Here is a 58,325-nt window from a genome sequence, read left to right on the forward strand (position 1 = left end):
TACTTTTTCTCTGGTTCACAGAGGGAAAATATGGGAACCTGATGAGGTTGAGCCCTCATTGGAGCGGTCTTGATCCTCCCCAGTACTGAAGGGGCTTCCTGCTGCCCAGACAGGGAAAAATCACCCTAAGGCCAAGACAGACAGTACTTCAAGAGAGTTGAAAGTGGGCTGGGAGCAGGGTTGCTCCCAATCATCTATACACCTATTGCTTTTGTCCCACTGCTGCCTTTATATAAACAGGCTTTGTGAGGTTTTTTTTACACAGCCTAATTGTGTGTGTAAAGTGCCATCAAAGTGCCGACTTACGGCGACCCCTTTTGGGGGTTTTCATGGCAAGAGACTAACAGAGGTGGTTTGCCAGTGCCTTTGTCTGCACAGCAACCCTGGACTTCCTTGGTGGTCTCCCATCCGAATATTAACCAGGGCTGACCCTGCTTAGCTTCTGAGATCTGACGAGATCAGGCTAGCCTGGGCCATCCAGGTCAGGGCATACAGCCTATTTACCAGAGGCAAAATCAGTATGAGATCTTTGTAAACTGACCTGAACTCTCAGCGAAACAAAAATAACTCTGAGTCCCCAAGCTTCTAGACATCTTTGCACAGTTCCTGAATCCCTGGCTCATCCATGGATGATCACTGAATTTTTATGGCTTGGCATGTCTCACCTAAGGAAACGTCCTGAAACGTAGCAGCAGAATATTATCACATACTGGAAACCACTCTTTTCAGACCGCTTCCGCCACATCCGACTACACATCTGGATTTAACAGTATTGCCGCTACGTAAAAAGGGTGGAATGTGAAGATCTGTTATGTTCCACCACTTGCGGCCCCCCAAAATGAGAGCTGTTGTTCAGCTTCAAAGAATTCCCCTGGGATGCTTTCCATTCAGATGTCTTTCTGGCCTGCTGAACCCAACTCCCCCACCCCCAGCCCTTACTTTTGTAATATGAAGTGCTAGAATCATTCCATATCTAGAAAAGACTTGAAGGTGTTGGCAGATCTCAGGCAGCTGAATGAACAAGTTTTGGATCGAACTCCCATGGACGTGTTCCATGCCCTCACAGATTTATCTTCTTGGCTAGATGGTAGAAGGATTATGATCAGCTCACCCAAAACTATGAACAGGTAAGGGGGTTTGTAAGGGAAGAGGTGCTCCCCATGGCTAGGGTTGCCGACCTCCAGGTGGTAGCTGGAGATTCTCCAGGCGACAGAGACAATTTCAGCTGGATAAAATGGCCGCTTTGGAAAGTGGATTCTATGCCATTATACCCCGCTTTGGAAAGTGGACTCTATGCCATTATACCCCCTCCTCAACCCCCAGCCTCCTCAGGACTCACCCTCAAAATCTCCAGGTATTTCCCAACCAGAAACCAGAAACCCTTAACAATGATGGTAGTATTTTAAATTCATTCGATATTGTGACTATCATCATCATCATCACCATTCCTTTATTGGCATAAAAACATAATACAAAGAGGGTACAAAAGGAATGGAGATATTAAAAAGTGCCCTTTATGGCATAGTTAAAAGACAGTTACACCAAATAGCGCTGTTTCTTGATACTGCAGTCTAATTAACCGTTTGGCGGGCTTTTGAAGCAAACTTTAAAAACTGTGCCACCGTCTCCAATATATGGGGCGAACGATTGTTCAATAAACAGGAAGCGTTAAAAGAATCTGAGACTTTATGTCTATTAACCAACCGGGGGCTTAAAAGTTCGTCACGAGATTCTGCGTGGAGCTACAATAAAATAAGACACGAGCAACCATTTCAATACAATTGTTGCCGCAAGGGCATTATTGTGACTATTAACAATAATGGTCATCCTAATAAATGTACAGGTGGGAAACTAAGGGGAAGTGGGGAAGTGCCCAGCGACTTCCACAGAGTACATAGCTGTACTGGGCTAGATCCGAAGAAAGACAGAATTTTGCAGGCAGCCCATCCAAAATTACGGCAACCATGAGAAAAACATACATTCGGGGCACACGCATGGCATGGCGTTCTGCGGAAAGCATTTGAGGGCGGCTGCTAGAGGCGAGGTAGACATGGACTTAGGAGTGGGAAAAATATGAAAGCGTTGAAGGGTAAATTAGGAAGAATTTGAGAGCTGGGTAAGGCCCTAGGCCTGACTGGGTGAGTCATCTGCTTTTGGACCCTCCCTTGTCTGTTTTCCCTTCCAGCATCTTCCATGTGAACCAGGAACCAAAATCTTTCCTAGAAAGAGGAAATTTCCCTCCCAGGGCACAGATGGCTGATATAATCTTTCACAAGAAATACAGAAACTTTCCATATTATTTAGGTCTTGTACACACCCAAATGACATCAACATGGGGCTGCCTCTTCCAGGGAAGACTCCACTTGATCATGAGGAAATGTGTTTTTCCCCTCTTTGGTATCAGGTTCCTTTGATGGGTGTAGGAGGGGTCACCATGAACTCACTGCTATTTAGCATCAATTTCCCAAATTGGGGATGGGGGGAAGACTTATCTTGATGTGCTGTCCAAATAACCTCCTTACTACAGATTTCACAATCGACAATTTTAACAGCAGGAAAGTCATACTGTTGGCATTTAATTTATCCTAGGCAGGAGCCCAGACCAGAATCCTGCTCCTATGAACTAGTGTGCTGGTAACAAAAAAAAGTTTGTAGGAATCATAAATATGGGCAGCTCTCTTTACTTCAGTGCCATCTATATTTCAGTGCCACAAATTACTTTGCACACAACTGCTATGTCAAACTCACAAATTAAGCATAATTTAAAAATAAATTCTGCATTTGAGCAATACACATTTCATGCTGAGAAAAGCACCATTCTGCAATCTGAACTAAGGACGGATATAAATTTGCAAGACTAGCCACTGTTTTGCCCCCCTTTACTGCTGCCACTACAACTTCGGGTAAAATACAGCCGCCTTTTCTTTCATGAGGTTGCATGAAGTCAACCTCACAGGGTTATCGCTCAGTAGCATGCCAAGGAGCCAGGCAGATGAGTAAGGACTTGTGCAGACTCTAGGCACTTGCTGGCTTTGCTCATTCTGTTATTTGCTCCCTTTCTTGAGCAACTCAAGGGTTCCTCTGTCAGCTGTGGACGAGCACTGATGTAATTTTCCAATTCGAACTGGTTTATGACACAACCAAAATTCAAATACTTGGTTTGTGGTGACTCTGCCACCTACTGGTAAACTGATGTATTTACAGACTGATCTTGAGGATGGGGGCTTCCTCAGGGTGCCAAGTGGTTTATTTGCAGAGTGACTGGCCTGATCTTCCAGTTCTAGATATAGGACTGCAAGATCTAAATGGTGCAGCAAATAAAACATGCTCCCCGTTAAATTTAGGGATACCCTTTGATGTTTACCAACCCTCTCCATACTTATCTCTCCTGCGTGATCCATCCCAGCGTAGAGCTCTCTCTCTGGCCAGATTTAATGTTTTGCCATCTGCGGTACTCAAAGGCAGATTTCGGAAAATTCCTTTGTCTGACAGGCTTCCCCGTGTGACAGTAATTGCATAGAAACAGTCGCTCACGTTTTATTTTATTGTCATTTCTACACAGAATCTCGTAATGAACTATTAAGCCCCCTCTGTTGGTAAATAGATTGAATGTCTCAGATTCTTTTAACGTTCTCTATTTATTGAACAATCATTCACCCCAAATGTTGGAGACGGTGGCTCAGTTTTTAAAGTTTGTTTTAAAAGCCTGCCAAACAGCTAATTAGGTGGCAGTAACAACAAACTGTATTTTTCAAAGTAACCGCCTTTTAACCATTTTATAAAGGGTACTTTTTAACTTTTCCATTCCTTTTGTAACCTTTTGTAGTGTGTTTGTATGCCAATAAAAGAATGAATAAAGAAAGACAGTCTTATCAATAGATGTCAGGGCTATCTCTGGTCTCTGTAACATCTCCCCTAACTCAGTTCATGTCAATTTTGCCTAACAGCAAATGTTTTGGTGCTAGGGTTGCCAACCTCCAGGTACTAGCTGGAGATCTCCTGCTATTACAACTGATCTCCAGCCGATATAAATCAGCTCACCTGGAGAAAATGGCTGCTTTGGCAATTGGACTCTATGGCATAAGTCCTTCCCCTCCCCAAACCCTGCCAGGCTCTGCCCCAAAAACCTCCCGCCGGTGGCAAAGAGGGACCTGGCAACCCTATTTGGTGCTCAAGTAGAAACTCAAAGTTCCTCTCTGCCCCACCACTGATAAAAATATAATCATCACTCAACCTAATGAGGGAGCTGACCAGGCAACAGCTTTGTGTTGGCTTGCTGTTTAAAAAGAAGCATCCACCCCATCTGAATTTTAGGAATCTACCACTATTTATCTCCCACCCCCAGGTCAAATGGCACTCAATCTGCTACTGGGGTAGAGCAGAGGACAAGTACAAGTAGCGCTGTTCTTAATGATGCAATTGGACTAAAGCCGAAAGGACGTTCAGTGGTTGACATGAATAGATGCAAAAGGAAAGTCCGAAGCTGTTCGACGCATATAATAGGAACATGGAATGTGAGAAGCATGAATCAGGGTAAACTTAAAATGGAACGTATGGACATTTCAGTCCTGGGAGTAAGTGAATTAAAGTGGACTGGATTAGGACATCTTCAATCAGAAAATTACAAAGTGTTTTATTCAGGGAATGACAAAAAGAGAAGAAACGGAGTTGCTTTAATAGTGAGGCAAGATGTAGCAAAGGCAGTCAGGAGCTATAATGCAAAGTCTGACCGAATAATATTAATCAGACTTCAGGGAAAGCCTATAAACATAAGCATCATTCAAGTTTATGCCCCAACTACAGATGCTGATGAGGAAGAAATTGAAAGTTTTTATGCCAGTATTCAGGAAGAAATTGACCACACACCTAAACAAGATATGCTGATAATCATAGGTGATTGGAACGCAAAAGTAGGAAACAAAGCAGAATCAAATGTTGTTGGCAGATTTGGGCTAGGAGCATGGAATGAAGCTGGAGAACGCCTCGTAGAATTCTGTGAAGACAACAATCTGTTCATTGCAAACACATGTTTCAGGCAACCAAACAGACGATTGTAAACATGGACAACACCAGACGGCCAGTATAGAAATCAAATAGATTACATAATTGGAAGCAGAAGATGGAGAAGCTCTATTCTCTCGGCCAAAACAAGACCAGGAGCCAACTGCGGTACAGATCATGAATTGTTAATATCGAAAATCAAGATAAAGCTTAAGAAAAACACCAAAAAATTCATAGCACCAAAATACAATCTAAGCAATATTCTGGAAGAGTTTAAAGACCATGTAAGGAACAGATTTGCATTACTGAGTTCAAGTGAATGTAAACCTGAAGAACTGTGGGGGGAAACTAGAGATATTATCAAGGAAGAATGTGCAAAGACTATTCCTGTAGCCAAAAGAAAAGAAAAACCTCGATGGATGTCTGAGGAAACTCTTAAAATTGCCAGAGATAGATGAGAAGCAAAAGTAGAAGGTGACAGAAATAGAATCAAAAGTCTAAGTGCAACGTTCCAGCGACTCTCACGTAGAGACAAAGAGACCTATTATAATAACCAGTGTAAAGAAATAGATGAGAACAACAAAAAAGGAAGAACAAGAGATCTGTTCCACAAGATCCAAGAAATCAAAGGGAAATTTAAAGCACGGTTAGGCATGCTGAAAGATCAGCATGGAAATACATTAACTGAACAGGACAGAATAAAGAAAAGGTGGGAACAATACACTGAAGAACTATACAGAAGAGATGAAAGGATAAAAGATTCTTTCCAAGAAGAATCTTTTGAAGAAGAACCTACAGTTTTAGAAAGTGAAGTGAAAGCTGCATTGAGAGCAATCGGGAAAAACAAATCACCAGAAGCTGATGGGATAATAGAGCTATTCCAAGCCACAGAAACGGAGTCCATCAAAATCTTGAGGAGAATATGCCAACAGATATGGAAAACAAAACAATGGCCCACAGACTGGAAACGATCTATTTACATTCCAATTCCCAAGAAAGGAGACATCAAAGATTGCAGCAACTATCGGACCATCGCATTAATTTCTCATGCAAGTAAAGTGATGGTCAAAATCTTACAGCAAAGGCTGTTACCATATATGGAACGAGAAATGCCTGATGTTCAAGCTGGTTTCAGAAAAGGAAGAGGCACTAGAGATCATATTGCAAATATACACTGGTTACTGGAGCATACGAGAGAATTTCAGAAGAAAATCAGTTTGTGTTTTATAGATTACAGCAAAGCTTTTGACTGTGTGGATCACGAAAAGCTATGGCTGGTTTTAAAGGAAATGGGTGTGCCACTACATCTGATCGTTTTGATGCGCAACCTGTACTCTGGACAAGAGGCCACAGTTAAAACAGAATATGGAGAAACGGAATGGCTCCAATTGGCAAAGGTGTCAGACAAGGATGTATTTTATCTCCCTATCTCTTCAATGTATATGCAGAACATATAATAAAGGAAAGCTGGATTAGATTTAGATGAAGGTGGAGTGAAAACTGGAGGGAGGAACATTAATAATTTGAGATATGCTGATGACACTACATTATTGGCAGAAAACAGTGAAGATTTGAAACGACTACTGCTGAAAGTTAAAAGAGAAAGTGCCAAAGCAGGACTACAGCTGAACATCAAGAAAACAAAAGGAGAATTACACAACTTTAAGGTTGACAATGAGGAAATTGAAATTGTTCAAGACTTTCTATTCCTTGGCTCCACCATCAACCAAAAGGGAGACTGCAGCCAAGAAATCAGAAGGAGATTGAGACTGGGAAGGGCAGCCATGAAGGAGCTAGAAAAGATTTTGAAGTGTAAGGATGTGTCACTGGCCACCAAGTCTAGATTAATTCATGCCATCGAATTCCCTATTACTATGTATGGGTGTGAAAGCTGGACAGTGAAGTAAGCTGATAGGAAGAAAATAGATTCCTTTGAAATGTGGTGTTGGAGGAGAAGGTTACGGATTCCGTGGACTGCCAAAAAAACAAATCAGACGGTTATAGATCAAATCAAGCCTGAACTGATCCTAGAAGCTAAAATGACTATACTGAGGCTATCGTATTTTGGTCACGTCATGAGACGACAAGAGTCACTGGAAAAGACAGTCATGCTAGGAAAAGTTGAGGGCAGCAGGAAAAGAGGAAGACCTAACAAGAGATGGATTGACTCAGTAAAGGAAGCCACAGCTTTCGATTTGCAAGATCTGAGCAAGGCTGTCAAAGACAGGACATTCTGGAGGACTTTCATTCATAGGGTCGCCATGAGTCGGAAGCGACTTGACGGCACTTAACACACACACACCACTATTTAGGAGCCCCGTGGCGCGGAGTGTTAAGCTGCAGTGCTGCAGTCAAAAGCTCTGCTCACGACCTGAGTTTGATCCCAACGGAAGTTGGTTTCAGGTAGCTGGTTCAAGGTTGACTCAGCCTTCCATCCTTCCGAGGTCAGTCAAATGAGTACCCAGCTTGCTGGGGGTAAAGGGGAGATGACTGGGGAAGGCGCTGGCAAACCACCCCGCAAACAAAGTCTGCCTTGGAAACGTCAGGATGTGATGTCACCCCATGGGTCAGGAATGACCCGGTTGTGAGGGTCTCTGTCTTTGTGTCTCTGCTTTCCATCACCTGCGGTGTTATCAGTGAACTCGTAAAAGCAGTTCACACCTTCTGGTCTCAGGCGCCAGGCCTGATGGCCCATGTATCTTCCCCCCCGCTGTTCTTCCTGCCAGTACTCCCTCAGGCCGGTGCGGCCTTGGAAGTGTGATAGCCGCACCAGACTTCCTGGGATCCGTCTGATGTTTTGTATTATGCCAAGCTTGTAACTTCCCATAACAATAAGTGTGAACCCCAGTGCCCCAGTGCCCTGGAGTCAATATATTCTGTAAACCCGTATAGCCCCTCACTTGCAACTTTCTACCTGTGCCTGTCTCATCTCCTGAAGGCTTCAATAAATCTATTGTTTCTGTATCAACGTCTGAGCAACTGATTTGGAGAAGCAAACCCAGAGAGGGGGATCTCTCACATTAAGTTGCAAGTCCTTGCCTCTCGGACTGCAGCTGTACCGCTTTGGACAGAATGTCAGCCGACGAGGACACCACCCCTAACCCCGATGCCCCCAAGGAACCGGACGAGCCGGAGAAGCCGGACCCGAAGGAGGAGGGAGCCAAGCCAAAGAAACCGAAGGATCGCGCCCCCGACCAAGATCGGGACGGACGTCCCCGGGGGCTTACTTATTGGCTGGACTCTCCCAAGGGCTGGTCGCTCTCGCGGACTGCGGCGAAGGATCGCCGGTTGGCCTTCCCCAGCACGGGACTCGAAGGGGACCCGGCCCGCAAAGAGGCCCTCATGGAGGAAGAACGAAAGCAGTGGCAGGAAGACCGCCGGGCTATGCAGGAGCAGATGGAGATCATGCAACGCGTAATGGGTGAGATGGCCACGACCCTAGATGCGCTGAAGTTGCAACCTCCAGCCGGTGCTCCCCCAGACGGGGCGCCGGTAGTTCCGCCCGCAACCCCTGCCCCCCCGGCCCGTCGGGACCTGAAAGTCACGTATGACGGGTCGGGAGACCAGTTGACCTTTTTTATGGTCCAAGTAGACATTTTTATGCGGGAACAAGGCCGAACCTTCGTTTCTGAGGAGTCCCGGGTGCAGTACGTGGCTTCCTTACTGCAGGGGGAGGCGGCTGCCTGGATGGTGTTGCAGTATGAACTCCGCTCGCCGGTGCTGCGAACCCTGGACGAGTTCATGGTAGCACTCCGAAACCGTTTTGAGGACCCGACTCTGGGTGAGCGGGCTAAAGCCTCCCTGATGCAACTGCGCCAAGGGACTAAGTCGGTGGCGCAGTATGCAAGTGAGTTCCAGTCACTGGCTAGCCGAATTCTGGACTGGAGTGAAGCTACCTTGGTACAATGTTTCAGGGAGGGTCTCAACCCAGACCTCCAACATTGGGCCTTCATGCAAGGGAACCCCCCGGATGTGGAAGGTTGGGTTCGCCATGCTGCTGACATCGAGAATCGCAAACAACTCCTGAACTTGTCCAAGCAACGGCTTGGGCGAGACCCCAGGCCCCGAGGTGACCGTGGCCGGGAACTCCGGCAAGGGAGTGGCGGGGGTCTCTCGGCCGCGGAACGCCGCAAGCGGTTCGAGGCCGGCGTCTGCCTGATCTGCGGGGGAAAGGGTCACTTTGCATCGCAATGCCCCTCTCGCTCAGGCCGTCCGACCCCCCCCCGCCAAACCCAGGCCGAGCCGACGCAACCGGCCGCCGACAGCCAGCCTCGCCGCAGAAGTGGACCACTGAGCCGGCGCTCCGGCGCACCCTCCGCTCTCCACGCGCGCCCCCAGGATGGGGCATCCGACTCTACGGTCCCATCGGGGTCCCGGATTACAAATACCGTCTTTGATTCGGACGGCTCCCCGGAAGCCACCACCCCGTCCCCCTCTTCCAGCGAGGAGGAAGAGTGGGAACAGCCGGCAAAAAACGCCGTCGGTCTGCTGTAGAGGGGGCTCCGCAGCAGACCGTCCCTATCGTTGTGCAAGGAGCTCCACCGATGGTAAGCGCCCAAGAGGACAATGTATTTGTGCGTGTTCATCTGTCCCTACCCAAAGGGGGTCCCCCGTTAGAGGTCCCCGCGTTGGTCGACTCGGGGTGTGCCCGCACCATGATAAATGAGGAAACTGCCAAGAAGTTGGGTGTCCGGCGCAAGCGGCTTCCGGGACCCCTCCGTTTTTCCCAAATGGACGGGAGTGACTTTAAACGGGGCCCTGTGACCCACAGAACTGCAGCCGTGATTATGTCCGTGGGGGAACATTGGGAACGGTTGTATTTCACCATCGCCCCTATTGTAACCCCTGTGGTGTTAGGGATGAACTGGTTAAGGGGACACAATCCCTCCATTGATTGGGTTAAACGGGTGCTTTCCTTCCCCGAAAACCCCTGTGGGTTGCATGACAAGGAACGGGTACTCAGAACTCCAGCCGCCGCACTGGTAGGGTCCCCCGCCCCAGTCTCTCCTCAATTACCCTCTGAGTACTCGCAGTTTACTGATGTTTTCGATGTTAGAGAGTGCGACGAACTGCCTCCCCACAGAGAAACGGACTGTGCCATCGAGATTGTAGGGGAAGGCAAACTGTCTAAGGGAAAGGTTTACCCCATGAGCCCTAGTGAAAAGACTGTATTGCGAGACTATCTGGATGTCAATCTGGCGAGGGGTTTCATACGCCCCTCCAAGGCTCCTTATTCAGCCCCAGCTTTCTTTGTAAAGAAAAAGACGGGAGATTTAAGACTGTGTATTGACTTTCGCAGACTGAACGCAGTCACCCAGTCTAATGCTTACCCCCTCCCTCTTATTCCTGACCTTCTAGCACAATTAAAGGAGGGCCGAATCTTCACCAAACTGGACTTGGTAGAAGCCTACCACCGCATTCGCATCAAAGAAGGAGACGAACCCAAAACGGCCTTTTCCAGTTGTTTTGGGATGTTTGAGTACCTGGTCATGCCGTTCGGACTTTCGGGGGCTCCGAGTGTCTTTATGCAATTAATTAATGAAGTTTTGCATGATTTACTGTTTCGGGGGGTGGTGGTATTTCTCGATGACATTCTTATTTACTCTGAGACCATGGAAGAACATGTGCGCCTAGTGCGAGAAGTGCTCCAGCGGCTGCGGGAGCACAAACTGTATGCTAAGGTGTCCAAGTGTGAATTCCACCAACCTTCTATTACATTTCTGGGGTATGTGATTTCCCACCAAGGGTTGGAAATGGACCCCGCCAAGGTCCAGGCGGTGCGGGACTGGGAAATCCCCACTACCCGCCGCCAACTTCAGCAGTTTTTGGGGTTTGCCAACTTTTACCGGAATTTCATTCCCAACTTTGCCCAAGTTGCGCTTCCCCTCACTGCCCTGTTGCGTACCAAGGACAGGGGGGCTAGCGCCGCACTCCCCTCAGCCCGTCTGCAATGGTCTCCCCAGTGCCAGCAAGCTTTTGAACGTTTAAAGCTACTTTTTTCATCCGAACCCGTTTTGGCTCACCCGGATTGCACCAAGCCCTTCGTGGTGCAGGTGGATGCCTCGGATGTAGCCATGGGCGGGGCCCTATTGCAGAGGGATGAGGGGGGACGGTTGAGGCCATGCGCCTACTTCTCCAAGAAGTTTTCCCAGTCCGAAATCAACTGGGCCATTTGGGAGAAGGAGGCAGCAGCGGTCAAACATGCCCTTACCATATGGAGACACTTCTTAGAGGGGGCCGAACTGCCGTTCGAAGTGTGCACAGATCACAAGAATCTTGAGGCTCTCAAGGGAGCTAGAAAACTCAATGCCAAACAAATTCGGTGGGCCCAATTTTTTGCAAAATTCCGGTTCACCCTCAAACATGTCCCTGGCAAAGAAAATGCCCTAGCTGATGCTTTGTCACGTCTTCCCCAGTATCGCAACGATTTCGATCGCCCCGTCGACTCCCTGTTCACTCCCGAACAGCGAGGGGAAGTCCCTGGCTTGGCCGTCACCACCCGATCCCAAGCCCGCCAACCGGAGACCCCCCCTACGCTCAAAGGTATCCCGGAAGCATTCCAACAGCGACTCCGGGACGCCTCCTTACAGGAGGAGGAGCACCATCTCCTCCCCACTGGCTTGGAACGAACCAACACTTGGTGGGTGCAAGGGGGGAAACTATATGTCCCATCTTCCCTTCGCAAAGAAGTATTGGGACTTGTACATGGGGCCAGGCTAGCGGGTCATTTTGGTTTCATAAAAACGCTTCACCTGGTTCGAAGGCAATTCTGGTGGCCCGGTATGAGATCTGATGTAGAGTTGTATGTGCGCAGCTGCCCCACCTGCGCCACAGCCAAGAAACGGATGGGAAAACCCCCGGGGCTTCTCAAACCGCTTGAGAACCCCTCCCGTCCCTGGGAAGTCATCGCCATGGATTTTATCACCGACCTACCTCCAAGTCGGGGGAAAACGGTTCTCTGGGTTATCACAGACCTCTTTTCCAAACAGGTTCATTTCGTTCCATGTGCAGGTCTTCCTTCAGCCCAGGGCTTAGCTAAACTGTTCATCACGCACGTCCTCAGGCTACACTCGATCCCGAGGAAGGTCCTCTCCGACCGGGGGGTCCAGTTTGTTGCCAAATTCTGGCGGGCTTTCCTAAAGTTAATGGGAGTGGAGGAACAGGGCCTTTCTTCCGCCTATCACCCCCAAACGGATGGTCAAACGGAACGAGTAAATGCGGTAGTAGAATGTTATTTGCGTTGCTATGTAAATTTCCACCAGGACGACTGGGTCGACCTGCTGCCATTTGCCGAATATGCGTACAACAATGCGCCTCATTCCTCTACCGGCTTTAGTCCCTTCCAAGTTATATACGGGACGGATTTTGGCCCTTTCGGTTCTGCCCCCGTCTCGCCAGAGCTCCAGTCTACCCCTGATCTTCAGGAGTGGATTCAGGTGGTTAAATCCACCTGGCCATGGTTGCTCAAAAATCTGGAAAGGGCAAAAAGCAAGTACAAGGAACAAGCAGACAAACACCGGTCTCCGGGATGGGAACTCAAGGTGGGGGAGCAAGTCTATCTGTCCACCAAAAACCTCCGCTCTCTTCGCCCCTGCAAAAAACTGAGCGACCGTTATGTAGGACCTTTCCCCATTACCAGAGTAATCAACGAGGTTACCGTGGAACTGAGTCTCCCTAAGACTCTCAAGGGAGTTCATCCAGTCTTCCATATAAGCCTCCTCAAACCTTATGTAGCAGCTCCCCAGTTCCACCCCCCTCCCGCTCATGAGATTCCTACCGTAGTAGGAGGGGATACCCATTTGGAAATATCCAAGGTTTTAGATTCCAAATGGAAGAAAGGGAAACTGTTTTACTTTGTTCGCTGGAAAAACCTTGGCTCCGCTCATGACGAATGGGTGGCCGCACCCCACATGGCAGCTCCTCGCTTGGTCCGAGAATTCCACCTCGCTTATCCCGATAAGCCTCGTCCTCTCGGAGGGGGGCCTTAAGGGGGGCAGAATGTGAGGGTCTCTGTCTTTGTGTCTCTGCTTTCCATCACCTGCGGTGTTATCAGTGAACTCGTAAAAGCAGTTCACACCTTCTGGTCTCAGGCGCCAGGCCTGATGGCCCATGTATCTTCCCCCCCGCTGTTCTTCCTGCCAGTACTCCCTCAGGCCGGTGCGGCCTTGGAAGTGTGATAGCCGCACCAGACTTCCTGGGATCCGTCTGATGTTTTGTATTATGCCAAGCTTGTAACTTCCCATAACAATAAGTGTGAACCCCAGTGCCCCAGTGCCCTGGAGTCAATATATTCTGTAAACCCGTATAGCCCCTCACTTGCAACTTTCTACCTGTGCCTGTCTCATCTCCTGAAGGCTTCAATAAATCTATTGTTTCTGTATCAACGTCTGAGCAACTGATTTGGAGAAGCAAACCCAGAGAGGGGGATCTCTCACACCGGTGCTTGCAAAATGTTGTAAAAAACATCACTTTAAAAGGGTTTTTGGATACTATGGCTTATAAATGGTTGGAAGACGTCTTCACAGTTAAGGGGGCCAAACAAAGTGCGAACAGTATTTTTTATAACGTTTTCAAACTCTTAATACATCGCTGGGAATACAAAGTGCGGTAATCCCCCAGAGTTTGAAAACGTTATAAAAAACATCGCTTTAAAAGGGTTTTCGGATACCACGGCTTATAAACGGCTGGAAGACGTCTTCACAGCTAAAGGGGCCAAACAAAGTGAAAACAGTATTTTTTTATAACGTTTTCAAACTCTTAATACACCGTTGGGAATACAAGTGCGGTAACCCCCACCCCGCTCTCCCCGCTTTGGAGGAAGCCACCGTCGAGCCGCTTCGGTCTTGCCCGGCTTGCAGTGCCCAGCGCCGGCCGCAGGAGGCCGCTGTTGCGTCGCAAGGGAGGATTCGCGGCCCCTCGGAAGTGCCGCCGAGCTGACCCCGGAAGTGAGGCGGGCGGGCGGGGGCGTCCTCTGGGCCGGGAGGCTTCCCTCCATGTGGGGCGTCCGGTGCAGCGATCCGGCATGGCGGAGGCGCAGCAGGTGCGGGTGCAAGAGGCCATCGACGGCATGGTGCAGGGCCTAGAAAGAGAGTCCATCCGGAAGATGCAGGTCAGGACAGGGAGAACCGCTTGTTTGCACGCACGTGGGAAGGGCTCCGCGAAGGAATCGGCGTAGGCGCGGTTCTCACGCCCTCCTCTTTCACCTGCTGACTCCAGGGGAGGCGAGTTGCTACTAGTTTCTGCTGGCCTTGCTGCTGTGCCGGGGAGACCTGGGTTCAAATCCCACCGCAGCTATGAAGCTGGCTGGAGTGAGGCTGTGGCTGCACGTCCTTCCTCTCAGAGGACATAGTGGGATAATCCCGTATATGCAGCCCCTCACGAGGCGGGGGGATTAAAATATTATAAATAACAAAAATAATGGATCCTCTGATTATGTATAAGGAAAACAACTGGGGAAAATGCTATAAGCAGTACATTCGTTTTAATCGCCCTCATTCTTGTAATACAAGGTCATTCATGCCCTGCTGGCACTAATCCAGAACCAGAGTTCAGTGTGCAGTCTTAGCAACTGCCTTTGCATTGAGAAACCCAAAACTAGGCTTCTGAACAATCAGTTGCAATTGAGTTCCCCTTCTGCTGGAGGCAGAGACAATCTCTGGAAGCACAGGTCTGTTGCAGATGATAACTTTGATAGCCAAATGGAACCTCCATCTACAGGGACAGCTTACCTCTCAATAGCAGCTGCATTGGACAGGCTGCCATGGAGGGTTGTTGGCTTCATGCCCAGTTGTGTGGGCTGCCCAAAGTCATCCAGCTGACCGTGGTTGGAAACGGAAGGGACCAGATGGGCCTGTGGTTCTTCTGGATGCGTCCTCTTACTGACATCCAACTCTTTGCAGGGAATCATGTTCAGGTGCAGCGCTGCCTGTTGTGAGAACCCTAAGGCTTCCATGCAGCAGGTCCACCAGTGCATCGAGCGCTGCCACACTCCCTTGGCACAAGCACAAGCCATTGTCACTCAGGAGCTGGAGAGGTTTCAGGTGAGGAGAACAAGGTACCTCAGGTCTTGTGTTTGCCCTTGAACCTGGCTAGAATCGCCCCATTCCCCTGGTTGGTGTCTAATATTTTCAATAAGGCCAAAGTCTGAACAGAGCAAGGATCCAAGAGCCAGCAGCACTGATTTGCTCCTGAGATAAGCAAAGGGCTCTTTCACTCCCTCTCCCCTTGTGTAAATAGTGACAGAAGTAAAGGCTGTATTAGTATATGTATTCAGACTGGAGAAGGGAAGGAGGCTTGTGTGTCTACTTCTGCTGAAGAAATGGGTGGGGTGACCTTTGGGATCAAGAGTTATGGTGGCACTCAGGCTTAGGGGATTTTTTTTTCTTTTGAGTTCCCTGTTAAAGATAGGTTTTCCTTGTAACAAAGGATGGTAGACTATGTATACCAGTGCTTTAAAAGGGCCTTTGTTTAAACATAAACATTGTGTGAAATTAATAAATGTCTTGTTATCTTGCATCAGTAGTTCAGAAAAGGTATAAGCATTGAACCTGAAATTTATGTCAGTGTCACTGATTAATATATGACTGTGGATAAAGAAGGGACGTTCTTCTTAATAGGCTTTTGTCCAGTCTCCACAGTTATAAGGTACCAGTGTAGAACCAACCTCAAGTGTGCCATATTTTCCAGTGGGGTGTCTGTTCCAAAACCAGGCAGCTGAGCAATAAAATGGCAGCTAATTTCCGCCCTTTTCTGTTGTCTGCATGCAGAAAGAGAACATACATCTACTACAACTGCCTGATGGCCATGACAATTAAGTAAAACCTCTGTTCAGAAGCACTATACCTATGAATATGGATTTAAGTAGCAGAGAATGGATGCCTGATAATTAAAAATTGTGTAATGAGTGCATTCTCCTCCTTGGTAGGATAACAGTTTTGTTTTAAAAAAAAAACACATAAAAGAAACTGTTATCCTACCAAGGAGGAGCATGCACTCATTACACAATTTTTAATAATCAGGCATCCATTCTCTGCTACTTAAATCCAGATTCTATGCATAATCATACATTAGCAGAATGCAACAAAGAAATAAAAAGCCCCCAGTCCTAAAAAAGGCAAATGCAAAACAAAAAGAATGGGAAAAGGGAAAGAAAAATGAAATGTTTACAATTATTGCCATATATTTGGTTTTACAGCTTCAGCAACAGGTTCTAAGCCTTTCTTGTCAACCACTGAATTTGATTAATGCGATGGATTCTCACTTGAAGTCTTGTCAGCTGCTTACTGCCCTGTGTTCTCCCATGCGCAGGATCGCCTCTCTCGCTGCACAATGTACTGCAATGACAAAGCTAAGGACTCTATGGATACGGGGAGTAAAGAACAGCAGATCAAGGCGCAGCTGGAAAACTGTGTGACAAAGTGCGTGGACGACCATGTCCACCTCATCCCCAGCATGAGCAAGAAGATGAAGGAGACTTTGGCTGCCATTGCTCAGTAAACTTGCTGCCATTGCAGCAGGAGGGCAAAGGGTCACCCATAAACAAAACAAAAAAACTTGAGATGGGTGCAACAACTGGGGATTTGGAAATGAAGGGTCAGGTGCATCCAGGGTGATTCGGAGCTTGGAGGTGGTTTGGTAAGGAGGCTGCGTGGTGTAAGAATGAAGAAAACAAGTTCTATGTTTGCAATCCCCTTGGTCTCAGTAATGTGCATGTGCAGACTATTCTTGATAGCAGTGTCTCCTGACTACTGAAAGGGAGGGGAAAGTCGTGGCAGATGTGGGGCAGGGGTGGAAACTTCACAGGTGCTACATGTGTGTCTCTGGAGAAGTGTTGCCCCATTTCAGCACTGTCTCTGCATGTTTTTATTAGGTTGTCTTGCAGATATGTCTCTGACGTGGCCTGTAGAAGCACATCAGCTCCATCCCTGTTTTCCCAGGAAGGAGTTGGGATGCTACAACCTCTCTTCCTATGATGACATTATATTTTTGGTAGCAGACACAGAAGTGTTGAAACCAAATTATGCACAGATGTGAATTCCTCAGAGCTGAGGGCCAGTTTATGCTCTTAGCAGAATCAAGTGATGAAGTGTTTTCTGGACTCTTATCATTTGTGTGCTTACATGTTTAAATGTTTCCGGGGGGTGGGGGGGAAGAACAATCACTGCTTATTGAAAGATCAGGGGGAAAGCTAGGCTGAACCCTTCTTCTTAGCATGTTGGTTTTCTGCATGCAGGGCGTGAGTGTGTTTCCCATAAGGAGCACCCCACTGCCAAGTACCAAGCTAAACTGATACAGTCCAGGAAATCCTTATCACTTGAATGGTTAGGAAAAAATGGATTTCCAATACTTTCTGTTTGGAGTTAGATTTTGCTGAGATGCTCAGGTTCCGTCATTGATATATGAATATTGCCATATTCTTCTGGAAACACCTGAAAGTAATCCCAAACCCAAAAAGGAAAAAAAATTAAAATCTTATATTTTTTAAACTCATTTGAATTCTTCCTATTTGTACTGTGTGTTTTCCAAATTCATTTTACAGCGTGGAATTCTGCATTGGCCATGAAATATACATGAACCTCCAGTACAACTTCACTCTTGCAGTCTTTTAGTAAGAAGAAGAAGAGTTGGTTTTTATATGCCGACTTTCTCTACCGCTTAAGGCAGAATCAAACCAGCTTACAATCACCTTCCCCTCCCCACAATAGACACTCTGTGAGGTAGGTGGGGCTGAGAGACCCATGACTAGCCCAAGGTCACCCAGCTGGCCTTATGTGTAGGAGTGGGGAAACAAATCCAGTTCACCAGATTAGCCTCCGCCACTCATGTGGAGGAGTGGGGAATCAAACCCGGTTCTCCAGATTAGAGTCCACTGCTCCAAGCCACTGCTCTTAACCACTATACCATCCTGGCTCCCACACAGGGTACCCACTTAGGGGAAGGAAGGACAAGTGACTTTAATGAGGGCCGGTTCTCCAGATTAGAGTCCACTGTGCCAAACCACCACTTTTAACCACTACACCACGCTGGCACCACGCAGTAACAGCAAGAAACCTTTTCAGCATGTCAAGCAGATGAGAAGAAGGTGGTATTTTCATGAGGATTAAATAAATGGATCATCTGTGATGGAAGCAGTATGCTTACTGGACTTAGAGAAGAAAGGGAGGAGGCATAAGCAGGCCTACTCAGAATCCTGCACAAGTTTATTCAGTGGGCCTTACTCCCTGGAAAGTGATGAGTTATGAAAAAAAACTTATTTGAAAGGAAATAATCTGGGCTACTTGTGATATAACCCTATGGATTCCACTAATGGCTGTAAATGTATACAGACGTAAATCAGGTTAGGTCCATTACTTCAGTAATGATCTGATCCAAAAAACAACAGTAAAGTAATGACTTTTATTAATTTAAAGCAAAGTTTTGCAAAACCTTTTATAATGACCAACATATTTTCCCATGCATGAGACCTGTATGTTTTGTTTGCTGTTAATTTAATCAGCCACTGACCCTTCTTATGAGAAGGCTGGAAGTACAACCAGATAACAGCCAAACCCAGTGCAATTTTTATCTGTGCAAACCTGCTTGGCATTCTACACAGCATGCCCACAAAAAGCCTTAAGATGGGTCTTTTTTTCCTCTCCCCTTCTCGCTGCTAACATCTAGCCTGACAAAGAGCTCTGTGGATCTTGAAAGCTTACATGCTGCTTTGTATTATTTGCGCTGGTCTTAACGTAGTTTAAAAATTTTTGTTGTTGTGGATCAACACAACTGCCTGCATTTTCAGTAAAAACTTTGGGATAGTGCCACACTATTCTTAGGGAACCCAGAGAACTGAAGCTTTGAAGATATTCTTGGTTGACAGATGCCTTGCAGAATGATAATTCCTTGTGGGAAGGTGAAGCATTGAAGCCATGCTTGTTAAGAAAGCTTATGTTTGCAGCATGGCCATGCCTTTGAAGCCCCCCCCCCCATGGCATCTGTTTCTTTTAGAACCCCAGAAAAGAGGAGTTTGTGGCTTCCTCTGTCCTTAGCACTGTATTTAGCTGCTTGCTAAGTTGAGTCCAGCTGTAGACAATGAAAAACAAGGTGGAATGGATAGATTGGATAGAGAAGCTGCAGTTGTTGAACATCTCTGTGAGAATGCCATCTACAGACATAAAGGTGACCATTTTTTGGAAAGGGGTAGCACAGTTTTCAGATATGACAAGATGTAGCTTTCCTATTCAAGTGAAGTAATAAATTTCTCTGCCCTTTTAAAATAAAGCACTAACATATTTGTATAAATCAGTCTCTCGGCTGAAATCAGTCACTCCATAGTGCTAGGGCCAGAGATTACACTGTGAGCTTACCCACTGTTTAAATAGAGTTGTGTGAACCAAGGGAAGTTTTATTGATTTATGTTATTTATAGTCTGCCTTTCTTTCTGAGACTTATTGCAAATTCCACAACAGAAATCAATGCAATCAATAGGATGATACATTTAATAAGCAGTGTAATAGGCCTAGGAATTGCAGAAATTTTGAAATGGAGCTGTCATCTGAACAAAGTATTAAACATGGCATGTTAAACTACATAGAACACGGTATATCAATAGAAACAGAGCATTTTCCTTGACCAATGTGTTATAATGTAGCCCTTTTCCATTATAAAAATTCACTTCCAAACAATTATGTTTTACGTAGTTTGTGAAATGTCACACATGTGTGCACCTTCCTGATCACTTGGGCAGAATATTCTACGAAATGGCGTGTGTATGAGCAGTTGCTGATCTTGTGAAACCATAGGGTGGCACGTGCAGAAGGCCCTGCTCAGATGAATGACATCTTGGCAGGACATAAGAGGAAAGCTGTCTTGCGCATATATTCGCGGCAAAACTCCTGTCTTTTGCATCGAGAGTCCAATTTAGTCTATGTTAAAAACGTATTTTTACTAAAGATTGGAGAGAGAAACTATGGATGTATATGCGGATGGCCAAACTTACAGATTTGTTACATGGTAAAGATATGGACCTGGCCTGGATGGCCCAGGCTAGCCTGATCTCGTCAGATCTCAGAAGCTAAGCAGGGTCAGCCCTGGTTAGTATTTGGATGGGGGACCACCAAGGAAGTCCAGGGTTGCTGTGCAGAGGAAGGCACTGGCAAGCCACCTCTGCTAGTCTCTTGCCATGAAAACCCCAAAAAGGGGTCGCCATAAGTCGGCTGCGACTTGACGGCACTTTACACACACACAAAGATATGGAAAAGTTTAAAAAAAACATGATTTAACGCCGCCGCATATTGGGATAAATTGGCGAAGATGAATTTTACAAGTATAGTTAATGAATTAATGAGTATAGTTAATGAGTATAGTTAATGAGATAATAATAGTAATTTTAAATACTGTCCTAACAATTCTCTGGAAGTCCAGTGGTGGTGGGAACACTGTTTAGGGGGTGGTGGGTATTAGAGCACTGTATATTTTGCAATTTATATTATACAATGTAACTGATGGTTTTATAAGTGCTCTTTTTTCTTTTTTGTACTTTTATACTTTATATGTTTTTTTGTGTTTTGATTTATGTATATTATAATTTTTTCTTTTTTATTATTATTACAAATAATAATAATATTTATTTTTTAAAAAAAAAGTATTTTGCTTGTCATGTTTGATTTGTGCGCTACGGTCACTGGACTGAAACGGAAATAAGTGGAACCGATGGCCAATATACGGCTAAACGGGTCAATTCACAGGCTTTCTACGGAAACGAGTTTCGATTGGCTCTTGGTCTGAGAAAAGGGAAGCTGATTGGCGATCCTGGGAGTCTTAGGGCGGGCGATCACTCCAGCTACGCGGATTGGTTGCTAGGGTAGGCCGGTGACGTAGCGCCGACGCTTATCGACTTCCTGCCTAACGCGCGCAAGCGAGTGTCAGTGCGCTTGCGCAGCAGGATTCGTTGTATTGGTGACGACTCGGACGTGTTGACGTAAAGAGGCAAAGAAACGGCTAGCGGGAGAGAAGCGCTGGTGGTGGGCCCTGCGTCGGAGGTCACAAGATGAGTAAAGCGCACCCGCCGGAGTTGAAGAAGTGAGTTCCCAGAGGGGGGCGGACGCTGGTCGGGTTGGGACCCGGTCTAGAGACCGAGGCGGTGGTGGGAGCATTTGGCGGGCGGGAGCAGAGCTACCCTTCCCAGCATGCACAGCGAGGCGCCTGCGCACTAAGGCCCGCAGAGAGCCGGCCGCATGGGACTGCTGAACACGTGGTGGTCCAGTGGCAGCCGGGCTGTGATTCACCCTTGCTTTTTGGTATAGGAGAAGCAACTTTAGGAGAGAGCTGTTGTTTTCCCTTCTGGCGCGTGGAGGGTTCGTGTTAGGAAAGTGATTTTTTTCAAAACTTCTCAGAATGTAAACGAAGCCTGGGTAGAGCCGAAAGATGGCCACACAAAGGGTCTCCCTCAAACGACTCTGCTCCCGCGAGAATTGAAGTTTTGCAGCTTCTGCGGGGCGGGTTTTTTTTTTTTTTGCCACAGTCAATGTAGGCCTCGGTTTACCTGTTGCTTCGTATACGTCGTTATCGCCGTGGTCCTTCATAAAGCGGCAGGACACGGTCGGGGGAAGCGTGCTGCCTGCATGTGTCTCGCGATCTGTAAAACGAGGCCGCTTTTAGCGCTTTTGCTCTTGATGTGGTAAACGGGGGTTCGTGGGGGGAGAGAGAGACCTGAGATCGTTATCAAGAAAACAGTTTATTTGCAGCTGTTGACTCAGAGGCCCTAATGGGCAGAAATCTCTGAGCCCCGATTTTACTGAGGGAGAGATATTTATCCAAATTCAAGATGTGACAACCCATCAACATTCAGGGTAAAGCTGATAGCACTACAGACATAGAGGCGGCAGTAGGGTAACAGTTTCACCCAGTTCTTGTTATGGTTTACTGTAACCCTACATGACTCTTGCCCCAATTCCTTAGCACACAGACATACACACACAGAGATATCCTGCCCAGCAACAAGCTATTCCCTTGCTGTCCTAATACATTTCAATACATTTACAGAAAGGAAAAGAGATTATTACCAATTGCTAAATCAGTGGATCTTCCATAGGGGAAGTCTACCTTGCTGTCTCACTCTAGAGCAGTGGTTCCCAAAGTGGGCCCTGGGGGGGTGGGATTACCTAGGGGGGCACTAGGAGGCAAGGGGGCACTAGAGGTGGGCCCCTTCAACTGTGGTGTTCAGTAATTTACAACAGATAAAGCTATGGCACCATGCTGGCGAATTTGGTAGAAACTATCAGAATATTCCCCCAGACTTTGAAGAGCTGGTACCACTGGATCAAGTTAATCAGTTTTGTTGAATAAATTTCAACTCAAGTTTTAATTCGATTTTGAATAAATGTGCAATAAATTGCTACTGTTTTGAAATTTTATTGCTATTATCTTCGTTAGTGAGTCATGCAAGCCCCTGTTTTGAATAATGCCTTTTATAGGGTAGGGGGCGCTGGGGTTGAGTTTGTGGAACCAAGGGGGGCAGTGGCTTGAAAAGTTTGGGAACCATTGCTCTAGAGTATAAGAACAAAAGAAAAGCCATGTGGGATCAGACCTATCAAGTCCAGCAGTCTGTTCGCACAGTGGCCAACTAGGTGCCTCTAGGAAGCCCACAAACAAGACGACTGCAGCAGGATTATCCTGCCTGTTCCAAAGCACCTAATATAATAGGTGTGTTATGTATGCAGTGGGAAGCTGCGAGCAGGGTGAGCTTGGAGCTCTCCAGACTCCTGCAACCACATGTTCTATTGGTTTGTTTGAATTGTAGCCATCCAATCACGGACTGAAGGGGTGTGGCCCCGAGTGGCTGGGTTGGCATATAAGGTGGGGTTTGGGGTACAGTTCTTGTTCCTGTTCACTAATAAACCAGTTGCTGTTGGAACTCCATCTCCAGCCTCGTGTCTTGCCCACGTGCACATAATATTGGCGAAGAAGGTGGGATTCTGAAGCTGGTAGGCAGCCCGGCTAACCCAGCTGAATCACAGGGGAGACCTCGAAAGGGAGAAGCAACACAACTTGCTATGGCAAGACTAGGCAGCATGGAGCCCTTCAACCCAGATACCCCAGAGGAGTGGGAGAGCTATGCCACGCGCTTCGCGTTCTACCTGGAGGCCAACAAGATTACGGATGCCAACCTGAAGCGCGCAACGTTCCTCAGCATTTGCGGCCTGGACACGCTCGAGCTGGCCTGGGCCTTGCTGGCCCCCGCCCAGCTGGACGAGACCTCGTATGATGCCATCATGGAAGCGTTGGGGAACCATTTCAAACCCCATACATCGGAGCTCACCAGGCGCTATGCTTTCTTCCAGAGGAACCAAGGCCCCAACGAGTCTGTGCCTGCATATATTGCCGCCCTACGCCAGGCAGCCCGCTTCTGCAACTTCCCCGACCTCGAAAACATGCTCCGGGACCAGCTAGTCTTTGGCCTCCGCAACAAGAAGGTGCAGCGGCGCCTCTTAGCTAAGAAGGTTATCACCTTTGAAACGGCCCTGGAGGAAGCAATGGCAGCAGAGTCGGCCAACAAGTTGACCCGCCACTCTGACCAAGAGACCGTACTGCCACCTCGGGGCCCCATTCCAGTTCACTTCGAGGACGTCAGTGAGGAGGAAGAAGCCTACAAGATGTCTGCCAGGGGGGCCAAGGCAAGATCCTCAGCCGGCAGGCAGTGTGCAAGCTGCGGCGACCAGCACGACTGCCAAACGTGCAGGTTCCGCGACGCAAGGTGCTGGGCGTGTGGCAAGACCGGCCATATTGCCAGGGCCTGCCGTGCCGTGAAGAGAGGGCGAGACGGTGCTGTCCAACCTGCTCACTCCCTGGCCGCTGAGAAGCCAAGAGAGGCACGCCACCGCCGTGAGTCGTCGCCACAGCACGTCCCAAGTGTGGAACTGAATACAATCCACTCCTTTGAGAAAATCCAGGTGACCGTCCAGATTCAGGGCTTGCCATGTGAGATGGAGGTTGTCTCGGGGTCCGTTCTCTCCATAGTCTCAGCTGACACATTCAAACTGCTGTGTGCTCATGGAGGGGCACCCCGTCTGCAGCAGAGCAGCCTTATACTCACCGACTTCCAGAAGAGGAGAGTCCCGGTCAGAGGCATCGCCACCGTCCATGTGTGCCACAATCAGTTCTCGGAGGACCTGCGCCTTGTCGTTGTGGAGGGCCAACATGCCAGCATTCTGGGGCTTGAGTGGTTCCAGCCGCTGGGAATCCAGCTGATGGGGATCCAGCACATCAGCCAAGTCCAGTCCAAGGATATCTGTAAGGACTTCTAGAGCGTCTGGAATGCACTATTAGGCTGCTACAAGGGACTACCCAAGGACTCAGAAGTCCCAACAGTGGCCCCAGACACGGCTGCGCCAGCAGCTGCTGCCCTGTAGCCATGCCGCTCACAGCGAGCCTGGTCACGGCCAGGCCATCTGAAGGACTACGTCTGCTAAGGCGGGTGTGCTCCAGCTTAGGGGGGAGGGGTGTTATGTATGCAGAGGGAAGCTGCAAGCAGGGCGAACTTGGAGCTCTCCACACGTTCTGTTGGTTTGTTTGAATTGTAGCCACCCAATCATGGACTGAAGGGCGTGGCCCCGAGTGGCTGGGTTGATTTATAAGCCGGGGTTTGAGGCACAGTTCTTCAGTTCTTGTTCCTGTTCACTAATAAACCAGTTGCTGTTGGAACTCCGTCTCCAGCCTTGTGTCTCGCCCGCGCGTACATAATAATAGGCATGCTCCTCTGTTCCTGGAGAGAACAGGTATGCATCATGACTAGTATCCATTTTGACTAGTAGCCATGAATATCCCTTTCCTCCATGAGAATATTGTTTCCGAACCTTGGGTAGTTGAAGCATGATTTCACATAATGAATTTAGATTGGCAGAACTCTTCCTTAACCTTCATAAGTCCACTCTTGGGGGAATCACAACAGCTCGTGTGAGTTAATATTGTGTAGGTGCCTCTCAAATTAGAAGTGGGTATGAAGTGTTGCAAAGACTTAATAGGTAGCCTGACCTGAGGACAGGTAATTTTACAGTGTGTGGGGTGAATGATCTAATCTTTTTGAGTGCAATAGAAGAGGCAGGATACCTGCTGTCAGAATAGGCTTATTAAAAGAATGCAAAGCTGGAGTTGTGAAACACACAGAGGGGCTGTGGATGTGGGTTTTGAGCTTGTTGAGGCTTCTGAGTTTTTCTTTCACTAATTTGGGTGCTATTGATGTGTAGCTATCAAACCCTTCCTAAATGTAGAGGGTCTTAAGAGGAGATCTGTTCATTGTGAATTTGCTTTTATTTTAAATTTCAGATTTATGGACAAGAAGCTGTCATGTAAGTAAAATACTTATTTCTTCATTTGTTGTATTTTAGTAGGAGCACTTTCTGGGGCTGTGTAATTTGTCCCGAGAGCAGCAGCTGCCTAGATGTGCAACTGTATGGCAAATGGCACCTTATCTTCCCATCATTTGTTGCTGCAGCACTGTCCCAGGTGCTGCACTGAACATTTGGGGGCGGTTGGTTAACAGAGTAGGACCATCTCTATGGAATATAGGGGAGGGAAAAGGAAAACCCTGGGATACTGCAGTAGCCTCACTGTGAACAGGGTCCTGTTTGTGAGTAATGCATTACTGTACTGTCAGTGACTTAGACCAGGGGTGGGGAACCTTTTTCCTGCCAAGGGCCATTTGCATATTTATAACATCATTCGGGGCCATACCATGCATAGATCTCCCAGCGGGTGGGGGGAGAGGCTAAGGTTGCCAGGTCTCCAGCCACTACCTGGAGGTTTGCAACCCTATGAGAAACTATGCAGAGAAGGAAGGGGAAGGAAGGAAAGAGAAAAAAAAGAGAAAGGGAGGGGTTCCAGGCTCCCCACACACACACACGCAACCCCCCTGCTTCTCCCCCCCTTCTTCTCCCCCCCTTCTTCTCCCCCCCTCACACACACATACACACACTCACACATGCAAGCCCAATGGGTAGAAGCCTCAGCGGCTTCTTCCCCGCCCCCCATACACAAGCAAGCACCCTGCTGCGAGAGCAGCTGGGCGCGAGCAGGAAGAAGCCTCCGGGCTTTGTCCCCGCCCCCCCCCCCCCCATACACAAGCAAGCACTCGGCTGCTCAGGCATGAGTGAGAAGGAGCCTCCGTGGCTTCTCCCCCCCCCCCCCCCATAGACAAGGAAGCACCCTGCTGCATGAACAGCCGGGTGTGAGCAGGAAGGAGCCTCCTCAACTTCTCCCCCACCCCTCACACACGTGGGCGGCCTTACGGCAGCAATGGCAGCAGCTTCCCTGGGAGAGTCCCCACCCCTGACTTAGACCAATCAAACAGCACTTGTTCTTGAAAATAGTTAATGCCTGATCTTGCATACACTAGATTTTATGTTTCCTTATGATATAGTGGGATAGAAATGCATTTGGTTGTGACAGCAAAAGAAAAAAAAACCTAGGTCTGTCCATTGTATATTTCTCTATGGGAAGTAACTTAATCAAAGATAGAATTCACTGCAGATTTTGGCTTTTAACTTGCAGTGATCTTTAATTAATAAAACTGCTTATCTGTTTAAAACAGTTAAATCCATAATTGTTTCCCTAAACCCTGTTATAGAATTTCTTCATTCAGTACGGTTATCAAGAAACTGACTTTGACTGTTCCTTCCAGTGAAATTAAATGGTGGCCGACATGTCCAAGGAATATTAAGAGGGTTTGATCCATTTATGAATCTAGTAATAGATGAATGTGTGGAAATGGCACAAGGAGGACAACAGAACAACATTGGCATGGTGGTAAGTGGAGATTTAAATTTAATTTAAATTTTAAGAAAATTGTTTGAACAGTATTCAGCAAAACATGTGAACCGAATCTCTTATTTTTATTTTATTTACATGTATAATTCATCTTTCTTGCTGTGATTTAAGTTGGATTGCAGGATATAACCAGTGCAGTCGGACAGCATGAAACAACTAGGGACCAATGCAATAGGACTAGGATTACAAAATTATTATTTTAAGGCATTTTCTAGTCAAGTCCCTCATGATATTAAGAAACAAGTAAATTCATATCAGTGACTTGTTAGGATAGAACATACTTTCTACTGCTGGTTCAGGCAGAATTAGAATATGAATTCCTTGTATTCAGCATGTGATCATATTGGTATACTGTTAAGCCACAAATGATTCTAAACGTTATTGGGTTTGCACATGTCTTCTAACTACAAAAAACTGTAGAATATCCATCTTTGTCAGCGTAGCTTTTCTTAAGCTACCCAAAGTAGACATTACCATTTGATGCTATCTGGAGAAGCCAAAACACTGTGCTTTCTAATCTTTTCCCCATTTTAGCTGTATAAGTATTTCACTAACTTGTCTGAATTGTCTTTTGCAGTTCAGTTCCTATTTTTTTCCTGTGGATTGTTTCTGACCTATTTTCCTACCTTAATACCAAGAGTAGAAAAGGGCAAGAGTCCAGTAGCACCTTAAAGGCTAACAAAAATATTTTCTGGTAGGGTATGAGCTTTCGTGAGCCACAGCTCTGAAGGTATCCTACCAGAAAATATTTTTGTTAGCCTTTAAGGTGCTACTGGACTCTTGTCCTTTTCTACTCTTGGTATTAAGGTAGGAAAAGAGTCCAGTAGCACCTTAAAGGCTAACAAAAATATTTTCTGGTAGGATACCTTCAGAGCTGTGGCTCACGAAAGCTCATACCCTACCAGAAAATATTTTTGTTAGCCTTTAAGGTGCTACTGGACTCTTGCCCTTTTCTACTACTGCAGACAGACTAACATGGCTACCCACTGTGAATTAATACCAAGAATACGATATAGATAAATCTAAAGATGCTAAGGGTTTGTGTTCAATGCCTTGTAAAAAAAACTGGTTGCCCTCTACTCCCTAACTATATTGCAGCAGCTGGAACCTGTAGAGTTGTATATAACTAAGCACTAAAATTTGCTGACTGATGATGGGGATTTAGTGATTTTAAAGACTGAGGCTTGTTTTGTGGGATACGTAAAACAACATAACTCATGCCTGTGCTTTGATTTGCAGGTAATTCGAGGAAACAGCATCATTATGTTGGAAGCCTTGGAACGAGTATAAATCAACTGTAGACTGCAATGGCATTTTTTAAAATTTGTTGCAGATTCTACAGGAAATGTGTATTTCTTGTAAGTTTTTTTAAAAAATAAATTGTTAATGGAGTAACTACTGATTTCAGATGTTAGTTTTCACTTGTAAAAAAAAATTCTATGGTTCTTTGACCACAGACATTCTGGTTCTGAAGCTGCTAAGCAGGTCAGAAAAATCATGGCTAAATTCCAGAGCTGCACCCATGTTAGCCTGTTGTAGTCAAAACAACCAATTCTTATGGCAGCTGACTGACTGAGCTGGATAAAGGAACTGTGGTAGTAGATAAGTTTATAATCTTTACTGCCAGAAGTTATTGTAGTAATGCTAGTTTACTCTCAGACAATACCAGGATACAAACACAACCCCTATACTGTACTCTTTCAGAAAGACTAAAAAATTCTACCAGAACTGTCGTGATATGCTTTAATAGCAAAAGGTGAATACTTATCTTTACAGTGTGTTTTGCTGAGCTTATTACAATACTGTTTTGCCTGAGATTTAAGTAGTGAACGAAATATGTGACAGCCTTGTGTCAGAATTCACAGAACCAGATGAATGGCTGTCCAGGCATTTAGGAAAATTCTTTTACTGATTTTAATGGGGCTAAAGAAATTTGGGTCAAAGTGCAGTTTTTGGGCCACTGTTAGTTGCTCCTTTTGACTTGTTGGCTGATCCACTGTAAGTAGAAATCCACAGTAAACAAGTGTGCTGAACCTAATAGTGGGTTGTGCACACACATTTAAGTTGCTGAACAGGGACTATAGTTGTATGTTGAAAAGAAGTAGTATTGTAAGTTGTAAAGCAGTAATATTGCTTCTGCTAAACTCTCCCTTATCACAGTGTACAAATGACGAAACCCCTCACCCTGTGCTTCAATATAACCTGCCATGTAGCGAAAGGGTGACTGAATCAACAAGTAATCTTTTTGTGCTTGAGCATCAGGCATCATTCTTATTTTAGTTGCTGCTTCCTGTTCCTTGAACTTCCTGTTGGTTGTGGCTTTTCTCCCACCATCTGGTGGCTCTCAAGAATTGCGGGGCGGGGGGAGGTAAAGGTCCCCTGTGCAAGCACCGGGTCATTCCTGACCCATGGGGTGACATCACATCCCGACATTTTCTAGGCAGACTTTGTTCACGGGGTGGTTTGCCAGTGCCTTCCCCAGTCATCTTCCCTTTACCCCCAGCAAGCTGGGTACTCATTTGACCGACCTCGGAAGGATGGAAGGCTGAGTCAACCTTGAACAGGCTACCTGAAACCAACTTCCGTTGGGATCGAACTCAGGTCGTGAGCAGAGCAAAGATGACATACCAGGAGTGCAGTACTGCCGCTTTCCACTCTGCGCCATGCTTACCACTCTACCCAAGCTAATATGCATGGCACATGCAACTGCTGCTTTCCATTTCTCTCTACTAGGTATTCTTACCTTTCATAAATGTTACTTAAGTTTTCAATAGATGCCACACTATGATGTAAGACAAATACTACTACACACTTTATCCCTCGATGCACTTTAGTGGGGATTGTTCCAAAGTAGCTTTCACCTGGAAGGCTGCTGGAGATCTTAAGACTGTGATCTGGCTTGGAGTGATTAAACTTGCAAGCTGAAGGCTGACACATAAGATTTAACAAAGGTGCTTAATTTCACTTATTCATGTAGCCCAATCAAATGAGATTAAAAGTTAAGCAACTTCATGATACAGTGAGGCCTAATTATATTCAGTGTTCTCTAATAGGCTTAAGAAGCATGGTCCTTATGCAGTACAGTGGTAGCAGGCAGCACATAGGATACATTCAAGCAGTGACAGACTCCTCTCCACATTCTGTAATACCACCACCAGACAAAGGCAGTTTCCCCAAAGACGGTTTTTGCCAGTGTGGATTCCAACTCAGAGCTCTGTTTTGAGTCTTTCATGCAAATCTTCCTGATCAATCATGTCCATGTTTTCGTACCAGTGGTGGTAAGCCAGCAGAGCAGCATTTTTGGCAGCAACGGCACTCATTTCCATGGCGCTGGCAGCCCATTCTATGCTGTTGAGGTAGTACATTCTCCTGTGGAGGATGATAGGTGGGCATTTCTCTGGGGGACTGTAGCGTGGGTAGGCTTGCCATGTTTTTACTGTATTGGAATCATAGGATAGGAAAAGCAAGTTCATTTGCTCTTTGGTGAGAGGTTGAAGTGATGAAATTTTCCAAACTCGAGGGCCCGGTAATGGGTTCAAAGCAGCTTTTCTGTCCTTAACTGGAGACACAATGCCCATGCTAGCTATAAATAACTTGGGATTCTCCGTTGTGAAAATGCCATTTAAATTGAAGTCAGATGGATCCTGGTAGCCAAAGAAAGAGGCATTGATGCGACCATGGACAAATGTTGCTACAGCCTGTTGATAGGGGTTGGAGAACTCAGGAATGGGTGGACTGAAGTTGAGGAATGCTATGTTGGCACTCTTACGGTTCATGGGGGCTGCAATCAGAATGATGTCGTATGCATCTCTCCCTAATCCTGATGTAGAATTGTAGGTCACTTCATACTGCTTCAAAGTACCACCACCTTTAAAAACAAATGATAAGAAGCTACCGTGTTTATTTGGTATTATTACAATGACAATCCTGTGAAGGTTAAGTTGGGGGAGAGAGATTTGTCTAAAGTCACCAGCAAGCTTCATGGTGGAACACAGGTCTTCCCATCCTAGGCCAACACTGGCTGTTAATGTTCCTTTAATGTCTCTGGACTTTTCCTGAATGTGCAGTTGATCCACAGGGGTTGGGTCACGGCAGGGTGTATGTGAGGGTGAGAAGAGATGATAAGGCTGTGGATCTGCCTCATGGAAGGAATGTCTGTTTTCCTTCACTATGGTCTACTTGCATATAAGTAAACCAAGAATTAAAGATACAGGTTGCGTATCCCTTATCTGGACATCCGATATCGAGACTGATCCGAAAACCAGACATTTTGAGTCGGTGTGCAGGCATTACAGGCCCTCAGCAGCCCCGTTGATGGTTCAATGTACACAAAATCATTAAAAATATTGTTTAACATTACATTCAGGCTATGTGTATAATGTATAGTATAAAACAAACGAATTTCATGTTTAGACTTGGGTTCTATCCCCAAAATATTTCATTACGTATAGGCAAAAAATCCAAAATATCTGAAATACGGACCACTTTTGGTGGATACTCAACCTGTACTTTAAGTCTTCGGTGTACAGAAAATATAACCCCCAATAGTGCTGTCCCTGGAATGTTTCATTAAGGGAAGTGGGGAAACAGTGAATGTGTTTTTTCCAGTATTTAGAGTGTCTTTACTGTGCAAATCCCTAGCACTATTTGCCTGAATTACAGATATAGCAGTGTCATACTCTATGTGTACACATAAAGGGAGAGCACTTTGAGTAGCCGGCCTAAATTATTAAATTCTCTCCCAGTAAACTTACAGGAGTATTTAATGATTTACCGAATACTTTACTAAGTTGCTCACTTTATTTGCAGGCTAGACCCAAGCTGCTGTTTCCAAACAATCTTTACCAGTTAATTTCAGAATGTTCCTGTGAAGTAGATCATGGCAACTGCAATGTGAGGTCACCAATGTGTTGATTTTTGGATTCCTAAGTAACAAATGCTTTAAGTGGTGATGCTTTATAGATGACTTTGTTTGTAAGGCTGGATTAAAAACCATTCTTTCAGATGGAAGTTATCACTGCACAAAAGGGTGTTGTGTGACTGCTGTGGATTTCCCACCTTCAGCTGTAATTCTCTATGCTACGTACTCCCATGTTGTTCCTGGGACTCCCCCAGCCCTAAGGTGTGACCTTTGGGGTGCGCAGGGGGCTGTTGCTGGAGGAAGGAGGTGGGAAATCTATTCAGACGTAGAATTCAGATGTTCTACCAATGCTGCCAGCGATCTCACGTAAAATGTTTTTAGTGAAAGATAATCTTGGTTTCAGTTTTGAATGACATCTGGTGGTTATCAGAATAGATCTTTATACTCTTGACAACATTTTAGAGGTATATTACTTTGTAGATGTAGAATTGGTTTTGGCGCAAAAGAAAAATTAAATTACGTGTTTCTACTCTCCCTCTCTGAATGTGATAGTCCTTGTGGTAGGAGGAGCTTTTTCTGTGCATGCAGTCAGAGCTCATCCACTCATCAAATATTGTTGGATTAGTCAAGTCAGACCCACAACACAAGAGGCAAGTGTGCCGTATGAAAGCTAGCAGCTGGCTTTGCCCAATATAATAGCCAGGTTCTGGGTTCTTTGTGTGTCATGCATCTGAATATCCTCAGCATTTTGTTTCTAAGTTGCAGGTGCTGTCATGGTAAAAACAATTTCCAGCTCTTGTTCAGCCGCTTACTTCCTCTCTGGCTGCTGCACTACGCCTATATCCCCCTTCCTCAGGACTTGTGTATCTCAATGAGTGTTTCAGTTTTATAAGCTGTTTCCAAAGAAGGGAGAATATTGAGACAACCTCACCTGAGCGTCCCTTTTGCCTTGTCTTCTCTATAGAAATAACTGCACCAGAAATCAGCTGTGCTTTAGAAGCATACAGAAGGCCAGTGCATACCAGTTTGTTGCCACCTTCTACTGACCAAAGTCCAGTATTGGCATATGCTAAAGATAGAGCACCTGCCAGGGAGAAGGGAAAAATCAGAGTTCAAGAACGGAAAAATGCCCTGTTCATAGAAAAATGCAAAAGAGAAACTGGTCTCTAGATAAGCATAATTAAACTGTAAATTGAACATTGAAATATGAGGTCTCTAGAAGCCCTACTACAGAGATTACTTTTTACTGTCTGTTTCCTGATATTTGGTGGAGGGGAAAGGATGACTTGGTTAGGGATGTCAATACTGTCCTACTTGTGAAGGTATGGTGAAGGCTGGGGCAGGGAATGGGAAGAGGTGAATGTGTGTTTCTAATGTAGGAATGTGAAATATAAGATGCTGGATCTTTACAGGCCTGTTTGAGGTGCCCAGTATGGCCTGTACAACTTGGATCATTTTCAGAGCCAAGGACCCACAAATGGCAGGCAGGTATGTTTACACACAAGAGGACTCTGTTGAAATCATCCCACCTTGGAGAAAAGAAGGGTTGGTTTTTTATATGCTGGCTTTCTCTACCACTTAAGGAAGAATGAAACCGGCTTACAATCATCTTCCCTTCCCCTCCCCACAACAGACACCTTGTGATGTAGGTGGGGCTGAGAGAGCTCTAATAGAGCTGAGACTAGCCCAAGGTCACCCAGCTGGCTTCATGTGGAGGACTGGGGAAACCAACCCGGTTCACCAGATTAGCGTCTGCCGCTCATGTAGAGGAGTGGGGAATCGAACCCGGTTCTCCAGATTAGAGTCCACCGCTCCAAACCACCACTCTTAACCACTACACCACGCTGGCTCGCCATTCAGCTCATCCCGAACCTCTTGGTAAGACTGAAGGGACACTGTTCCTTATAGTGTGGTGAAACAGGAGGGTATCAGAAAGTGAGCTTTGACACTGGGGTGGATTCAAAGCTATTTGTCTCCCCTGCCCTTGCAGTGAAGGACTCTGGGAAGAAAATACTGGGGGAAGGAATAAACAGGAAGAAGGAAACAATGTTTGTTAAACTGCTGATGGGGGAATTTGGCTATCTAGTGTATTCAGTTTCTGTCTGAATCCTTGAAACACTGCTATCGAGTACTTTCAGATACCAGATTTTCCTGCTGCAGCCTCGAATGTCCCAAAAGTTGCCCCTGAGGGGAGGCTAGATGGGATCCTCCAGAATCAATGTGATGGAGCACTCAGAGGACTTGAGTGGAAGGGGAAATGGGCAAAAATTGCTCCCCCTTCCATCCATGGCAATCTACATCCTACCTAGTAACTGTTGGCAGAGTTCCTATGCACCAATCAGGACATCTGATTAAAGAGTAAAGAACGTTTTATGGAACTTACAAATTGGATAGGATAGAGAAGCGATAAACCTGTCTGCCTTGCTTGCTATATTGAGTGTTTCAGACTGTTCTAGAAGAAAAGTATAAGAAAAACATTCTGCCCACAGATAAGGAGAAGCCCCTTTTAGAAAAGAAGGAACTCCCAGTATGGTCCAGTCTACTTGGAGCTTACTGCCTCCTGCAGGATCTTGTTTGTAAACAAGATGTTGTAGCCTGGTCTCAAGGGTGGGTGGTGAGGCCTGAAACCCGGGCTGGGCTCGGTGATTGGGGGGGGGGGGGAGATGGGATTTCCCATGCCTGCAAGTCTTGCAGCCCCCCTGCCTGTATATTCTAATAGCCAACTTGGCCAAATATGAGGCTGCTTAAATCTGGAGACTGGGCTCGTGAAGGGACAAGACAGGTCTTTCTACAAACCTGAAAAGTGCCCCAGGTTTGCAGAAAAATCTGAACTCTAAAAAAAATTACATTGGGTGTGTTAAACCCCAAAATGATAAAAGGAGTGCCTGTTGCTTTAAGGAGCGGAAGCCCTCAGTGGCTGCTACTAGACAACCACAGCATTTGTCTGTCTGTAAAAGGCGGGGGAAGGGTTTTTCCAAAACTGTTTTGGCCTTTGAGGGAAAACTCATCAGGGCCAGGTCTGGCAGCAACCACTGGGTGACTTGAAACCACCCTACTTGTGTGACTCACCTAGGCTTGGCTGCTTGCTGCTGTTCAACAGCAGCCACCCTATGAAAGCCAGTGTAGCATAGCACTTAGAGCTTCAGGGTCTGGGAGAACCAGGTTCAAATCACCAGTCTGCTGTGGAAGTTTGTTAGGTGACATTGGACCAGTCACATAATTTCTGCCTAACCTACCTGACAGGGTTGTTGTGAGGATAAAAAGGAGAGAATGATGATGGAGGGGCTGTGGCTCAATGGTAGAGCATCTGTTTGGCATGCAGAAGATCCCAGGTTCAATCTCCGGCATCTCCTGTTAAAGGGAATAGGCTACTAGGTGATGTGAAAGACCTCTGCCTGAGACCCTGGAGAGCCGCTGCCGGTCTGAGTAGACAATACTGAGTTTGATGGACCAAGGGTCTGATTCAGTATAAGGCAGCTTCGTGTGTTCAAGCTGCTTTGATCCTCACTGGAGAAAGATGGGGTATAAATGAAGTAAATAAATAAGTATAGGTGAAGATGGGAGGCAGTTAAAAAGTACGTTGGTGAATGGCTGAGGAGAATGAGGCAGGGAAAGGGGAGGATATGGGGTTGCCAGGAGGAGGGGAAATAATTTGAGGAGTGAGAATACAGGGGGAAGTGATGTGCTTCACCACCACCCCAGAAGTCCTTGAGGGTTCCCCATTATATTACTGGGCCTGGCCCAGCAGTCAGCACTGCACAACTGGGCCATAGTTTTCCTAGGTAGAAGCTGCCTGGTGGGGGAACCAAAAACAGAGGGGCAGATAAAAGTAGGTTGGGAAGGAGAGAGGCTATGGGGTCATTCAGAGAAGAGAAAGAGAAAATAGTGGGGAGGGGGAAATGAGATGTGTCCTGCAAGTCCAAATCTAAATGTTTCAAAGGAAAAAGCACAACTTACCTACAAAGCCATTGATATGGGTACCTTGGCCATAGGTTACTCTCATGACTGCAGTTACCATCTCATTAATGAACTTCTGAGAAAAGCCAGACTTTTGCATGGATTCATCAATGGTCTGGTTCAGCAACTGAAGGAGTTCGGCCCCTCCAAGGGCATGAAGCAAATCCTCACTGGTGCTGAAGGCATAGTCATGAGCCTGATATCGATAGATCCTTTATCCAAAAACGGAAATAACCATTAAGAAAGGGGACAATGAAGACTGCCATATTTGCAAAAGGTTAGGAGGAAAGAAAAGTCAGGGATTTATACTTCAAAAATGTATCGTATAAGAGTGTTCTAGTATTGCATTCGCTGTTTTTGTTTTTAAGTTATTTTGTTTCCATTATCAAAGTGATTCACAAATCAGTCTTCTGACCTAAATGCTCAAATTCTTAATGTTCTTTAATTTGATTACAGCTGTTTTAAAAGCATATGAGTGGCAATTGATGAGCATATGCCCAGAAGCACAATCCCATTTTTCTTGCCAATGCTTCTAAATCATTGGTTGTGGATCTGTGTGACACATTGGCGGAATAGTCTTTTCTCCCTTGTTTAGAGGAAAAAAGCAGATTTTACTGCTCACAATGCTGATATGCAGCTGGGATGCAGCCAGTACAGGGTTAAAGGCAAGCATTTTTTAAAATGCCCAGGAAGACAATGGAGTCTAAAAACAGACTGAACAAATTTAGTCTTCGTTGTTGGCTATGAACCTAACTAGTTTTTACTTTATGTTAGACCTAGAATTCACAGCAGAATTTATCTAGCTGTCCAACAAGATATTCAAGTTGCTATACTTAACCTTGTGAACTGGTTTTGTTAGCCTATAATCTAGAGCTTTAGAAGACACCTGATTACAGTACTTCCCTAGTTTTTCTGCCTAGAGACAGCAAAATGGTATTTCTTTAATATTTCATTCTGTCATATTCTTGGAAAAATCGTATTCTTTTCAGCCATCACCCTGTGACCTGCTTCCCACCAGGTAATTAAGTCTTTCAAGTTTACAACTAGATACTGCTTTGTGCATTATTACCTCATAAACTTGTCCAGAATTTCCTCTACCCACATGTGCATTCGCAGGGGATTCAGTCCATAGTGCCAGAGGAGCTTGACAAAATTCCAGATGTACCAGCTACTCTCCTCAAAGACAAACTCGTCTCCATTGTAAACACCCATGAGGCCACCTTGGGTATTGAGTTCAGAAAGTCCTGTAAATGTGAGAATGTGAGCCTGTGAGGTTGTCAGGGCTGTTGGACATATTTATTTATTCTTAGACTATTATCCCGGCCAAAGCCGGGCTCAAGGCATTTAACATCAATACAACACTATAAAATCCAATAAAAGCAAAATTACCCTAGTTAAAACAAATCAATCTTTAAAATATGAACAGATGGCACTCTATTCCCAGCACACAGGTCCCTCTGCCAGCCTGCAAAAGCAGTTGGGATCCCCTATTAAGATCTTCTAGAATAAGCAACAAGTGGAACAGGAAGGGAGGCTAGCTATGTTGGAGAACCATTGCTGTTCTGAACAGTAGGCCTGGTGGAACATCTCGGTCTTACAGGCCCTGCAGAACTGTGTTATATCCTGCAGGGCCATGGTCTCATTGGAGACAGAGTTTCACTAGGCCATGGCCAAAAATGCCCTGTCCCTGGTTGAGGATAGCGGGACACTCTTTGGGCCAGGGACCACCAGCAATTGGTGTTTGCAGAGCGAAAAGCTCTCTAGGGGGCATACCGGGAGACATGGTCCTGCAGATATGATGGTACCAGACCGTTTAAGGCTTTAAAGGTAAAAACCAGCCTTGAACCTGATCTGGTACTCCACCTGGAGCCAGTGCAGTTGTCAGAGCACTGGCTGAATATGCGCCTTCAGCGGGGTCCCAGTCCCAATCTCTGACTGTATGATTTACTCATTTCATTTATACCCCACCTTTCTCCCCAAGGGGAATCCAAAGCAACTTACATTGTTCTCGCCTCCATTTTATCCTCACAGCAGCCCTGTGAAGTAGGTTAGGCTAAGAGTGTGTGACTGGCCCAAGGTCATCCAGCAAGCTTCCATAGCAGAGAGGGGATTCCAACCTAGGTTTCCCAGATCCTAGTCCGACATTCTAACCCCTACACCACACTAAATGTATGATGTGTTTTACTGCTGTCCGCATGAGATGCCCCCAACGGTTTACAGGCTAAACATTGACAATGGAAAGGCAGCAAAGAATAAACTAGTACAAGAACAACAACAGTGATTGTGCATACATGCACACATAGGGCGAAAACGCATGGTCGCTTTATCCTCCTTTAATCCCTGTTTCAGCCAAGATTGAACACGTGTTTTGCCTAATGTGCGTTCGATCCTGGCTGAAACAGGGATTAAAGGAGGATAAAGCGACCATGCGTTTTCGCCCTATAGTGTGCAAAGATAAAACTTTAGAGGGAGTAATCACGGGAGGTGGATGAAACAAAACACCACAATTACCATCAGAACGTAACTAAGCAGGAAAAGTATCCCAAGTTGCTTTAAAAGAGGGTCATACCTAATTCTTTGACAAAATGCTTCATGTGCAGGTTAAGAGGGTGGATGTCAGATCCTCCTGCTTCATAGTCTTCTCCTTCCAGGTTGACAGTAGCCAGTCGGCCACCCACAGCCCCTCTTTCAAATACATCAATCTGGACATCTTTTCCAAACTTCTGGCGCAGAAAATAGGCTGCGGATGTGCCCCCAATGCCAGCACCAATCACAGCTGAAAAGGTTGTACAAAAATTGATTTCTACAAAACTGAGAAGGATACCAGCCACCTCTCCCCTTATGCTTATGAAATCAAGATGAAGGGTGTTCTAGTAAAGCTTTAATTATGTGGGTATAATAATTGATTTTTTTTCTGTCTGGTGGCTGAGACTTTCAAAAGTGCCTTAAGCTTTTGCTCCAGCGTAATGGTGGAAACTCTCAATGAAACTACTTTGGCAGATATTTGATTCCATAAACCATTTTCTTCGGGCAGTGGTTCTCAACCTTTTTTGCTCCATTCCCCCTTTCACCATTGTTCAGAATATAATTTCCCCCATCCCAAAATAGTCTATCTCAAAAGGTGCATTCCAAATAATATGCACTTTGCTGAACAGTGGTCCCAATTCCCCCCCCCCCGGAACCCTAAAATTCCCCCCTTGTTGAGAACCCCTGTGTTAGGGGTTTATTTCAAATGTTCTGAGGAAAGGCTGAAGAAACTGAGCACATTACCTTTGCTGAAAGAAGATAAAGGTGGGAGAGGATACCTACTAACAGTTTTCAAAAACTTAAAAGGATATCAACAACAAAGAACACTTTTTTCATGTTACCGACTAGCATATTACAGTATATTTTCCTTCTATATTTAAGAACCTTATTATTCAGAAATTGTCATGTCACATGCAGATTTGTGTCAACAAAACACACACTGCCCAATTTATGCGTGGGCACTTAGAACAGAATCCTACCAAAATGAATGGAACTTAACTCCAAGAAAGCAAATGTAGGCTTACAACCTGAGGCAGCAATTGCAGATGGGGCTACTATCTGTTCTGGATTTGGTAGTTGTTATAGTTGTTGTACAGCTGGCCTCAACCTCCGAAGAAGAAAGTAAGGATTCTAGAGATTATATTTTGTGTTTATCTGAATAAATGCCACATCCAACTGAAGCATCCCAGGCCAAAAAGACATTAAATGCCCAAGGAACTGCACAGATTTGCACCAAGTATTGATTTATCCCATCAAGTGTGGCAAATTCAAGATATGACAACCCATCAACATTCAGGGTAAAGCTGATAAGCACGACAGACAGAGTAAAGTAAGTTTCACCCAGTTCTTGTTATGGTTCACTGTAACCTTCCGTGACTCTTGCCCCAATTACTACAGACACAGGCACACAGAGATACCCTGCCCAGCAACAAGCTGTTCCCTTGCTGTCCTAATACATTTCAATACAAAATATTGTCGAAGGCTTTCACGGTCAGAGTTCATTGGTTCTTGTAGGTTATCCGGGCTGTGTGACCGTGGTCTTGGTATTTTCTTTCCTGACGTTTCGCCAGCAGCTGTGGCAGGCATCTTCAGCGGAGTAACACTGAAGGACAGTGTCTCTCAGTGTCAAGTGTGTAGGAAGAGTAATATATAATCAGAAAGGGGTTGGGTTTGAGCTGAATCATTGTCCTGCAAAAAGTATCAAAGGTAATGTGCTAATCATTGTCCTGTAAGTATCAAGAAGTATTACTCTTCCTACACACTTGACACTGAGAGACACTGTCTCACTGAAGGACAGTGTCTCTGAAGATTTGGTATGAACTACTCTGAAGATGCCTGCCACAGTTGCTGGCGAAACGTCAGGAAAGAAAATTCCAAGACCACGGTTACACAGCCCGGATAACCTACAAGAACCAACATTTCAATACATTTACAGAAAGGAAAAGAGATTATTACCAATTGCTAAATCAGTGGATCTTCCATAGTCAGGGGAAGTCTGCAGAAAAGTAAAACATACAGACTCCTCAACCCGGTTGTCACTAGGAAGTCGCGGGGCGGGAAGGCGCAACCGCCCGTCTCCTGCCCGTCAGGCGGCCCCCGAGTGGCGGTTGGTGACCCCGCCGCGACCTCTGCCCGCCAGGCCCGCCCTTCGGGTCCCCTCCCTGCCCCCCCCCGTACCTATCCGCTGAGGCGGGTGGCGCCACTCGTGGGCCCCCGAGGAAAGCGCCCTGCTGCACGCGCAGGCCACGAGCACGAGGAGGCGCGCGGAGCCCGCCAAAGGCCCCCTCATGGCGGCGGAGGCGGCGGCTGAGGAGAGCGGGCGAGCGGGACCGAGCGAGGCGCCGAGGCCAAGTCCGGGCCTGCGCTCCTCCCTCCCCGCCGCCGCCTTCGTCGCCAGGGGGCGGGCAGGGCAGGGCCCGTCTGGAGGGCGGGCAGGGCAGGCCCCGGCCTGAGGAGGGAAGAGCCTGGCCCGGGGCGGCCTGCAGTGGGGAAGGGGAAAGGCCCCGCGCTCCCTCCCTTAGGGCCGCCCAGCTGCTGGGAGGAAAGCGAAGTGCCCTGGTTGTCTTCTGGAGTCCAATGAAGACAACTAGGAGGAGGTTACAAACAGCAACAGTTCTTTATTGAGCTAAACACAGACCTGGGGGTAAAATAACCCACAAGTCAGATGTGCAGAGTTACTCACCCGAGAAACGAAGGAAAGTCCGTATCATTTACGCATTCGCGTGGGGCAGGCCCATGGCTGCTGACAAGCAGATTGATACACAAAAGTACCCGTGCACATTAAGTGTCCACTCTAATTAGCACAGCCATAGATATTGGCGGAAGGCTGTCTCTAAGCAAGTTCTAGGTCTTGTGATCTTAGTAACTAGAAACCACATACCTGAAGATGAAGGTAATTCAGAGCTCTCTACTGGTGAGAGGCCGTACCAGGCACAGAGAGCATGATTTGTTGGTTCATGGCTCCAGGATGCCAACTTCCCAAAGCTTCCATGTGTGTGCGTATGAATACATAGTGTTCTAAACCAGCCCTTATATCTGGGCATTACAAAAGCCGCGAGTGGGACGTGGCCACTGGCGACATTTCTTCCCCGCACGTTGCCAGCAGTCACTGAGCGGCAGTGACCCTGGCGACTAAGTGTAGACCAGTGGTTCCCAAAGTGGGCAGTACCACCCCCTGGGGGGCAGTGGGATTGCCTAAGGGGACACTAAGAGGCAAGGAGGCATCGGGGGGGCCCGCTAGAGGCGGGCCCCTTCAACTGTGTTGTTCACTAATTTGGAACATCAACCTATGGCACCATGCCAGCAAATTTGGTGGAAACTACCAGAATTCCCCTGCACACACCGACTTTGAAGAGTTGGTGCCACTGGATCAAATTCATCAGTTTTGTTGACTAAATTTCAACTAAAAAAAAGTTTTAATTTGATTTTGAATAGATGTGCAATCAATTGTAACTTGAAATTTTATTGTTATTATCTTCTCTAGTGCGTCATGAGAACTCCTATTTTGAATAATGCTTTTAATAGGATAGGGTAAGGGGGCTGGCCACCAAGACTAGATTAATTCATGCCATCGTATTCCCTATTACTATGTATGGGTGTGAAAGCTGGACAGTGAAGAAAGCTGATAGGAAGAAAATAGGTTCCTTTGAAATGTGGTGTTGGAGGAGAGTGTTATGGATTCCGTGGACTGCCAAAAAAACAAATCAGTGGGTTGTAGATCAAATCAAGCCTGAACTGACCCTAGAAGCTCAAATGACTAAACTGAGGCTGTCGTATTTTGGTCACAAGAGACGACAAGAGTCACTGGAAAAGACAGTCATGCTAGGAAAAGTTGAGGGCAGCAGGAAGAGGAAGACCCAACAAGAGATGGATTGACTTAATAAAGGAAGCCAGCGCCCTCAATTTGCAAGATCTGAGCAAGGCTGACAAAGATAGGACATTCTGGAGGACTTTCATTCATAAGGTCGCCATGAGTCAGAAGCGACTTGACGGCACTTAACACACACACACAAGGGGGCGCTGGGGTTGAGTTTGTAGAACCAAGGGGGGCGGTGGCCTGAACAGTTTGGGAACCCCTGGTGTAGACTGATAAGACCATGAAACTGCTCCAGATCTTGATAAGAACAAGAGAGCAGCGATGCCGGATCCAAAGGCACATTTGCCAGGCTTCAGGCAGGGTAGCCCTGTGAGCCTGCAGCAGCAAAATGAAGCAGCCCAATGGCACTTTAAAGGCTTATTCTGGCCTTTTCCTGAGCTATAGCTCACCACTGGCAAATACATTTATGCCTAAAGCTACACAGAGCAGAAGAGCCCTTGATAAGAACATGAGAACTGCCTTCCTGCATGGCTTCAGACAGGATAACAGTGTTGGACTTTACATAACTGCAAAATTAGATAAGAACCTCCTGAGAGTTTAAAGAGGAACAACAATTATTACAGTTTAAGATTTCTTGTGTCAGATAGATGAAGTGTACATTTATTTATTTATTTATTTATTTATGTTACTTATTGTCCGCCTTTCTTACTTGGATTCAAGGCAGATTACACAGAGTGAGTCAATACAATCAGCAGGGCGGGACATTCAGTAAGGTGATATGAACCTAATCTCTTTTTTTAAAAAAATTACTTTATATTACTTTTCTTGCTGAGATTCAGGTGGATTACAGGATATAAACAGTGCAATCAGACAGCATAAAACAACCAGAGACCAATGCAATAGGGATAGGATTACAAAATTATTATTTTAAGGCATTTTCTAGTCAAATACCTCATGTTATGAAGAGTGAAAGTGAATGTATATCAGTGACTTGTTATGACAGAACTTCATACTTTCTACAGCTGGTTTAGACAGAATTAGAATATGAATTCCTTGCATGCAGCTTGTGTTCATATGGATATACCATTAAGCTACAAATGATTCTAAAAGTGATTGGGTTTACACGTCTTCTAACCACAAAAAAACTGTAGAATATCCATCTTTGTCAGCATAATTTCTCTTAAGCTATCCAAAGTAGACACTGCCATTTGATGCTATATGGAGAACCAAAAACACTGTCCTTGCTAATCTTTTCCTCATTTTAGCTGCATATGTAGAAAGTATTTCATTAACAGCACAATCCACAAGGGTGGGGGCCAAAAGTGCTGAGGAGGCAGCATAACCCCAGCGTAAATCCCACTTTCACCAGCACTGGGGCACTTGCTCCCGCGCCAGGGAACGGGGCAGCAGCACCACACATGGACACCACTACAGCCATGGCAGCAGCGCATGCCAGTGCACCTCCACTGCAGGGGCTTGCGCCAGTGTCAAAGGGAGCATTCCTGGCAATCATTGACTCCCTGAGCCCTTTCGACTTGAAAACGCCCGCATTTGCCAGTGTGAATTTATGCTGGCAAAAATATGGTCGCAGCCCATGGGGTTCCACAGAGGTTCCACAGGGGTTGAGGGAGCATCCCTGTCGGGTTGCTGGCCGTGGTGCAGCAAGCCGTTTAAGAGGCAGCTTGGCTGCACTATGGCTGTGCCAACCCTGGCCCAACTCCCCCACCCTGCCCAGATTACACTGCCTGTGTCTGAATTGTCTTTTGCAGATCAGTTCCCATTTTTTTCTGATTGTTTCTGACTTTTTTTTCCTGCCTTAATATCTTAACCATATGTGAGCCAAGAATGCGAGGATGTTGTAGCTAAATCTAAAGATGATTTTTGTTCAATGCGTTGTAAAATGAATTGGTTGCTCTCCACTCCCTATCTTGCAGCAGCTGAAATCTTCAGAGTTGTATATAACTAAGTGCTGAAGTGTGATGACTGATGATGTGATTACAGACTGAGGCCTGTTTTGTGGGATATGTAAAACATAACTAATTCCTGTGATCTGATTTGCAGGTAATTCAAGGAAACAGCATCATTATGTCAGAAACCTTGGAAGAAGTATAAATTAACTGTGTAGACTGCAATGGCATTTAAAAAAATGTTGGAAATTATATTCCTTGTAGGGTTTTTTAAAACCATGGACTAGCTACTGATTTCAAATGTTAGCTCGCACAGTTGACCTTTTCAGTGCAGTAACTGGAATCTAGTTGTAAAAGAATTTTGTGGTGATTTGACCTCAGACATTCTGGGTCTGAAGGTGGTTCTTTCAGCTGCTAAGGTCAGAAAAATCATGGCTAAATTCCATGTTAGCCTGTTGTAGTCAAAACAACCAATTCTTATGACAAGCTTATGGAGTGACTTATGGTAGCTGGATAAAGGAATTGTACTAGTAGATAGTGCAAAAAATTCTACCAATAAAGATTATAAACTAATGCTAGTTATCCCTCAAATGCTATACTAGGATACAGACACAACCCCTATAGTGTACTTTTTCAGAGACTAAAAAATTCCACTAAAACTCAGTCATGATGTTATCCACTTTAATAGCAAAAGGTCAATATTTATCTTTACAGTGTTTTGCTGAGCTTGTAACAATACTGTTTTGCCTGATATAGTAGTGAACAAAATACGTGACAGTCTTGTGCTTCTGCTAAACTCTCCCTTATCACAGTGTATTGACTATGAAGTTTTGTAGTAATATACAAAACCCTCAATGTGTGCTTCAATATAACTTCTGTCATATAGCAAAAGGGAGATTGAATCAACAAGCAATCTTTTTATGCTTGAACATCAAGCATAATTTTTATTTTTAGTTGCTGCAGCCTGTTCCTTGAACTAGCTGTTGGTTGTGGCTTTTCTCCCACCATCTGATGGCTCTCAATTAGGGGAAACCCCCAAGCTACCGTGCATGGCACATGCAACTGTTGCCTTCCATTTATCTCTACTAAATGTCCAGTGTATTCTTACCTTTCATAAAAGTTACTTAAGCATGTTTTCAATAGATGCCACTATGCTATAAGACACACTTTATTGAATGCTACTCCTCCACACCTTATCCCTCCATGCCATGCACTCTAGTGGGGATTGTTCCAGAGTATAGCACAATGGCTTTCACCTGGAAGGCTACTGGAGAACTTACACTGTGATCTGGCTTGGAGTGGTTAGACTTACAAGCTATAGGCTGACACTAAGATTTAACACAGGTGCTTAATTTCACTTATTCATGTAGCCCAATTGAATGAGATTAAAGTTAGGCAATTTTATGATACACTAAGGCCTAATTATGTTCAGTGTTCTCTAACAGGCTTAAGAAGCATGAAGTCCTTAACAGTGGTCGTAGGCAGCACATAGGATACATTCAGTAGTGACAGACTCCTTTCCGCGTTCAGAAGAAATATTCCTGGAGGTCCTTACCTCTTTGTATAGGCAAAATTACACAGTTGTTGTGTTCCTCAGTTACCAAGTGTTCTTTAGACAGTCCAGGATTTTCCCTCCCAGGAGAGGACAATGTACAGCCTCAAAGAGCATTGTAAGTTTCACTGTAATACCACTACCAGACTTAAGACAGTTTTCACCACAATGTGGATTCCAACTCAGAGCTCTGTTTTGAGTCTCTCATGCAAATCTTCCTGATCAATCATGTCCATGTTTTCGTACCAGTGGTGGTAAGCCAGCAGAGCAGCATTTTTGGCAGCAACGGCACTCATTTCCATGGCGCTGGCAGCCCATTCTATGCTGTTGAGGTAGTACATTCTATGGTGGAGGATGATAGGTGGGCATTTCTCTGGGGGGCTGTAGCGTGGGTAGGCTTGCCATGTTTTTACTGCATTGGAATCATAGGATAGGAAAAGTAAGTTCATTTGTTCTTTGGTGAGAGGTTGGGGTGAGAAAATTTTCCAAATTTGAGGGCCCAGTAATGGGTTCAATACAGCTTTTCTGTCCTTAACTGGAGACACAGTGCCCATGCTATGTATAAAGAACTTGGGATTCTCTGTTGTGAAAATGCCATTTAAATTGAAGTGGGAAGGGTTCTGGTAGCCAAAGAAAGAGGCATTGATGTGACCATGGACAAATGTTGCTACAGTTTGTTGATAGGGTTTGGAGAACTCAGGAATGGGTGGACTGAAGTTGAGGAATGTTATGTTGGCAATCTTCCGGTTCAAGGGGGCTGCAATCAGAATAATGTTGTATGCATCTCTCACTAGTCCTGATGTAGAATTGTAGGTCACTTCGTACAACTTCACAGTACCACCACCTTTAAAAGCAAACGACAAGAAGCTATTTCTTTGGTATTATTATTATTATTAGAGTTGGTTTTTACATGCTGATTTTCTCTAGCACTTAAGGGAGACTCAAACCGGCTTACAATCACCTTATCTTCCCCTCCCCTCAACAGCCACCCTGTGAGGTAGGTGGGACTGAGTGAGCTCTTAATAGAACTGTAACTTGCCCAAGGTCACCCAGCTGGCTTCCTGTGTAGGAGTGGGGGAAACAAATCCAGTTCACCAGACTAGCCTCCTCCGCTCATGTGGAGGAGTGGGGAATCAAACCCAGTTATCCAGATCAGACTCCACCACTCTAAACCACCGCTTTTAACCACTAAACCGCACTGGCTCTGAGGTCTGACTGCTTAACAGTCCTGTTTGACAATCCTGTTAAGTTGGGGGAGAGAGGTTTCTGTAAAGTCACCAGCAAGCTTCATGGTAAAACACAGGTCTCAACACAGGTCCCCCCTCCTAGGCCAACACTGGCTGTTAATGTTCTTTTAATTACTCTAGACTATTCCTGAATGTGCAGTTATCAACAAGGGTTGGGTCGCAGCAGGGTGTGTGTGAGGGTGAGAGCAGAGTTTCTATCTGCAACTCTGATGCAGCCTTGATAAAACTGTGGATTTGCCAGATTAAAGGAATGTCTGTTTTCTCCAAGATGGTCTGCTTACATATAAGTAAACCAAGTATTAAAGATACTTCATAGTCTTAAGTGTACAGAAAACACAACCCCAATAGTGCTGTCCCTGAAATTTTGCACTAAAAGAAGTGGGGAGACAGTGTGTATGTGTTTTCAGTAGTTAAGATAAAGGTAAAGGTCCCCTGTGCAAGCACCAGGTCATTCCTGACCCATCCTGACGTTTCCAAGGCAGACTTTGTTTGCGGGGTGGTTTGCCAGTGCCTTCCCCAGTCATCTTCCCTTTACCCCCAGCAAGCTGGGTCCTCATTTTACCAACCTCGGAAGGATGGAAGGCTGAGTCAACCTTGAGCCGGCTACCTGAAACAGACTTCCGTCGGGATCAAACTCAGGTCGCAAGCAGAGCTTTTGACTGCAGTACAGCAGCTTAACACTCTGCGCCACGGGGGTCCTTTTTCAGTAGTTAGAGTGTGCAAAATCCCTAGCACTATTTGCCTGAATTACAGATATAGCAATGTCATACTCTGTGTGTGTACATTAAGAGGAGGTGGGTAGCACTTTGAGTAGTTGCCCTACATTATTAAATTTTCTCCCAGTAAACTCACAGGAGTAATTAATGTTTTACCAAATACTTTACTAAGTTGCTAGCTTTATTTGCAGGCTAGATCCAAGCTGCTGTTTCCAAACAATCTTTACTAGTTAATTTCAGAACTTTCCTGTTTAGTAATAGATCGTGGCAACTGCAATGCGAGGCCACCAATGTGTTGACTTTTGGATTCCTAAGTAACAAATGCTTTAAGTGGTGATTTTATAGATGATTTTCAAACAATTTGTAAGGCTGGATTCAAAACCATTCCTTCAGATGGAAGTCGCCACTGCACAAAGGGCGTTGTGTGACTGCTGCGGATTTCCCATCTCCAGCTGCAACCCTCCATGCCACATACGTCATGTTGTTCTTGGGACTCTCCCAGCCCTAAGGTGTGACCTTTGGGGTGCACAGGGGGCTGTTGCTGGAGGAAGTAGGTGGGAAATCTCTCTTCAGAAATAGAATTCTGCTAGATGTTCTATGGATGCTGCCAGCAATCTCACGTAAAATAAATTCAATAAAAGAATGTGGTTTCAGTTTTGAATGACATCTGGTGGTTATCAGAATAGATCTTTATACTCTGACATTTTTGGAGGTATATTACTTTGTAGATGTAGAATTGGTTTTGGTGCAAAAGAAAAATTAAATTAAATGTTTCTACTCTCTCTGAATGTGATAGTCCTTGTGGTAGAAGGAGCTCTTTCTGTGCATGCAGTCAGAGCTCATCCACTCATCAAATATTGTTGGATTAGTCAAGTCACCCACAACACAAGAGGCAAGTGTGCCATATGAAAGCTAGCAGCTGGCTCTGCCCAATATAACAGCCAGGTTCTGGGTTCTTTGTGTGTCATGCATCTGAATATCCTCAGCATTTTTTTTAAGTTGCAGGTGCTGTCATGGTAAAAAGTGTGCAGAATTTCCAGCTCTTGTTCAGCCGCTTACTTCCTCTATGGCTGCTGTACTATGCCTACATCCCCCTTCCTCAGGACTTGCATATCTCAATGAGTTTTTCAGTTTTATAAGCTGTTTCCAAAGAGGGGAGAATATTGAGACAACCTCACCTGAGCGTCCCTTTTGCCTTATCTTCTCCTCTATAGAAATAACCGCGCCAGAAATCAGCTGTGCTTTAGAAGCATACAGAAGGCCAGTGCATACCAGTTTGTTGCCCCCTTCTACTGACCAAAGTCCACTATCGGCACCTGCTAAAGATACAGCACCTGCCAGGGAGAAGGGAAAAAAATCAAAGTTCAAGAACGGAAAAATGCCCTGTTCATAGAAAAATGCAAAAGAGAAACTGGTCTCCAGATGAGCATTATTAAACTGTAAACTGAATGTTGAAATATGCCTCAGGTTTGCAGAAAAATCTGAAATCTAAAAAAAAATTACACAGGGTTGGTTAAACCCCTAAAATGATAAAAGGCGTTTCTGTAACTTTAAGGACTGGAAGCCCTCAGTGGCCACTGGTAGACAACCACAGCATTCTTCTTTCCATAAAAGGCTGGGGAAGGGGGTAGAGCCCTTTCCAGATCTGTTTTGGCCTGAGGGAAGACTCATCAGGGCCAAGCCTGACAGCAACCACTGGGTGACTTGATACTACCCTACTTGTGTGACTCATCTAGGCCTGGATGTTTGCTGCTGTTCAACAGCAGCCACCCTATGAAAAGCCAGTGTGGTGTAGCAGTTAGAGCTTCAGAGTAGGGTCTTGGAGATCCAAGTTCAAATCACCAGTCTGCTGTGGAAGCTCATTAGGTGATGTTGGACCAGTCACATACGGTCAGCTTAACCTACCTCACAGGCTTGTTAGATGGATAAAAAGGAGAGGAGAATGTTGTAAGCTGCTTTGGTCCTCACTGGAGAAAGATGGGGTATAAATGAAGTAAATAAATAATAAATATAGCTGAAGAGGGGAGGCAGATAAAAGATAGGTTGGTAAATGGCTGAGAATGAGGCAGGGAAAGCGAAGAGGACATGGGGGTTGCCAGGAGGAGGGAAAGGGGAAATAATTTGGGGAGACGGGGATAAAGGGGAAAGTGATGTGTCCTCCCAGAAGTCATTGAGGATTCCCTGCTATGCTAGTCGGCCTGGCCTAGCAGTCAGCACAACTGGGCTATAGTTTTCCTAGGTAGAAGCTGCCGGATGGAGGGAACCAAAAACAGAGTGGCAGATAAAGGTAGGTTGGGAAGGAGAGAAGGGAAGCAATAACATGGGAGAGGGTATGGGGGGTAATTCAGGAACGGGAAAGAGGAAATAGTGGAGAGGGGAAATGAGATGTGACATGCAAGTCCAAATCTAAATGTTTAAAAGGAAAAAGCACCACTTACCTACAAAGCCATTGATATTGGTACCTTGGCCATAATTTACTCTCATGACTGCAGTTACCATCTCATTGATGAACTTCTGAGAAAAGCCAGACTTTTGCATGGATTCATCAATGGTCTGATTCAGCAACTGAAGGAATTCGGCCCCTCCAAGGGCATGAAGCAAATCCTCACTGGTGCTGAAGGCGAAGTCATGAGCCTGATACTGATAGATCCTTATCCAAAAGGCGAAGGAACCATTAAGAAAGGGGACAATGAGGGCTATGCCATATTTGCACAAGGTTAGAAGGAAAGGAGGGAAGGGGATTTATACTTCAAAGCTGTGTAGTATAAGAGTGTTCTAGTATTGCATTAGCAGTTTTTAAGTTATTTTGTTTCCATTAACAAAGTCATTCACAAATCAGTTTTCTGACCTAAATGCTCAAATTCTTAATGTTATTTCTTTAATTTGATTGCAGCTTATTTAAAAGCATGAGAGTGGCAATTGAAGAGCACATGCACAGAAGCACATTCCCACTTTTCTTGCCAATGCTTCTAAATGATTAGTTAGGGATCTGTGTGACACATTGGTGGAATAGTCTTTTCTTCCTTGTTTATAGGAAGAAAGCATATCTTACCGCTTACGATACTGAGATGCAACTGAGATGCAGCCAGTACAGGGTTAAAGGCAAGCATTTTTAACATGCTCAGGGAGTCAATGAAGTCTGAAAACAGACTGTACAAATTTACTCTTCGTTGTTGGCTATGAACCTAACTAGTTTTTACCGTATGTTACACCTAGAATGAACCTAACTAGTTTTTACCGTATGTTAGACCTAGAATCCACAGCAGTATTTCTCTAGCTGTCCAACAAAATATTTAAGTTGCTATTCTTACCTTGTGAACTGGTTTTCTTTTTGCCCATAATCTCAAGCTTCAGGAGCAAAGACTTGATTACAGTACTTTCCTAGTGTTTTTTGCCTAGAGCCGGCAAAGGATATTTCTTTAGCATTTCATTCTATGGTACCCTGTGGCCTGCATCCCAGCAGGTAATTATGTATTTCTAGTTTATGACTAGATTCTGCTTTGTGCATTATTACCTCATAAACTTGTCCAGAATGTCCTCTACCCACATGTACATTCGCAGCGGATTCAGTCCATAGCGCCAGATGAGCTTGACAATATTCCAGACATACCAGCTACTCTCCTCAAAGACAAACTCGTCTCCGTTGTAAATGCCCATGAGGCCACCTTGGCTTTTAGGTACAGAAAGACCTGCAAATGTGACAATATGAGCTAGTGACGACTGTTAGACATTTAAAGAACAATCTCTGATTCTATGATTTACTTACTTCATGCCTTTCTCCCCATGGGAAACACAAAACAGATTACATTGTTCTCCTTGCCTGCATTTTATCCTCACAACAGCCCTGAGAGGTAGGTTAGGCTAAGGGTATGTGACTGGCCCAAGGTCATCCAGCAAGCTTCCAGAGCAGAAAGGGGATTCAAACCTAGGTTTCCCAGATCCTAGTCCAACATTCTAACCCCTACACCACACTAATATATGATGTGCTTTACTGCTCTCCACACGAGATGGGGCTGAAATATACAAAGTCACACATTCTGAATGGGTTAGATCCAGACTAAATTTACCATCAGCAGAACTGAAGTTTCCTGACTCCCCTTTCTCAATGCAACCCATTGATCTCCGCAAGTGCTGCTCCTGGGTGATAGGGGACCTTGAGGAATAACATAGGCGGAGGAAATCCTGAAGCAGGGGTGGTGATCAGAGGAAACTGTCCATTTAGTACGAATCCTACCTTCTGACTTCAAAGATGGAAGAGAGGTCTTAAATTTGGCCTCAGTGATCCATACTCTGATTACACCCAGGTTAGATGGCTGCAATGAGCTTTATGTGAAGACTGTCTTTGAAGACTGTCTAGAAACTTCAAAATGTAATAGCCAAGTTGCTTTGGGGGTAGGGTATAGGGATCTCATCTTCTCTGTGCTGAAATGTCTGCATTGGCTGTCTGTTACCAGGAACAGTTCAAAGTACTGGATCTTACTTTAGAGGCCTTAAATGGATTAGGAGCAGGGTACCTAATGGGTTACCCTGACCTGGAGGGCCTAGGCTAGCCTGATCTCGTCAGATCTCAGAAGCTAAGCAGGGCTTGCCCTGGTTAGTACTTGGATGGGAGACCACTAAGAAATACCAGGGTCACTATGCAGAGGAAAGCAATGGCAAACCACCTATGGACATCTCTAGTCTTGAAAACCCTACTGGGCTGCCATAAGTTGACTGTGACTTGATGGCAGTTTACACACACCTAAAGGATTGCTCCTCTCCCATACTGTCCAGGCTGTGCATTAAGGTCCTTACTTAAAGTGCTATGCTTGATGTTCCCACCCATAAAAGGAAGGTGGAAAGGGGGACTAGTGATGGGGACTTCTCAGTGTTGGTGTCCTGTGTAAGGAATGCCCTCCCCCTTGAAGCTTGCCTGGCACCTACATTAGTAGTTCTTAAGCCACCAGCCCAGAATGTTTTTGTTCACCCAAGCTTTTCATTGACTTTTAACCCAATGCCCTGTTTTCTCCTGGCGTTTAAGTCTGTCTGATGCTGGTTTTATATTACTGGCTTAATTTCCTTCTGTTTTAGTTTGTTTATTGAGTTACTTTAATTCTATTTTTTTTATTTTAAATTGCATTTTTATTATTTTACTTTCTGATAGCTACTTTTGGCAGATTCTGAAGTCAGGGGATATAAATCTTGTAAGTAAAGGGAGGTGTGAAAAAGCTGGGGAGATTCTGTAGAGTGACAATGCTCAGCATTTAGTAGGAACTTCTGCATTGGTCTGTATTGGTCTGGGTTTCTGCCATAAGAACTGTCTTTTGAAACTACTGTTTCAGATGTGACTGCTCAAGAATGTCTTCCTGTTGTTCTCATGTTCTACAACCTCCCCATCTAATCACAGAACTTGCAAAAGTTAGATACCCGATACCTGTGTGCTTGTTGTAATTTGTCTAGTATGGCTGTTGTCACTGTATGCAGTGCCATTAATGTAACAGCAGCAACAAAGAACCTAGCCCCGGGCTCCTGCCCCCAAACGTTTACAGCAGGGGTGGGGAACCTCAGGCCCGGGGGCCGTATGCGGCCCCCGAGGACATTTTTTGTGGCCCTCGGGAGCTCCGGGGCCCTGCTGCAGAGGCGGGGCGCAGGGCGGCCCTCCCAGAGGGTGATTACAGTGGTGCTGCGGCGCCCTTTGGACCTCCTCTCACCGACTGTCGGCTGTTGAGCAGCGAGAGGGAGGGGAAAGAGGCTGGCGGCTCCCGGCAGCAGAGCATGCATGCAGGAGCCAATTGGGCTTCGGGGGGGGGGGGGCCTTTTGTGGACTCTGGGGAGGAAAGGGCATGGAGACTGGGGCCCAGTCGCGCGGGCTCTGTGCACCGCCGGGTGTGTGTGTGGGCAGGGGAGGCTGGGGCCCGGTCGCGTGAGGCCAGCGGGTGTGTGTGTGTGGGGGGAAGGCTTTTCTCTCTTTTCTTCCTCTTTTTCTTTCACTCTTTCTCCTTTCTCTCCCTCTTTTTCTGTCTCTTTCTTTGTCTCCCTCCGTCCTTTTCTTTGTCTCCCTTCATCCTTTTCTTTCTTTCTCCCTCTCTCTCCATTTCTTTCTTCCCTTTCTCTCCCTTCCTCCCTTTTCCTCTTTCTCTGTTTTCCTTCCTCCCTTGCCGATCGACTGTGGGCTGTGCCCCCATGGCACCTCGTTTGCTCGGGCGCAGGTGGTGGCTGGAGACCTGGCAACCCTAGCCTCTTCCCCCCCCCCCACAGGGAGATCTACACCTGGTATGGCCCCTGAATGATGTCATAAATGTGCAAATGGCCCTTGGCAGGAAAAAGGTTCCCCACCCCTGGTTTACAGGCTAAATGTTGACAATGGGAAGTCAGCAAAGAATAAACTGGTACAACAACAACAACAGGAAGTGCATATATGCGCACAAAGTATGCAACCATAAAACTTTAGAGGGAGTAATTGCAGGAGGTGGATGAAACAAAACCACCGTAATTACAATCAGAGCATAACTACGCAGGAAAAATATCCCAAGTTGCTTTGTAGGCAAAATAGGGTCATACCTAATTCTTTGACAAAATGCTTCATGTGCAGGTTAAGAGGGTGGATGACAGATCCTCCTGCTTCATAGTCTTCTCCTTCCAGGTTGATGGTAGCCAGACGGCCTCCCACAGCCCCTCTCTCAAATACATCAATCTGGACATCTTTTCCAAACTTCTGGCGCAGAAAATAGGCTGCAGATGTGCCCCCAATGCCAGCACCAATCACAGCTGAAAGGGTTGAACAAACACTGATTTCCACAAAACTGAAAGGGGTACCAAACACCTCTTCCCTTATGCTTATGAAATCAAGATAATGAGGGGTGTACTAGTAAAGCTTTAATTATGTGGATCATAATAATAGTTTTTTTCTGTGTGGTGGCTGAGTAATGGTGGAAATTCTCAGTGAAGCTACTTTGGCAAATGTTTGATTCTATACATCATTTTGTTAAGGGCTTGTGACAAATGTTCTGAGGAAAGGCTAAAGAAACAGCACATTGCCTTTGCTGAAAGAAAATTAAGGTGGGAGAGGATACATGCCGATATTTTTTCAAAAACAAAAAAGAATATCGTCAACAAGGAGAACACTTTTTTCATGTTACCGACTAGAACATCACAGAATATTTTTCATTCTGGATTTAAGAACCTTATTATTAATAAATTATGTGCCATGTCACATGCAGATCTGTGAATTAATGACACACCAAACTATTGCATCCCAGGCCAAAAAAGACAGGAAATGCCCAAAGAACTGCACAGATTTGCACCATGCATTGATTATCCCATCAAGTATGGCATAGGACACCGGGTCTCCTCCTCTGTATTTCTCTGAGACAAAGGCATTCTCTCGCACTCAGGGCCCACAGCTATCTGGTCACCCAAATGCCAAACCTGGTCCGGCACCTGCAAAATTATTTGAAAAAATCAGAATCTCCTTTCATCTCTAAGCACTGCTTTGAAAAGCAGGTGGGAGAGGAATACACCATTTTGCCATTCTTATTTAGACAATATTTATCTATCCATTCTCCCAATTAGGGGCGGTTCAAGTCAGGTTACAGAAGGTACTACTTGGTTTGCCTAGTGGACATTTTAGAACATCCCTCTTTCGGATTATTGTTTTGTAGGTTACAGACTGGGAAGGGCAGCCATGAAGGAGCTAGAAAATATTTTGAAGTGTAAGGATGTGTCACTGGCCACCAAGTCTAGATTAATTCATGCCATCGAATTCCCTATTACTATGTATGGGTGTGAAAGCTGGACAGTGAAGAAAGCTGATAGGAAGAAAATAGGTTCCTTTGAAATGTGGTGTTGGAGGAGAGTGTTACGGATTCCGTGGACTGCCAAAAAAATCAGTGGGTTGTAGATCAAATCAAGCCTGAACTGACCCTAGAAGCTCAAATGACTAAACTGAGGCTGTCGTATTTTGGTCACGTCATGAGAAGACAAGAGTCACTGGAAAAGACAGTCATGCTGGGAAAAGGTGAGGGCAGCAGGAAAAGAGGAAGACCCAACAAGAGATGGATTGACTCCATAAAGGAAGCCACAGCCTTCAATTTGCAAGATCTGAGCAAGGCTGTCAGAGACAGGACGTTTTGGAGGACTTTCATTCATAGGGTCGCCATGAGTCGGAAGCGACTTGACGGCACTTAACACACAGAGTTGCACGTAGTATTCCCTATTACTATGTATGGGTGTGAAAGCTGGGCAATGAAGAAAGCTGACAGGAAGAAAGTAGACTCCTTTGAAATGTGGTGTTGGAGGAGAGTGTTATGGATACCGTGGACTGCTAAAAAAAAAAAAATGAGTGGGTTATAGAGCAAATCAAGCCTGAACTGACCCTAGAAACTAAAATGACTAAACGGAGGCTGTCGTATTTTGGTCACATTATAAGAAGGCAAGAGTCACTGGAAAAGACCGTCATGCTGGGAAAAGGTGAGGGCAGCAGGAAAAGAGGAAGACCCAACAAGAGATGGATTGACTCCATAAAGGAAGCCACAGCCTTCAATTTGCAAGATCTGAGCAAGGCTGTCAGAGACAGGACGTTTTGGAGGACTTTCATTCATAGGGTCGCCATGAGTCGGAAGCGACTTGACGGCACTTCACACACACTCACAAACAGTGACAGAACCTTCCAAAAGGAAATGAAACCAGCCAATTAAACAATTAAGCGGCGTTAAAAGAGAGAAAAGTAAAACACACAGACTCCTCAACCCGGTTGTCACTAGGAAGTCGCGGGGCGGGAAGGCGCAACCGCCCGTCTCCTGCCCGTCAGGCGCCCCCCCCCCCGAGTGGCGGTTGGTGACCCCGCCGCGACCTCTGCCCGCCCGCCAGCCCCGCCCGCTTCGGTTCCCCCCCCCGTACCTATCCGCTGAGGCGGGTGGCGCCACTCGTGGGCCCCCGAGGAAAGCGCCCTGCTGCACGCGCAGGCCACGAGCACGAGGAGGCGCGCGGAGCCCGCCAAAGGCCCCCTCATGGCGGCGGCGGCGGCGGCGGCGGCTGAGGAGAGCGGGCGAGCGGGACCGAGCGAGGCGCCGAGGCCAAGGCCGGGCCTGCGCTCCTCCCTCCCCGCCGCCGCCTTCGTCGCCAGGGGCGGGCAGGGCAGGGCAGGGCCCGTCTGGAGGGCGGGCAGGGCAGGCCCCGGCCTGAGGAGGGAAGAGCCTGGCCCCGGGGCGGCCTGGAGGGCGGAAGGGAGAAGGCCCCTCGCTCCCTCCCTCCCTCCCTTAGGGCCGCCCAGCTGCTGGGAGGGAAGCCGCGAGTGGGACGTGGCCGCCGGCGACCATTCCTTCCCCGCACGTGGCCAGCAGTCCCTGAGCGGCGGTGACCCTGGCGACCAAGTGTGGACCGGTGGTTCCCAAAGTGGGCAGTGCCACCCCCTGGGGGGCGGTGGGGTTGCCTGGGGGGACACTAAGAGGCAAGGCGGCATCGGGGTGGGGGACGCTAGAGGCGGGCCCCTTCAACTGTGTTGTTCACTAATTTGGAACAGATCAAGCTATGGCACCATGCTGGCACATTTGGTGGAAACGACCAGATTCCCCCCCCCCACACACACACACACACTTTGAAGAGTTGGGGCCACTGGATCAAATTCATCAGTTTTGTTGAATACATTGCAACTAAAAAAAAAGTTTTAATTTGATTTTGAATCGAGGTGCAATTAATTGTAACTGTTTTGAAATTTTATTGTTATTATCTTCTCTAGTGCGTCATGCGAACCCCTATTTTGAATAATGCTTTTAATAGGATAGGGTAAGGGGCGCTGGCCACCAAGACTAGATTAATTCATGCCATCGTATTCCCTATTACTATGTATGGGTGTGAAAGCTGGACGGTGAAGAAAGCTGTCCTCTGCCAACAGTCACTGAACGGCGATGACCCTGGCGACTAAGTGTAGACTGATAAGACCGTGAAACTGCTCCAGATCTTGATAGTCACAAGAGAGCAGTGTCGCCGGATCCAAAGGCACAATTGTCAGGCTTCAGGCGGGGTAGCCCGGTGAGCCTGCAGCGGCAAAAGGAAGCAGCCCGATGGCGAGACCGGATAACAGCGTGGGACTTTTAACAGCAAAATTAGATAAGAACCTCGTGAGACTTTAAAGAGGAACAGCAATTATTCCAGTTTAAGATTTCTTGTGTCCGATAGATGAAGTGTACGTTTATTTCCTTATTATTTACGTTATTTATAGTCCACCTTTTCTCGCTGGGATTCAAGGCAGATTACGCAGAGCAAGTCAATACAATCAACTGGTGAAGGAAATGGAGTTTTTCTTAAGAATGATCCTGAGTCTGATTAAGGACTAGACAAAGTGAGTTTATTCAGAAATCACAAACTTGGTAAACGACTGAGAGACAGACTTATTTCTAACTAGGGTCCATAACTAACAGGGCAACATGCAGCCTGTTGCTCCTCTCTTTCACTGTAACTAGAAGGAAGAGGAGGGGTGCATTATGAGAACAAACAACACAGGAAGAGGAGGGTGAAGGGTCACAACCTTTCTATCTATCCAACTCTCACACTTGCTGCCCCCTGCTGATCTTCCTTTCTTTAATCAATCTTTGAGCACTAGACATTGTATTTCCAACAACAGGATGGGACATTCCATAAGCAATAAAAGAGGATTTGGGTTGCAGAACCAACCAGAAATCTGAAAAAGGGAACCGGAAGCAAAGCATGGGTGTTAACATGACACATAAAATTATGCAAGATTACATAGTAGGTTCCAATTTATAGCAAACTGTACAGCAGTATAGACCACAGTCTAATAATTTGTCGAAGTATGTTTATGAATCATTTTGTACAGTGCTTTTATGGCCTAGGTTCCACATCTCTGAAGGTCTTTCTCTTCCTATATGTCCCACTGTGCCAGCTGCAGTCCTCAGATTGCCACCTGCTAGCTGTTTCTCCCACAGGCACTTCAGGTAACCTGC

At 45.9% G+C, this 58,325-nt stretch overlaps 3 protein-coding genes across 3 annotated transcripts; 2 read left to right on the top strand and 1 right to left on the bottom strand.

The window, feature by feature from the left end:
* Positions 1–14,013: 14,013 nt before the first annotated feature.
* Positions 14,014–16,590, top strand: FAM136A (family with sequence similarity 136 member A). Its single transcript, XM_056860958.1, has 3 exons — positions 14,014–14,110; positions 14,901–15,041; positions 16,309–16,590. Exons 1-3 carry the CDS (start codon positions 14,024–14,026, stop codon positions 16,495–16,497), a joined length of 417 nt encoding a protein of 138 aa, XP_056716936.1. The 5' UTR covers positions 14,014–14,023; the 3' UTR covers positions 16,498–16,590.
* A 4,412-nt stretch (positions 16,591–21,002) lies between these two features.
* On the top strand, positions 21,003–28,121 carry SNRPG (small nuclear ribonucleoprotein polypeptide G). Its single transcript, XM_056860959.1, has 4 exons — positions 21,003–21,060; positions 25,303–25,325; positions 26,657–26,781; positions 28,042–28,121. Exons 1-4 carry the CDS (start codon positions 21,029–21,031, stop codon positions 28,090–28,092), a joined length of 231 nt encoding a protein of 76 aa, XP_056716937.1. The 5' UTR covers positions 21,003–21,028; the 3' UTR covers positions 28,093–28,121.
* A 1,877-nt stretch (positions 28,122–29,998) lies between these two features.
* PCYOX1 (prenylcysteine oxidase 1) lies at positions 29,999–56,374 on the bottom strand. The gene is made up of 6 exons (XM_056860096.1): positions 56,263–56,374; positions 53,926–54,132; positions 50,900–51,074; positions 49,824–50,035; positions 48,564–48,719; positions 29,999–30,670 (listed from the first exon to the last, which is right to left on the bottom strand). The coding sequence occupies exons 1-6, from the start codon at positions 56,372–56,374 to the stop codon at positions 30,009–30,011; spliced, it is 1,524 nt and encodes a 507-aa protein (XP_056716074.1). The 3' UTR covers positions 29,999–30,008.
* Between the last annotated feature and the right edge of the window lie 1,951 nt (positions 56,375–58,325).

Source organism: Euleptes europaea, chromosome 14 (genome assembly GCF_029931775.1).
Source record: "Euleptes europaea isolate rEulEur1 chromosome 14, rEulEur1.hap1, whole genome shotgun sequence".
Taxonomy (NCBI): Eukaryota; Metazoa; Chordata; class Lepidosauria; order Squamata; family Sphaerodactylidae; genus Euleptes; species Euleptes europaea.

What these genes read in the sequence shown, in the direction of transcription:
- FAM136A (XM_056860958.1), top strand. Translation starts at nt 14,024, where the DNA reads ATGGCGGAGGCGCAGCAGGTGCGGGTGCAAGAGGCCATCGACGGCATG. An exon ending in AGTCCATCCGGAAGATGCAG is followed by an intron (nt 14,111 to 14,900) that starts GTCAGGACAGGG and finishes AACTCTTTGCAG; the next exon opens with GGAATCATGTTCAGGTGCAG. An exon ending in AGGAGCTGGAGAGGTTTCAG is followed by an intron (nt 15,042 to 16,308) that starts GTGAGGAGAACA and finishes TCCCATGCGCAG; the next exon opens with GATCGCCTCTCTCGCTGCAC.
- SNRPG (XM_056860959.1), top strand. Translation starts at nt 21,029, where the DNA reads ATGAGTAAAGCGCACCCGCCGGAGTTGAAGAA. An exon ending in TATGGACAAGAAGCTGTCAT is followed by an intron (nt 25,326 to 26,656) that starts GTAAGTAAAATA and finishes TGTTCCTTCCAG; the next exon opens with TGAAATTAAATGGTGGCCGA. An exon ending in AGAACAACATTGGCATGGTG is followed by an intron (nt 26,782 to 28,041) that starts GTAAGTGGAGAT and finishes TTTGATTTGCAG; the next exon opens with GTAATTCGAGGAAACAGCAT.
- PCYOX1 (XM_056860096.1), bottom strand. Translation starts at nt 56,374, where the DNA reads ATGAGGGGGCCTTTGGCGGGCTCCGCGCGCCTCCTCGTGCTCGTGGCC. An exon ending in GCATTTTGTCAAAGAATTAG is followed by an intron (nt 51,075 to 53,925) that starts GTATGACCCTAT and finishes TCACATTTGCAG; the next exon opens with GTCTTTCTGTACCTAAAAGC. An exon ending in ATTCTGGACAAGTTTATGAG is followed by an intron (nt 50,036 to 50,899) that starts GTAATAATGCAC and finishes CTTTTGGATAAG; the next exon opens with GATCTATCAGTATCAGGCTC.